The 72089-nt window shown below is 39.9% G+C and overlaps 1 long non-coding RNA gene and 2 pseudogenes across 1 annotated transcript; all 3 read left to right on the top strand.

Moving 5' to 3' along the window:
• Nucleotides 1-13403: 13403 nt before the first annotated feature.
• Nucleotides 13404-14063, top strand: LOC116924662. The gene is made up of 3 exons (XR_004395063.2): nucleotides 13404-13676; nucleotides 13740-13907; nucleotides 13973-14063. It is a non-coding gene; the product is annotated as an uncharacterized LOC116924662 (long non-coding RNA).
• Nucleotides 14064-28851: 14788 nt separating this feature from the next.
• LOC116924465 lies at nucleotides 28852-30682 on the top strand (annotated as a pseudogene).
• A 6254-nt stretch (nucleotides 30683-36936) lies between these two features.
• LOC116924460 lies at nucleotides 36937-46903 on the top strand (annotated as a pseudogene).
• The last annotated feature ends 25186 nt before the right edge of the window (nucleotides 46904-72089 follow it).

Genomic DNA, 72089 nt, shown 5'->3' with positions numbered 1-72089 from the left:
ACTAACATTTACAAAACTTAACAGTAACACTATAAAAATTTTTATCGGTATACTATTACTTCTGGATGACGAGGCGGAGGTATTTTCATCCACGTCGTCATCATTGTTGTCTCTGTCATTGCCGTCGAGAAGTCTATTAGGGCCAGATTCCGTTCTTTTCCGTTTAGTAGCTGGTTGTTTGAGCGATGATGTCGCGGCAAATTCATCTTTATGTAGTTGGTCTCCACGTTAAACATAAAACCAAAGATTAGTGGTGTTACCTTTATATGGAACTGTTGTTTTGCATAAACAACAAACAGCAACTTCCTTTTCGTCAACACTCAGTAACTCAAAGAATTTCCATATTGCACTGGTTTTTTTATTTCCCATAACTACTTAGAAACTAAAACTCCCTACTAATCGAAAAAACAACAAAAAGACAAGACTGGTACTGACAGATATAATGACTGCGTTATATAACATAGAAACAGGTAGACCTAGTTAACAAATAATAATTAATCAGAAAAAGTATTGTTTGAATTACTATGGATAGATGGCATGGTTTAGATACACCGATGTATCGCATTTTACATGTATCTGTATTGATATTTGGAATTTTAAGAAACATCGCTGTATTTGTATCAGTATCCCCAGGACTACTCATAAAGATTAGGTTGGAAATTTAATTGAATTTGTTTTAGAGTTCCTTTTGGAACTTAGAATAAAAAGGAGAAATAGGACCACTTTGACGGAGAAATAGGAACACAAAAAAAAATTTATAAGTGGGCCTATTTCGTAAGGTCCTAATTCGTCCGGTCCTATTTGCCGGGCCTATTTCGTTGGGGCCTATTTCGACCGGTCCTATTTCTACGCCAATCCTGAACATTGTGTGTTTTATTCCAATGATTCATATAATGACAGTGTTTTTCGGGTTGAAGGGTAAACATAAATATAAATCAACAAAAACAAGTTTCCGTTAAAGCATAAGCAAGGATGACTCTCCTGTCCTGTAATGGTACCCCTTGAATTTTCGTTTGATGCACAGTTTACCTCTTAAAAAAATTCACAATATTTTTATTCAAATCCAATAACAAGTACTGAACATTGTGTGTCTTATTCCACTGATTCATAAAATGACAGTGATTTTCGGGTTGAAGTGTAAACATAAATAAAAATGAACAAAAAACAGTTTCCGTTGGTAGTGAAAGCATGTATGACTCTCCTGTCGTGTAATAGTACCTCTTGAATTTTCATTGATGCACAGTTTAGATCTTAAATTAAGTCATGATATTTTTATTCAAAACCAATAACAATTACTGATCATTGTGTGTTTTTTCCACTGATTCATAAAATGACAGTGATTTTCGGGTTGAAGGGTAAACATAAATATAAATCAACAAAAAAAAGTTTCCGTTTGTAGTAAAAGCAAGGACTGTACAGAGGAACTGAACATTGTGTTTTTTATTCCACTGATTCATAATATGACAGTGATTTTAGAATTGAAGGGTAAACATAAATATCAATCAACAAAAACAAGTTTCCGTTTGTAGTAAAAGCAAGGATGATTGTCCTGTCGTGTAATGGTACCTCTTGAATTTTCGTTTGATGCACAGTTTAAATCTAAAATAAAGTCATGATATTTTTATTCAAAACCAATAACAATTACTGAACATTGTGTGTTTTATTCCACTGATTCATAAAATGACAGTGATTTTCGGGCTAAAGGGTAAACATAAATAACTATCAACAAAAACAAGTTTCCGTTTGTAGTACAAGCAAGGATAACTCCTGTCGTGAAATGGTACCCCTTGAATTTTCGTTTAGAAACAGTTTAGAGCTTAAATTAAGTCAAGATTTTTTAATTCAAATCCAAAAACAAGTACTGAACATTATGTGTTTTATTCCACTGATTCATAAAATGACAGTGATTTTCGGAAAGAAGGGTAAACATAAATATAAATCAACGAAAACAAGTTTCTGTTGGTAGTAATTTGCATGGATGACTCTCCTTCGCGTAATAGTACCTCTTGAATTTTCATTAATGCACAGTTTAGATCTTAAACCAAGTCATGATATTTTTATTCAAAACCAATAACAAGTACTGAACATTGTGTGTTTTATTCCACTGATTCATAAAATGACAGTGATTTTCGGGTTGAAGGATAAACATAAATATAAAACAACAAAAACTAGTTTCCGTTTGTAGTATAAGCATAGATGACTCTCCGGTCGCGTAATAGTACCTCTTGAATTTTCATTGATCCACAGTTTAGATCTTAAATAAAGTCATGATATTTTTATTCAAAACCAAGTTCAAAAACAAGTTTCCGTTTATAGTATAATTAAGTATGACTCTCATTGCGTGTAATAGAACCTCTTGAATTTTCGTTTGATTCACAGTTAAGAACTTTAATTAAGTCATGATATTTTTATTCAAAACCAATAACAAGTACTGAACATTATGTGTTTTAATTCACTGATTCGTAAAATGACATTGATTTTGGGATGAAGGGTAAATATAAACATAAATCAACCAAAACCAGTTTCCGTTTGTGGTATAATCAATGATGACTCTCCTGTCGTGTATTGGTACCTCTTGAATTTTCATTTTTTTCACAGTTTAGATCTTAAATTAAGTTATGATATTTTTATTCAAAACCAATAACAAGTACTGAACATTGTGTGTTTATTTCACTGATTCATAAAATGACGGTGATTTTCTGGATGAAGGGTAAACATAAATATAAATCCACGAAAACAAAGTTCCGTTTGTAGTTAAGCAAGTATGACTCTCCTAGCGTGTAATGGTACATCTTGAATTTTGATTTGATTCACAATTGAGATAAAAAGAGTCATAATATTTTTATTGAAAAACAATAACAAGTACTAGCCATTGTGAGTTTTATTCCACTGATTCATAAAATGACAGTGATTTTTGGTATGAAGAGTAAACGTTAATATAAATAAACATAAACAAGTCCCGTTTGTGGTAAAAGCAAGTATGACACTCCTAGCGTGTAATGGTACCTCTTGAATTTTCGTTTGATTCACAGTTTAGATCTTATATTCAGTTATGATATTTTTATTCAAAACCAATAACAAGTATTGAACATTTTGTGTTTAATTCCACTGATTCATAAAATGAAACTGAATTCCGAGTTGAAGAGTAAACATAATGTAACAGATTCACTGGGTTTAAGGGATGTATTCAGTCATAGACAGATTACAGGACACACACACAGCATTACACAGTAACAGCACTGACAGCACTAACAACTATTCTGAATCTCTACAATGGACTGTCCCTCTGGCTGGTGATGACGGGATTTTGAGTCCTCTGACATCCGGCCAGAGTGGCCAAGTCCATTAACATCGCACATTTGCATCTCTTAGCATTCGGCACTAAGCGACAAAGTACATTGGCGCTACATTCCCCCTCCTACCTACTGATATGGGTACCCAAAACTGGATAACAAACCCCACAAGGCATAAAAAATAGAGTCCCCCATGTTTTCTACTTTAACATTTGGTAAAACTAATCCAGGTTAAACGACAATATTAACACGACTGCATTCGGGCCGGGCTTGCCTTCATCCTCTTCTCCTGGCTTTTGCACCTCCACAAGACGAGCCAACAGTAGAGTGTCCACGTGAATACTCAGCCTCCGATACTCGATCCACAGGTACACCAACATTGGCAAAGGGAAAAGGCTTCCGATCAACGATTCAAAAGGATAACGCTTGGCATTCTCCTCTTCTTCCCATTGGCGTTGTAGGCGTTCGACCGCTTTCAGGTGTGAACTCGTCCCACTAGGTCTATACTCGTTGGTGTTCTTAGGGCAGCTGGTGCTTCCACCATGATGGGGCTCTTTGTAACAGGTTGCGATTGCTCGACAACCGGTGCCAATAGACCACTCAGCATCCCTGCAGCTTCCTCGTCGATGACGCTCGTAACATTCACTGGCATCATCTGTCGGAAGCTCGCTTGCAGAACCCATTCGTCCAGAGTTTCCGAACACAACCGTGGGATTTTTATGACCCCCGCTGTTGGCAGCACTTGCGATAGGCCAATTCCGCCGATCCTTTTCCCAGGGCACTGGAGCCCTTGGTTACGTTGTCTTTACCAGCGTAACCCCACTTCCTTCCTCCAATGTAGAACAGGTTAATGCCGGTCCACTTCTTACTATCTAGGTGACAGTTTCTCTGAATTCCTTCCTGCTCCTGCAGAAAGACAGCCGCCACACAGCTCTTCATCCATCCTTTCCGGTCAATCGGCTTCAAGAATGGGCACACACTGCCCATGTATGGAGCGCATTTCCGGACTTCGTCCACGTTGAACTCGACGAACAGCTGTCGATCTGGCGATACCCTCAGGTATGGAGCCAATCCCGCGTACGAGTGGGATACCGACTCCTCTTTGCTGGTGGCTACCGGCATTGGAAACACACTGTAAAAATTTGCAAGGCATAATTAAACTCAAATACCGGCAGATGAATGAACAAACGAACGTTGCCGTTCGCCAGCGCTGCCTCTACCCTAACCTCCTGGTACGCTCTCCAGCCATTTTCTCCTTGCAATGCTGGTATCAGTCCCCAGCCTTGGGTAAAGGTTTGTCGAACCGAAATCAGCGCTTTAGCCAGTACATTTGGAGGACAAAGGAGTGGTGACAGTTTCCCTATAGCTGCATCTGTTTAGCCGGTTTGCCAGCCGTCTTAGCAGCAAGTCACGTGCTCGGCCTTCCAAAAAGGGGCTGACTTCCATAGGGAAATTCCCCGTGATTGCTTTGTCAAACGTCTATATCGTTTACCCAAGCGATGACAAGTTTAATTACTTGTTCAGCTCGCTTAGTGGCCACGTCATAGATGACTACCCATTCCGATTACCCGAGGGACAAACTAACTTCGGGATGAAACACCGCTCCTTCGGTCGTGACGTACTTCCCTCTCATTTCATTTGCTTGAACCATTTGGCCTACGACACAGACCAATGTGAAGAACAGCATGTTCTTCATCCAACCGGGTGCCCGTTTCTTCCTGGTCGGACGACCCGCTGGTGATTCCGTTGCTACTGGGACCGCAGAATCCTTTCCGTTTTGTAGGCCTTCGTCCATTATGGCTGTCGGCTTCAATGGCCGGCGCCTCATTCTCCCCTTTTCTCTCCTGGCTGGCGGCTCCACAGCTGCTGCAGCAGTGCTGTTTTCGGGTGTCACCCCAGTGTAGGCTTCAGGCGTCTCACCCGTGTCGGTTTCGGCACACGCAATACCCTCTTCAGTTTCGGTGCGTGCTTCTTCCGAGCCAGTGTCGGTGTCGGCATGCTCTAACTTCTCAACTTCTTCGTCGCTATTGGACTCCTTGTCCGATTCCACAAAAAACTTCTTCATTTGCGACACATGCACCACAAGAGTTTTTTTCCCTTGGTTTCTGAAGTTTGTAGTTCAATGCAGTGACCTGTCTGCTCACTTTGTAGGGCCAAACGTATTGATGCAGTAACTTCCGCGAGCCCCTTCTTCCACTGCGGGCGAAAGATTAACACTAGGTCTCCGGGTTCGTGCACTGGTGCTGCGCTGAGTCTACATCATATTGCGTCTTTTGACGTTGCTGTACCATTGCCAGCCGGTCCTTTACGTCTTCGCTAAACTCCATCCTCACCTTCATTAGGTCTTCTGCACCGACAAGCTTCGGCTGGCTTGGCCCCATCGCCACTAGCAGATCCGCTGGAATCACTGCTTCCCTTCCATACACCATCATAAAAGGTGTGTTGTTGATACTCTTTTGCCACGCGGTGTTGTAGGCAAATGTTACAAATCCGAGGAATTCATTCCAGTCTTTGTGGCTCTCATCCATGTACATCGCTAACATTGTTGCTAGCGTTTTGTTTTGTCTTTCAACCAGACCGTTCGCTTGTCGATGGTAAGGCACTGCCATGTGATGTGACAGTCGCAACAGGGCCAACCCTTCACGGGTGACTTAAGCCGTAAAACACTTCCCCTGGTTCGAGGTCAATTCCCGTGGAAATCCATGGCGTACCACTACGTCCTCGACGAAGAATTTTATGATTTGTCGGGCCGTGGCATCCGGCAAGGCCCAGGCTTCTACTTATTTCGGTAGGTAGTCCACCGCAACAACGATGTTTGTGTTCCCGTTTCGTGATCGTGGGAACGGGCCCAAGACATCAATGCCGATACGCTCGAAGAATCTTCCAACCTGCGTTATCTCCATCAGCCCCTTCTTCTTCCCCTGATCCGGCTTCCGGGTCTGGGAACTCTTGCAGCTTGGGACATAACGGGTAGCCGTCCTGTCCATTTTAGGCCAATAAAATATCTGTCTTGCTCTCTCCAGAGTCTTTGTTTGCCCCAGAAGCCCAGCCGTGGGTTCATCATGAACCCACGACAATGCCTCCTTCCGACGTTCCGGTGGCACGCAAACTTGATCAAACTCCTGCCCGAACCTGATTAATCTCAGGTACAGCAAGTCCTCCTTCAGCATGAGGTTTCCGTACTGGGTGGAGCCATTCTTGATCATTACTTGCTTGACCGCTCGCCACTGCCTCACCCGGTCTTGACCATCCACCCAAGACCACGTATCCAAGCCTATGGCAGAGACTTGGATGGCCAACGCCTGCTCTTCCTCACCCTTTTTTTGTATAGGGTAATGCGACTGGGGATCTGCGTCCTCGGGCAAGCTTGTCGTACTCTTTCAACGACAAATTCCATCTCTCAAGCCGGCCGCTTAGCTCCTGCTTGGTCATCAGCCAACATAAGGCATAATGATCCGTTTTTACCACAATTTTCGTACCCCAAATGTATGGCCAAAACGTCTTTACAGCCCATACAATGGCTAGGCCCTCTTTTTCCGTTATCGTGTAATTTCTCTCCGAATTGTTCAACACTCTGCTGATAAAACCAATCAGCATGGGGTGCCCGTTTCTTTCTTGCATTAGTGCCGTCCCTATGCCGTAATCACAGGCATCAGGATGCACTTCGAAATTCTTTGAATAATCCGGATGAGCAAGCTGTGCTGCTTTCACCAGCGCAGCCTTCAGCTCGGAAAACCTTTTTTTCCGGCTCCCCCCAACGAAAAACTCCTTTACCTTCCATCACCGTAAGTGAGTACGCCACTTGGATGAAGTTTGGAACAAACTTGCCGTGAAATGAGCAAAAGCCTGCAAAGCTCTTCACCCACTTCCTCGTTGCCTTTTCATTGGCATTAAAGTTCGGACCCCGGGAACATTTCTATAGCCTTACACTGCTCCGGATCAGGTTCGATTCCATCCTTGCTTACCACGTGACCAAGCATCCTGACACGCTCGTTCCCGAAGGCACATTTATCCATCTTCAGCTTTAAATTAGCCTTTTGAAAGCACGACAAAACTTTTCCTAGTCTCTTCAAATGCTCTTTGGCATCTTTTCCAAAGATAACCACGTCATCCATATAGACCAGGCAATCAGTCCACTTCAATCCTGCCAACACCATATCCATTAGCCGTTGAAATGTGATCGGAGCTGAGCATAGCTCAAACGGCATTACGTGGAACTGGTACTGGCCATCCGGTGTAACGCAAGCTGTCTTCAGCTTATCAGCTTCCACGACTAGCACCTGCCAGTACCCGCTCTGAAGGTCTACAACACTCAACAGAGCCGCTCCCTCCAGTTTGGACAGTGCATCGTCTATGCGCAGGAGTGGGTAAACATATTTTGTTTTCACTTCATTCAGCCGCCTGTAGTCAATGCAGAATCGCCACTTCCCGACCCTTTTCTTCACCAAGACGATGGACGATGACCAATTAGATCGTTTCGATCTTGCGCCGCTAAGGTCGACGCCACACATTGATCGAATGCCGCTTGCTTTCGCGATTTTCCCGACCAGACCCTCACTTCCCTAGCTGCATTCCTCCCCTCACCAATTTCCAGAGAGAGATTACTGGTCTGGTGGATGGACACTAGGTGACCGATGGATGTTCCCTCTACGATCACATGATCCACATGATCGACGTTCATCACGTGAACCACTGCATCCGTCTTCAAGCAGTCGATCAGCGCGTGACCCGCCGACAGTCACCTATTCTGAAGCAGTTTCTTCGACGGTCTGAGTAACTTAATCGTGCAATTTTCTCCCGACTCAGGGATTGACACTTTCACTGGCACCGCACTTCTTTTTAGTACCATCACCCGCATCCTCACTGTCACTTTCCTCACTGTTTCATTCCCACTGCTCACTTCCATGTGGATGGCACCGAGTTCCACTATTGGTGGATCGCTAAAAACAATTTTTAGCTCTCAAAACAGCTTTAGAAGATTTCTCCCCATGACAAATTCTGGTCCAAACGTCTTTAGGACCAAGGCTTCACCCTCCACGGACGCGTTTTTATTCGTGACCGTAAAGGAAACCTATCCGCTCGGGTTCATACGTTGTCCATAAGCCATCACGACCATCGGTCCTTCCCAAGGGACTATTTTCAACTTCAATTTACTCGCCAACGATGGCGAAATAACTGAAATTATTGCTACCGTGTTCACCAAGGCATCGACCGGTCGTCCACCAATCCAAATTTCTTCGATCGGCTGACGATCACCATTGGTTATTCCCGTAGTCTGGTCTCGGCCAATCACCACGCAGGCCGCCTTAGGCTCCTCCCCCTAGGGTTTCTTGGGTTTCGTCACCCTTTCCTTCTTTTCTTTCTGGCAGCTTCTTGCAATATGTCCTTCTTCATTGCATTTAAAACAGCAAAACAGATTTTTCTTTTTCTGCTTCTTGTTCCATTCGCTTTTCCCCAACTTCTTTCTCCTTCCTCTTCGAAGGATCTCCTGCCTGGGCTAGCTTGTCCCTCAGTTCTTGAATCTAGCGCTGCAGGTCTTACACCTTGTCAAGGCCTACTGCCCCCACTGCAGGGTTCTTGCGCTCTCTACGCGCATCCTCGTACCCCATCTCATAGGCTGTTTTTACGGCATCCACGTGAAGTCTTCCCTCCTCGAGGAATTCCTCACACGATTTAATGCCTAATACGTAAAACCTCTCTTAGAGGGCCGGCTCAGACCCTGAAAACGTGATCTCTGCGCACCTCTTCAGCCATGTCTGGCTGAAAATACGACGCATATCCATAACATCATGGTAGTATTCCGTGATGTCTTCCTCCTTCCTTGGACCTGCATGCGCAGTTTCCTTTCCGTCTGCCACTTCAGATTTATCGCCACGAAATGCTTCAGGAACAGCGTCTTGAGCCTACGCACTTCTCTGTAGTGCGCTGGCTCGTCGTCCGTTTCGGCTACAGACCGCCTGGTCCTCCCAGTGCTCTTGGCGGGCGTTTCTCGACTTAAGGCCTACAATCCATTTGTAGGCAGCACCCTCGAGTGACACATCAATAGCCCTTGCAAGATCGTTATTGGACCAACGATTATGGCAACCAATCCTTTCGAACCGGTCTATTCACTCAATTGCGTTTTCCTTTGTCGTGCCCCGGAACTTTTGCGGCTCCTTGTAGTGGAACATCGGGCGTTCCGCCATGTCTTCCTTCGGATACAGTTTTAGAACGCTTTGTTGGACGATTGTCCAACAAAGAAATCCTGTGTCGACACTTCTGATGCAGTGTGACGCGGTGGCTGACTTAGTTGCGTTCGCTTGTTTCAATTGAACGCTTCAGTAGGAAATGCTTGTGTTTCTGCTGCATCAAAGAAATTAGTATCTTTTAGTTGCCGGAGATTCTTTCCGGAAGACGGGCCAGGGAGATTTAGCTGGTGTTGTAAAGTGCCACCACCACGACCACCATGTCCATTCAATTGTTGGCGGGAATTAATTTTAGTAGATGGGCCAGGTTGAATGTGAGGCTGTTGATGCTGACTAGATTGCTGACGGAAATAATTCAAGCCCAATTGGTTGTCTGGGGCATGACATTCCGCCAGTTCCGGTTCACTGTTCTGGTCGTAAGACATTGTAGTTTCGTTACTTGTACCGTGATATTGTATTGCTCTAGGACCCATAGGTAACAATTCTTCGTCACCCAGAGTACTATGGCCACGATCAGAAAAAGACCATATTGCAGTATCTTGGCTTGTTTGTTGAGTATGGCGAAACACTGGAGTGTTGCCACTGTCTTTTCTTGTGCCTAAAAAGAATTCAAAAATAACAAATTATTATGAAATTATTTAATAAGACAAATATCTACCAGCGTTACACAATTCCTGTGAGGTTTAAATGACATTTGATTTCTTCGCGGACTTCGGTGGTCTTCCCCTACCTTGATGACCATGGATACTTTTGTTTACATTTAGGGGCGAAGGAATTTTATGTAAATTTGGAGGTTCCGACTCGCTAAAGGAAGCATCTACAAAAGCGCAAAATACTTTAGCAACCCGCTTTCTCCTTCCAATTCGAACAGGAGGCATTTTAAGTAGGACGTTCACTCTATTGGGCATAAAAGGGAAAAAAAATGATAGTTTTAGCCGTATATATGTCTACAAGTTTTCGATGGGAAAAACAGCAAACATATCAGTTGCAGTAATTGGCATCAAATACATTTTAAACATACACTCGACAATTAGCCAACAATCTAAATTACGAGACATTTTACATTGATAAATGTTCAGCATAGTGGAATCAAATGGAGCTGGATAGAAATAGCATAAATCGACAAATTTTCTTCCAATGATAAACGGTTTTCCAGAAAGTATAACGAAGTTCTCTACTTTCACAATGGTTTGATCAGACATCATCACACAGTTGTTACCGCATTCAAGATTAAGATAAAAATGGTTGAACTCTAAAAGACGGAATTGAGGAGTTGTTGCACTAACGCCAGGTAACAAGATTCCACCTTTATGTACAAGTTTTAGCGTGGGGGCAGTTCTAACTGCTGGACTTGATGGACAAAAACTCATCTTTTTAATTTCGAACAGTCTTTTTACTATTTGTGGTTTTACTATCAGTGGTTTCTCACTTTTACGCAATAAGCGCTTAATGATACCAAGGAAATGTTCAAAAACGTAGGCAGAAAAGGAATATATGGGGTAAAAACGCATTACATCGTCTGCTAGGTGAATGAGATTGTGGATATTAAATGTGACAAAGGCGTCTCCATACAATAGACTCGCATTTTGGACAAAAACTTTCAACAGGTCTTTCGCATAACCGTTGTGAATGAAGCACAATCTTCGGGATGTCAGAATCTTAATGGCAACATGGAGCGATAACAAATTAGCATATCTTTCCGGTAATAATCTGTTTCTAAACACGACAGTAGCTGTGTAGCCAGTTGTCTGAGCCTATTCTGTTGCCTTCATTTGCGAGCTAAATTCTCTAGCTCTACGGGCAAAATCACGCGGAGTAAATTTTGAAGCTGTCATTTCTTTAATAATCCTGCGAACACTATAAGGACTGATCTTAAAGTCGCTGTCCTCCATCAAAGTCATTATTAACTTTCGACCTGCTCCTTCGTGAACCAAATGCATATGGTAGACGGGAAAATCGTACACCATATCGACTGACACTAGCTCTTCGACAATTGAATAATAGTTATGATGATCTGGATCTTCTCTTTGTCTGAAAGACTCGTCATCTCGAAGTGGAGCAGCTAAATATAGGAATACGACACGGCCTTTGGGACGGACTAGCCGTCTAATTTCGCTTGGCATAAAAGAAGTTATTCCAGTAGTCGTACATTTTGAACAACTGCTTTTCCCAGAAGGATACTTGACTCCTGAAACAAAAGCTCGGGCAGGAGAATCGCAAACAAAAATAATAGCTTTTATTGAAAACCTTCGATTGCAATGGACAAATCCGTTTTCTAGAAGAATTTTCATTTCGTCTATAAAATCTCGCAAAAATGTATTAGGACCCCCTATTGGCTTCTCAAGACCATAATATATACCAATGACGAATGGTGTTTTCTCAAGACCCGCAATTCCCCGAATCATCCCTAGAATTACCCATAGCTGTTTGAGGGTGCTTTTACTAAATATGGGCAAACCATCAAAGTTGATTAGAATTTCAATTGCAATGACAATGCGAATCACCGGAAGAAACCTATCTTGAATCAAACCCTTGAGACCGTCAAGTACACCAAAATGAAAATATTCCCCAGGATGCATGGGAATGAGTGTCACCTTCCTGGGTGTTTTCAATAAAGAACGAACATCAGACGGGAGCTCATATGGCAATCGTGTGTTTTTAAAATTTTCAAAAGCTTATTAAGATGAACATGCGGAATTCCACAATCAATGCCCCACGACCACAACTTATCTTTAAACGTTTGTGGAGGATTCTCTTCAATAACGAACAATGCATTATAATCTGCATCAATCTCAACAGAATTATCCGTCGAATCAGAGTCACTTTTGGCAACACTAGCATTAGCCTCGTCAACATCAACAGAAAACAAGGATGCGTCATCGTAAAACTCATAGAAAAAATCGCCATCAGTTGGCTCAGTTTCAGTTAAAGGAATGTGGTTCAAAAACCCTTGGTTTTCATCAGATTCGGAACTACTACTACTATGCTGTTGACCATGTAACTGAAAAGCATTTAATAATTGGATGTTACGTTCCACTTCACGTCGAATTTTCTTGACGTTTGTAGCTTGAGATTTCCCACTACAAGTAATTCTTTTCATTTTCGAAATAATCTCGAATGAAATAGATAGCTATTTCTGCAATTTAGAGAAAACAATTTTGAAGACGGGAAAACGCGATAGTGCAAAACAAAAAGAAAAACCCATGTAGCAGGTGAACCAACAATTCCCTTGCACGTAGCTAATAGTCTAGGTTCCTCGAAATCTTTACGCCGTGTCAAGCCCCAGCCTCCACGTTTAGCTAATCTAGCAATAAAGAAAATTTTTTTATTTACCTCTGTTAGGGAATCACAGATATGCAAAAATCTCACGTGATTGCAACGAAGTAACAGCAAGATAGTTGGCGACGACAGCAAAGGAACGACCAGATGGTTGGTGACGGTATGGGAAATCAAATGAAAAATAGTTGGTGATGGCAGGAAATAGACGCAGAACGAAGGCGGCGTACGTCGAAAACCAGAAGAATCTCTGAAAGACAAAACCACAATTCACCAAGACCATCGGTGAATTTACAATTCTACTAATCCAACCTGTGATTCAGAAACATACACTCACGAAGTGGAGGTGATGCACTCTTGGAAGCAAAAATACGACTGAGCACGTTTTACGGCTTTGGCAGTTTCGCCTGTTTGCTTCCTTCCCTAAACACATGTCTATTTTACTTGACAAAATTTTTTAATTTTTTAAATGTTACAATAACTGACCAATGTTTAAAAGAATCCGTATTTATGAAATTGAATAATTGACATAATTTAAAATAAGAACTGTTTCCAATTTTTAAAAAATTGTTTCTATTTATTTATTTGGCAACTTTTGCCATAAGTCATAACAATACGATACAAACATTGCAGACGGCAGCCATTGCTGGATGGGCGCTGATGAGTAAGCATTTCCTTTATGAAAAAGTCTTCGCTGATTGGAATTATCATGCCCTCAAATACGGTGAAATTGTTAAGAACACGCCGCTACGGTTAAGCCATTATGTTTCGTTTACGGTGAATGCTTGTAACCTTTGAGCATATTTTACATTTATCTGAACAGCAGGGCAAAAAAATAAAAAATATCTTGATGTTGAGAGGGGCACATATAATAAGTTGCAGAGGGGCACCTGATACTACCTTCTCTACTATGTCGCCCAGAGTAAGTAATAATTAAAATCATTTGATAAGATTAACAAGTTCACTGTATGTCTCATTATTTCAGCACAATCCCATTAACGTTCACTCATCTCCATCTTTCTACACAACCACACTGCTACAAGAAAGCCATTCCATTTTTTTTACAGCGAACACACATGGTGATGACAGAGGAAAGAAAACTTTAGACATCGTGGGAGGCACTAGCTGATTATCAAGGAGACGTGAAGTTAAGGTTTATTGCCTAACCACTTAAACATTTTCAAACACATAATATAAAGTATCCTTTTCTGTTTACAGGGCTACGTTTGTGCTAGATTACAATAAATTTTAATAATCCCAACGCTACCCAATGGAGTTTTGCTAAAAAGCTAGCCCACCGGAAATCTAATAAAAAAACGTGTTATACATGTGTTTTATTTTTTAGACAAAGACTACAGCCCCAACAGCCTCTGTACAGATTCCGTCTATTTAAATAACCTGCGGTAAAATCAAGGGTTTTTTTCGGTCTACAAGAAGGCCATTTTGTCCAGTCCAGAAGAGTTTCTGATAAGCCATGGTCACCTACGCTGTGAAGGGCCAATGTTATGAATTTTTATTATGGGCTACCAGTTCGTTGACAAGTGCTAACGTCGCTATTGACTTTTTATGAATCTAGTAGGTGAAAATAGCGTGTTAGAATGCACTTTACTTAAACGACAGGGTCTCATCATTCCAGGACAACCAATCATTTGAAAAAAGATTGTACAAAAAAAATTGATTAAATAAACTATGATGTGAAACCGTATAACACATTGGACTTTAAAAAAACGAATCTCCTAAAGAATGTCCCAAAAACATTCCTTCTATTTAAAATACAGACGTGATAGTCAACGATTTACGAGCTTCCTATTTCCCTCCTCAGTATCTCCTGACGGTATCGTTCGATCCGCACGGGAAGGTAGGAACCTTTTGGGAGGTTCACAGGAGGAAGATGTGCCGTGTGGGAGTGAATTTCGAGTTCAAGGGTAAAAATAAATATAAATCAACAAAAACAAGTTTCTGTTTGTAGTATAAGCAAGTATTACTCTCCTAGCGTGTAAAGGTACCTGTTGAATATTTGATCGATTCACAGTTTAGATCTTAAATTAAGTCATCATATTTTTATTGAAAACCAATAACAAGTACAGAACATTGTGTGTTTTGTTCTACAGAATTAATAAAATGACAATTATTTTCGGGATAAAGGGTAAACATGAATATAAATCAACAAAAACAAGTTTCCGTTTGTAGTATAAGCAAGTATTACCCTCCTAGCGTGTAAAGGTACCTCTTGAATTTGCGTTTGATTGCAGTTGATATCTTAAATTAAGTCACGATATTTTTATTCAAAATGAATAAAAAGTACTGAACATTGTGTGTTTTATTCCATTGTTTCATAAAATGACTGTGATTTTCGAGTTGAAAGGTAAACATAAATATAAATCAACAAAAACAAGTTTCTTTTTTAGTATAAGTAAGGATAACACTCCTGTCGTGTAATAGACCCGTGATATTGGTGCATAAATATTGTTGGTGACGCTACGTTCTCCATAAAAAACTCAATTTTTTTATAACTTAAAATAGTCGGACATAATATCATGGATTAAGAAAATGTGAAAATTGAACAACAGTTACGGTCAATTATTTATGTTCAAAGAAAAAATTGTGACAACACGCCAGTTGAGCGTGATCCTCAGCGTCTGCTCAGCAGGAAAAGCCTCCATATTCAAATCAAAGGCCGGATCGGATCTGATATCTTTGAGTATAGATGCAAGCACTACCCGCGATTTAGAAATCCATTGGGTCCATAGGAAGCACACGTTTCCCAATCCTTCCTGTAATATGTGGCGAAACTCGATTGCTTCTTCTTCCATGTCGAATGAGTCCATGCAATTGTCCATGTAACAGTTATTCTGAACCCTTTCCACCAAGCCAGGGAATTCCTATTCGTTATCGGTAGCCGCTCGTCGAAGGACGTAGGAGTACTTCAGGTGAAGAGGCAGCTCCGAAGACTTGTACCTGCATCGCGTACACGTCTGGTGCCCAGCTAGAGTCGGTGATCTCCATAAGAAGCGTTAGGCATCGTTGTCAACCTGACGAACGTAAACTTGATGGAAAATTCCCTATATATCTCCAGAAATGGTGCTCTTTTTTTCTCGAAGTCCTAGGAGTACCCTGATCAGACTCGTTAGCAGGTCATGGCCGGTCAATAGATGATGATTTAAGGACACACCATGGAAGGAAGGGGCGCCGTAAAAAAACAACACATTTTTTGGTTTTCTTGGATTGAATACAGCGTGGTGGGACAAATACCATGTGCGCCCAACAGGGCCTTCAAATTCGGGTAAAAGTCTATTTTACCCGACTAGATTTACTTAACTATACTTAGTAAATTTAACTTAACTAAACTTAATTCTAACTTTTTAAGTATAGTAATTTAATACCGAACTGTACTAGAATTTAACTTAACTAAACTAAACTGTTACATTTTAAGTATAGTCATTTAAAACCTACCAGTAATAGATAAAGTATTCTAAATATAACTTAAGTAAAGTATAGACTAAATTATAGTGAAATTAAAATTAAAAAATACCAATAGCATTAAAACATTACAATTAAAACAATATTTACCTTATAAGATAAAATTATCCAAATAGAGAAATTACAAATAATTTTTATTTGCTGTATAATTTCACAGCACAGAAATAACAACATCAAAGCTATGAGGAAAAAACTAAAATGGTCTTGAAAAACAGTCTGCTAATTGAAATACCACACTGTTGTATGGTCAAACTAATAATAACTATTTATTGAATTATTTATTATTTTATTTACAATGTCAATAAAAAAATAAAATAAGTATAACAAAAAATGTATAAATACAATCACTACATTTAAACATTAATTACAACGATTAATATAACAAGACATCGTACCCAATATAGTAAAAAGTTAAAATTATAGTAAACTGACAGTATAGTAAATACAAATCTCAATAACCACAAAAGTACAATCAAATGAGTCAACTCGAAAAACAAAAATTTATTTTAGAGTTTTAAAAAATCGGTAAATAAGGTAATAGACCTACAGAATACAGTAACTAAGTACTTTAAAGAAAAAGAACTGTACAAGGTATTCTACATGAAAAGTTTACGTAAACCAATTTTTGACAATATTTTTTTCACTTTCAGGAAGAAAGCATGAAATATAAAACATTATTTGAAGAATCCGAAAAAAAAATGGTATATAAGTTTACTACACAAAATAACTAAAGAAAATAAACCTAATCATTAAAATTGAATAATAGAAAGAAATCAAAGAACTAAGAAATGAAAACGAAGAACTTAAAATACAACTTGAACAAAGGGAATCAGGTATTCATTATTTACAAATAATATATTCTAATAATATATTACTTAAGTTTACATTTAATTTATTACACAAAAATAAAAGCAATGGAGTCATACCTATTACAAATAAATATAGATACAAACAACAACGTTGACACTCAATAAGTAAATCCAAAATTAAATGCAGACATTGAGATGAATGATACATCATCTGAGGCAACAGTTGAAAATTATGATCTAGAGGTAAAAACAAAGTAAAACAAGCAAAAACATACCATTTAGATAAATTTTACAGTATAACATTTATTACGTTACAGAAATTTCCTACAAAACAACCAATCTCACATTCCTGATATAGTAAAGACTAATTTACAAAATAAAATAGATGAAATAACTAAATCTAATACAACTAACATAGAGACATTACAAAATTCAAAATTTAACATGTACAAATTTGTAGGTGAACTGATGTCATCCATCTTCACTGAAGAATATTTGAAAAGTAAGTACGTATAACATTTTAATATATATGTATAAAAAATTAATAATAACAATTCAATAGCACATAAAAAATCATCAAAAGGAGGAAAGACAGGAACAGTACAACGAGAAGTAATGGAAACAAAAAATTTAGAAGAAATCGTTGGAAAGGAACACACAATACATGATATAAAAAAGAAATTAAAACATAAAACCTTTTCAACAAAATTTAATATAACCACACTTAACTAAAAAAATTACACTTAACTTAAACAATTAAGTATCATAATACTAAATATATGTTTTCTAAACGTGGAATAACTAATCTTTACTTTACTTAAAACCAACAAAAAAATTCACTTGCTTAACTAAGTAAATATTTTACTTTACTATTTCTATAAAGTAAAATAAATTAATCAAGATATTTAGTAAAAAAACCCCATAAATACCAAGTACTAAATAATCTTCATTTGAAATCATAACCTCGATCGCCGCAATCAAGTGTTATACCAAAGCGGAATGCAATGCTGATAATTTTAGTAATAAATACAGTAGCAATAGCAGATTTATTTAAAACAAATATAAATTATTCACCCTAATATATAATATGTGGCAAAAATGTAACATTAGTACTGCTGGCAGACATAGAATCAACAAAGCTCAGATCAGTTGTATATATTACAGGCTTACAATTAAGTAAAAGTAACGTAAATCTAAGTAACGTTAAAAAGTTAAGTAAATCTAGTCGGGTAAAATAAACTTTAACCCAAATTCGTTTTCGTCGGGTTTTCTTGCGTGCTTCTTAATGATGTAGTCTTCGATGGATTGTTCGTAGGCTGCTGCTTTTGTTGCACACTTTTCTTTAAGCTCTTGTCTAGATTGGTAAATCGGGATAGGGCGATCACATAATCCGGAAAGTCAGGGTGATCATTCGACCACAGCAGCGGAGCCTCATAGCGCCTGTTGACACAACGAATGTTTTCTTCTAAAAATCTAAGTGCTCTAGCATTGTCCTTGCTAATTGGTAATTTTACGTCCGGAAGGATACCAAAGGATTCAAGAGACCAAAGATTGTGAACTATTTCATTCAGTTCAACTCGTGATTGTTGAGTTTGAAAAAGGTTGAAGCAAGGCGACATGCTGTGGCCAGTTTTTTGGAGAAGTGAGTCTCGAACCCACCACCCAAATACGGTTTTGATTCCTCATGGGCCTGGAGAATCCGGGGTCGATTTTCTTATTTGCAGTTCTTTTAGCGCATCTTGGCAGTCAGCTTTCAAGAAGATAGTTATTTTTGAGAAGTCTATTGGAATTAGATCGAGGTCAGCCAGATGTGGGTAATTAGTTTTTTTTCTTTGACCATTCAATGGTTCCGGTATGTAGGTTAAACGTTTTAAACGCCGGGAGCTCATACGCAATAAAGGAAAAACTATCGTCGAGTGACGGGATCGTGATATCCGCTTTCTGGACTGTGATTCATTCGTCTCCATGCAGGATTCCCATCAACATCTCCTCCATAGGTGGATAAAATTTCAGGGCTCGCAGAGTAAAACACGCATCAAGCTGAGCTCAGAACCAGGGTCGAATAAACCGTAGGTTATGAAGGAACGGCCATTAGCTTTGACTTTCAATTTTACTACGACCAGCTGAACCCGTGCAGTTGAGACTTGCTTTATACAAATATTATTTCCCCTTTTGAGAATTAGCGGCGGAAATGAGACCTTTGTTGCCCTGGATGTTGACGTCGAGGTCTTATCCTGTGGACGTGTTGGCGGCGAGAACATCCTTGGCGCTCCGTGAACCATCGGGTGATGATATGACTTGCAGTTTTCGTGTACACATCCCTTTTTGTCAGCGTAACATTTGCTGGAGTGACTTCAGCGCAGGCAGCAGAAGCAGCACTTCTTCTCGATGATAAGCTCGGCTCTCGCCTTTGGGGTTAATCATGATAATTCTGGGTAATATGCCAAAGTGTGTGAAACTGCGCAGATAACAAAGGGGTTCGAGTGGGTCGCATTGAAGATTTTTGGAGGACAGACAGTTACGTTTCTTCCTTTTCCATAATCGTTTTTAGATGGTGCCTGCGGGCATTTGGGTTAGAATGAAGATCCGGGGCTCCTCATGTACCAGCCATTACTCTTGAATCGAGCCATTGGTCAATCAGAGTGACTGCTTTCGACTGCAGGCTGCACATCATTTCACCCCACTTTTGAGTCAGGACTGGTGGAAGTTTTGATGCTACTCGATACAGTATTCCGGGCGCCCGCAAGTCGTGGATATACCCACTATTTGGAAGGTCGGCGACGGCTGCTTGAATCGCTCCTGAAAACACACACAGGGATTCGTGATCCCCATCCTCTGTGCCGGTGAGTTGCATGAGGCTCTGTACATGGGCTCTAAGGATTAGTTGTGGGTTGCCATATCGCCTTTGATGTTTTTCTAGCGCTGTGGGATATTGTGCGGTATCGCGTAGATAATTAGCTACGCTATTTCGGACCTTCTCAGTCAAATAGTTTTTGAGGAAAAAAATGCGTTATACGTCATCAAGGACAACGACGTGCACCAGGCTCTTAAAAATCTGGATAAAAAAAGACCATTTTCTAGGGTCTCCATCGTATGGTGCAAGGTTTTTGCGAGGCAGTTTTGAGGCTAGCCATAAAGAGGAATGGTGTCGTGATGCGGACCATGTTCAATCAGTTATCCAACCATCCGGAGTTTGTGGCCCGCTGGGTATTGGCTGGTGGTTTTATCTTAAAAAATTTGTGAGATCAACAGGAGGAACGGCCAGATGGTTGGGCGATTCCGCAGTGTAGTGAAACGCTGTACCGAATTGCTTATGAGGCTAATCGGCGAATCTGACAGATGGGACGGTGTTAGTCCAGCTAGGTTAGGTTGGGCTGGCAGGGGCATGAGCCAATTGGCCGACAGGAACTGAGCTCGAGTGGCTAGCAGGGTCATGCGTCGAAATGCCAGTAAAAACCCGGCCAACTCAAAAAAAGTTGTGACCGCTCACTATAAAGACCTAATCAAGCTGTCTACCGCAAATTCGACTCGCTCAAGTCTACGTTCATTTGCAGACCAACTCGAATCTCATACTTGAGGCCTCGAAACTCTTGGTACAGCACCCACTTCTTACGGTGATCTCTTAGTCTGTCTACGTTCGCAGAAATCTCACACGCCGTCAAGGAAACGCAGAATGGACTCTCGACGAACTACGAACAGCTATCAAACGTGAAATAGAAATCATGGGTGATTCTTGTGACTTGTCGTCACCAACTCGTTGGGAAACAAAGCAAGTTCTGTTCGGAATATCTAAAAAATTTCAGCCGAATAAGAGAAAGCCGTGTCCATTTTGCTCTGGTGAACATACACCAACGCGGTGCACCGAAGTAAAGGGATCGGAGAAACGAGAAAAATTCGTCAAGATAAAGAAACTCTGGCTCAACTTTCTCAATTCCGGACAAACCAATCCCAAAGACTGTCCGTCTTGTTTTCGTTCTTTTCATTGCCATCGTCCACACCACACAAGTCTCCATTCCGACAAGGGTGCTGGTACCTCCTCTCATACGAAATGCCTAATTTCCAATTCATCCCTCAGAGTCATAGCAACAGTGACAACGGAATCACTACCATTCGTTTTTCTTAAGACAGCAGTCGCTACTGTCTGTTCTCATGTAGTATCCTTTCTCCCCAATATACTAATCGACACAGGCTCGCAGCTCACTTTCATGACAGTACGACTCGTCAAAATGCTCCATCTTCACTCAACCGGACAAGACTAACTCTTTCTTTCTGGTTTCAAGGGGCGAGTAGCCATCGCCACAGAGCCCAGCTACTCCGACGTCGTCTACTTTTGGCTCAATGGTCTGAATGGCGAACGTACTCAACTTAAAGCTATGGTTCTCTATTCCATTGTAGATCCTTTGGAAGATCCTCATCGGGCGATCCTTCTTCCTTTCCTCATCTCAAAAATGTACAACTGGCTCATCCTACATCAGTTAATGATCGATTCTCAATCGACATTTTGATTGGAGCTGATTCCTACTGGTCCATCGTTGGCAACGAGAACATCCACGGCAAAGTTCTTACTACCGCCAAGAGTTTCATCGGTTATTATGTTTCTGGACCAGTTCCCGACACCGTCACTTCAATCAAATTTCCGCTATTCAATACGATGAAATCACTCGATTGTGGTCACTTGAAACTCTGGACATTCTTCCATATGCTGAGAATGCTGATTCATAGGCAGCTTATTAATCCGATTCCATTTCCTTTGAACACAATCAGTACACAGCCAAATGACCATGGAAAACTATCCATCCAGAGCTGCCCTCTATTTTTTTATTCTGCCAACTACGAACTCGTCACACAGTTAACAGCCTGTTGAAGAAACCCCACACGCTTCAGCTCTACAGTGAAATCATCCGCGATCAACTTGCTGCTGGCTTCATTGAAAAGGTGCCTCGTGCTCTCCAAACCCCACGAGGAAGCCATTACATCGCGCATTTTGCTATTCAAAAGGATTCCAAAACTACTAATCTCTGCATCGTGTATGACTGCTCCGGCAAAACGCAATCTAGAGCGATTCTCAATGACCGGCCTCCTAATTGGGCCGCCCCTTCAGAATGACGTGCTTGATATGCTCCTTGGCTTTCGTGCCCACCGTATTAGTCTTTCTGTAGACGTCGGAAAAGCCTTTTACAAGCTACAACTTCACGAAACTGATCGTGACTTTTCGTGCGCTTCCTTTGGCTCAGATACGACAAGGATGCTGGATCCGACTTTTACATTTACCGTTTCAAGGTAATTCCGTTTAGAGCTAGTAGCAGTCCGTTTATTCTCAACTCGGTCATGAAGAAGCATCTTCAAGGGTTTTCAACCTCAGTCAGTGTTGACCTTGAATACCCCATCTACAGTACCCACCAAACGATTATGTACACCCCCGTGTTTTTAGTGCATTCTTATGGCGCTACGGGTCTCAAGAAAACTTAAATATGTTTTTACTGGTAAGAACTAATTTTTTTTTCTTTTTTTCTCTATCAGAAGAGAAAGTGCTCTAAAAGTTATGTAAACATGAAAAAATTGTAGGAGTTACACCCAGGGCGCTAAAGTATCGTTCACATGATTAGGGAAACCACTTTTCTCCCAATAAACGCCATGCTAATACCGTTGTTTCAAAAAATTTCAATAAAACCCTTCAAAACGTCCTTAAACTATTTTTTTTATGTCGAACGACGCGTTGTTCTTTACTCTATCTTTACTCTTTTAGAATATAGTGCATGTTTTTGAATTATTTGAATAAAAAAAAATGCTTTCCTATACCCCAAAGTTGTTTCACTAAAATGCTTTACAGACAAAATTACGATTTGTGCTTGTGCTCCCGGTTGCGCTGGGATTAATTCAAAGTGCTCAGATTTTTTTTCTTTAAACACAGTTAGATTTATCGTATAAAAAAATGAAAAATAATTGTTTATTTTTATCATAAGAAGAATGAGTTTAATCTGTTTTGATTGTTGCTGTAATGTATAAAAACAACTAAAGGAATGTCTGTGAATTCGCTGTTGTTCTAAATGACTGCCCACTCACTTACGTCCCCTCTGACATAAACGATCTTCAGGCGCTCACTCCTTCTCACCTTCTTCATGGTGGTCGCCTGACTTCCCTTCCCTACGATCCAACCACGGAAGAGGAATTATTGGACCCCACTTTCGGTGAGAAGCCTTTCCATCTTCTCAACATATTTTCCTTTCGCCAGAGAATCCTTAAATCCTTCTAGTCACGCTGGAAAAGGATTATATAATCAGCCTCCGCGAACGCCACAATCACGTGCAACAAATACCCCAAACTTCGTGTAAAAATCGGCGATGTTGTTCTTGTCCCAAACGAAGGTCCAAGAATCGACTGGAAGCTGGCCGTCGTCGAAGAACTTATTGTCAGCCCTGACGGTGAAGTCCGCGCTGCCTTTATCCGCATAACCGGAGGAAAAACAAACCGCCCGATCTCCAAATTGTACCCTTTGGAAGTAACAGAAACATTAGAAGTCTCTCCGCATCGTCAAACTGAATCCTTATCCAGCGCTCAAGAAATTTCTCCCCGTCCCAAACGTAGGGCTTGCCCCTCCCTTTCGTGGTTCACCCCCTTCTGTTCGGGGAAGAAAATGCAGTTTTTTCTGAACGTGAACAATGAACAATGGTCGCTTACATGATCGCTCTCTCGCTCTCTCTCTCTGAAAGGTCGACTGTACTTGTATTTCTTTCAACAAACTGATTGAGACTACAAGACAAAGTTTTAATTCTCGACACACGAAGTGGGACACTGTTGGCGACCCATGTGTGGTGGAAGTCAACACGAGGTAGTGAGTGTTTGCCTGGGTGAAAGGGTCGATGGAAGTCATATAACGGCAATAGCACACGGCGACCCAATCTGCGTAAATTGCAATTTACTTCTATAGCGGTTATAACGTGGTAATTACCATTTACGCGAGACCTGCCACGCGGGACTTGGGTAAAGAAGAAGTTATCGATTCGCAGATTGACGGGAGTTCTCCGGTCGATGCACCGTGTTCATTCTCACGCAGGAATGAGCCAAGTAAATCCCTCTTGTTGATGTTTCAACAAGTTGTACTTTCTTTATCTCACGACACTTTCAATTTTAACAGCATTAAGCATTGGAAGATATGGGACTCAAAAGGTTTCAAAGCAGGGTAGTTGATAAATATGTCGTACCAAGCGTACTGGTTTCTTTCCCACCTCGTCCCCCAAAAATTCGCCATTACTTTGCCGATGGCTATTTGACGGAAGAGGGGAGAGAGGGCAAGAACGGAAGTTATGATTAGTACGACACCAAACGTGATGAGAGCTGTGTTATTTGGAAAATCCATTGTCGTCATCATCTAGGCATAAGAATGATCCAGGGCGCTTCCTCAGATCATTCTTTCCACATAACATGACGTTGTTTCATCATTCTCGGTTTTAACCACAGGTGATTGCACTGTTTTTGTTGAAGTTAAACTGTAATGTTGGTGACCATAAACAAATCTGCTTTTCTTTCAAAAACATTTTTTTTGCGAGAATGTAAATAAAGATTAATACAAAATTTTTGGAAGGGCAAAAGCTTACAATTGAAAAGAATAAAAATCTACAACCGATGACAAATAGAGGTAGGTAACAACCAAAAATGCTTAAGTGCTATACTGCATAGGTGGTCAAACTGTATGCATGGTTAACCTGTGTTTGAGACCATGGTCAATTGGAATTAGCGTGTTATATTACTTTAGGTTGACAGAAACGTGCTATTGTAGTCAAAAAATTTGTTCGGCTTGAACTAATGTGTTTATCTAATGTTTTTAGCTCTTTACAGCCCCAAGGGAAAAGACCTGGTTATGAGGTAGGATCACCATCCGTTTAAGCCCCATACCTTTTGTAGCTGGTCTACAGTTCAGTTCTATCGTTTCAGCCATGTGATTTTTTAAATGTGCTTTTTATGCTTTATTCAGACAGCAAACAGTCAGACGGTTCTCCGGCAGAATTCGTACATCGCAACGTAACATCGAAAGTGTGTAACGAGTGGGATTCTCAACAGTCAGGCACGTCTGTTATGGATGTTGAAACGGAAGAAGACAAGACGGTAAATGCGCAGGAGTATCCCGAAGATTCCGAAGAACTAGTATTGCCAAACGATCCACTCGTTGATTTAGACCCAAAAGCGCAGAAATTCTCCTGACAAAGACGAACCAGTTTCTAAAAGGGTGAAAAAGTTCGATGGCGGCTTTAAGTTTGAAGTGTCTTTTTAAGAAGGGGGAGAGGCTAGTAAAACTGCTGAGGATGGGAGTGGTAGTAGCGAGACCGACGATCTTAAAGCTCGCTACACGCCCACCTATAATCGTCTAACGAAGATCAAGGTACCAACACGACAATTTGTATCAACGCCTAATGAAAGTTAAACGCTCCACGGCGTGAAAAATACAATTGATAGAGTTGAGTAACAGAGTAAATAGAGTTAACATAGAAAGTCCCATTCTCGGCTGCTAAGAGAAAGTTTGTTTGCAGAACTCTCACAAAACTTCTGTACAAATCGATTTACTGTCTACAGAGCGGGAAATATTTAAGGAAAATAACGACCAGCATCATAGTGTATAAAAACCTGTTTTAGCTTTAGAGCTCTTTTGATCATTTTGCAAGAGGAATTCCACCTAGTGACGCAGTCTATGAGTAATTCTAAGGGCTCAATTTTAACTTTACACCTTACTTCAAAAAGCTCTCTTCACTGACCAGAACTCCTTACGCAATTTACAATTCTGCGAAGCTGTCCAGTTAAAAAAGCTTACAACACAATATAGAAGAGGATATTTTTTTTTAATTTTTTTAAATAATACCTTTTTGATGATATTATAAGAAGCAGAAATGTCCTAATTTTCAAATTCATCTTCATCTTCTAGCTGCAAATCAAGCCCTTCCTCTGTTTGTGAAAGTTCTATGTAGGCCGCTTTCAAAAAGGCTTGCATAGCCATATTCAGAATATGCGAAAAACAAATTATGCGTGATCCCGTCAAGGTTAATGTGATGGATATTTTTTAAAATGCAGTAATCGCTAAGAAGACGCATAAAAGAAAAATCCCATGAAGCCGAATCAGTGGTAATTGCCATTATCTATAGTTTAATATAGAGTAAAATTTTACGTACTACATTAATTCGAATTGCTGACCATTTTTACCTTATGCAGTAAACCAAAATCTTTGTCAACCACGTTAATAAAAGTATCAAAAAGATTTTTGCCAGAATGAGGCCCTTTCAGATAAGTTAAACTTAAGCTTAAATCATTCATCTCTTCGTTTTGGATCCAATGCATTCATTACTTGGTGGATACTACATCCATGGTGAATGATATCATTGACGGAATTTCCTTAACAAATAAACACCTTACCAAATTTTAAAACAATAAATTTTTATTGTTCTATTTTATTGTTTTCTACCTGAATTTTAGTTTTTATCCAGTTTTTGGCCAATAAAGGGAGCATTTCGATGTCTGAATGTACAAATGTACGTGACAATGATAGCTGAAATTTTTGGTCTGTGGCACACAGAATCATTTGTTTGAAAAAAAAAGGGTTTTCGATTTCTAAAGAAAGGTATGTCTGACATTGCTATCCAGTGAGCTATGCATCGACGTAAATTTTCCTGAGTATAAGGCTTTTAAGATTGGTTAGAAAAGTTACTATTAATAATATTCTTATTTGTAAGCTCGTCAAATTGGAAATAGTTCCAGACTCAAGACACCCTTTTTTCCTATTTGAAAAAACGAGTGGCAACATTTGAGCTGGAAAAAGGAACCGCAAATGTTCTTGAATTCACGCCCAGCATAAGGTAAGAGTGACTAGGACGGTGCAACGTCACAGAACACGAACTCCATCTAACACCCAACGTCAGACCCATTTGCCAGAACCAACGCCCGGCTTCGTGGAAGGAACAAGACATTCACAGAGAACTGACACTTGACATGCTGAAGAAAGGCGTGATAGAAGAAGCCACCGGGCAATGGGGCGTGAGGACCCTATTGATACAAAAGAAGGATGGAAGCTGGAGATTTTGCTTTGATTTCTGCCCATCGAAAAGTGTTACAATATTTAGTGTATACCCCATGCCCAGCATAGACGGAGCGTTGGCCAGGCTACATGGAGCCAAGCTTAGAAAGTGGGTACTGGCAAATACCCATGAAGAAAGAAGACACGGAAAAGACAGCCTTCACTACCACAGATGGATCCTACCGCCTCCTCGTCATGCCGTTCGGTCTTAGCACAGCCCAAAGCCCGTTCCAGTGGACCATGGACACGGTACTAGGAGGGCTGCGATAAACCTCGTGCTTCGTATACTTAGACGACACCATCGTATATTCGCCGCTACAATAATGTAGCGATTAACTACGTCACCACCCGTACAAAACGTCAACCTTGGGGTTTTGGAGTACCCAAACTGTTAGCTTTACCAAAGCTTCCCCCGCGCTAGACTACCGATATCAAGCTTGCCGTATGTAACGGTATGCTTGAGTTAGGAAACCTAACAAAGCTCTTGCCTTTTTAAACTGCACCCGCGCTTGCTTTCAGTTGTCCAGCTTATCGTTTGACAGGGTAACTTGAGTTTGGTTAGCTAACAATACTCTTACTTTATTCAAGTTTCCCCGCGCTATAATTTAGCTTACAGCTAGGTGTCAAGCTTGACGCATAAAAGGGTTAGCTTGGATTTGGGGGGCTGTTAGTTATAATATTATAATATTATTAAATAATCAGCGTATTTCAGTTAGAATTATTCGTTATGAAAAGTTTGGTTATATTTCTTAAGCTAGTTTTTTAGGATATCAATCATCTGCTAAAGTATTACTTATCTTAACGAACCGTAATAAGAAAGAAAATAATGTATTTAAATAAAAGAAATTTTTGCAATTTTTAAAAATAACAGAAGATAGCTTTTGGATATTCCCATTAACTATAGCTTGTAAGTTATAACAATAAAAGTAAAAAGTAAGATATTTAGGCGGAATATTTTATTTTGAAGATGAGATAAGTTTTTTATAGGATAGACTACTGCTGATTAGTAGTTTAAAATTATTTTATATTTTATAAGCCAAATGGGTTATTGGGAGAAGCCGTGACTGCAACGCGGGAGCCAACGGGAGCAACGGAAGCACAAACAACACTGTGACACACACCACCGAGAAGGAGTAAAATACCACCCAACACAACAGGTGCTAGTCTACAGGCCTACAAGAAAAGTAGAACTCGCCGAAAAAATACTCCACCGTTGGCACGGCTCGAACAATATAATACGACAGATACCACCACTAAACTATGGAATCCAACTTAACAACAGCAAAACGACCAAGGTGGTATATGTAGAACGCCTCAAAAGCTTCATCGACCTCACCCAGCCCGCACCAAATACGGATGGTGAAGCACAGTCAACGGACAGAGTAAAAAGCGAAGGAACAACAGACGAGTTGTCCAAAGACGGATACACACCGGTAGACCCACAACAAAAGCCTAAAGGACCAGCTCACCCAAGGAAACAACTAAAGGAGAAGAAAGTTAGGTTCACAACATCCCCCGAAGAGCCGTAACAACCCACCGCAGAAGCAGACAAACCCGTTACCCGTGAGGTGACCATCGAGAACCGAAGATACCCACTGCGCATACGCAAAAAACGATTTGCATTGGCGTCGACACTCCTATAAAGTATAGTACTATCACTGACAGCACACACACCCCCGGCAGAGACAAGAACACAAGTGATTAAAAAAACACCAGCCACCTGGTGTTCGATGGCGCTACTACTTGGGACCATGAGACCAACACCCATAGATGGCGCACTCGAGGTGAAGCTGGAATCCCATTGCGTGATATTCCAATCTATGGGAGAACGTTTCTTCTCTGATTCGGAATGGGTAATCGTCACCGACATCTCGTTTAACCAAGGAGACAAAGTAGCAAATGAACTCAAGACGTGGCTAATTGAGAAAACCAAATTACCTATAATAGGCAGTTCAAGCCATAAGTATTTCCAGATTATGTTACCATCAGCAAAGATGAACGACCAACCGTCCAAAACACAGTCTCAGGACATACTCAGCCACAATCCATCCAACGACGAGAAAGCTGAACAACAGCTGACAACAATGGTCCGAGACCGATTGGTATACGAGTTGACAAGACTAGAAACAATAGAGAGGAATTGCCAAGGCCTAAAAGCATCTATCCGACCAAGTAAAAACAAACGAGGACTGGTCGATGGTGGAGGCAATATCTTGAATGGCTGTTCGGTGTGTCTGCGACAAAAGAACTAGACAAAGTCAACAACCAAGTCGCCAAACTATTCATCGAGACGACGGCCATTGTCCACGCCCTGGAGACCCATACAACACTGATCAACGAGACGATTTGGGTAAAGAGGCAACAGACGCCCTCCAGCGGCCATTTCTTACACTCGACAAAGAACTGAACAACGCGAAAAGGGCAATTCACAACCTCACTCGCGAGATGGAGTGGGACTGGAAATCCCGAGATTAGAAAGATAACGCATTCAGAGCGGTAGATATCACCATAGAGTGGCTACAACAACTAGTAGAGAGGCTGAGTGGAGGTCTAGCAAGCGCCGCTATGGAGAAAATCTCCCTCGCCCTATTTTTCCCAGTACAAATGCAAACAGTCATCTAAGAAATAAAGACCAAACTACCAACAAGGTACCAAAAGGACCCTAAGATATACAACACAGGCTAGAGACATGTGGAAATCTTACCAAGAAGCCGTGGTGACAGTGGCAGCTATCAAAAACGGCATCAGACTCTTCATCCACATTCCTATCTTCGAATTCACCAGAGCACTTACCCAGTACAGAGTCATCGAGATGGCACGAGCAACGACGAATGGATCAACAAGCCTACAGTACGTCGGTCTCCCACAATATCTCGCAACATCACTAGACCAACAGACATTTATTTAGCTTACAGCTGAAATGGTTGAACCATGTCGCTCCACGAAAAAGCCAATCTGCCCCATTATTCAAGCAGTAAGCCGAAAAAATAAGGGACGTGCAGCATCGCGATATTCCTAGCCGACAAACGCCGAATACAAGATGACTGCACCATGTTAGTGTACCCGTGAACGGGACAAAATGCTGTTTACCTCGGACACCACCGTTGGGGCCTGTCAGCAACCAACATCACCCGCCTTGTCGTGACATGCCCACGACAGACCACCGGACCGCATTCATATACGCTCAACACTCCCGCGATATCCATCTTCGAGATACCCATGTCCTGTACAGCACAATCAGACGACTGGATCTTCCAGGCCAGTTTCAGAAGGGATACCCACCAACAATGGATCCACCAACAACGGTTTGCGAGAATTGACAACCGGTATGATACACCAAATGGACGGGATGGACGACTAGAACACGCAAGACTCAACATAGTTAACATGCAGACTTTCCCCTGCTACCCGTGGGAGTGGATAGGCATCCTGATATTATGCATGTTGGGAACCGGAGTTGCCATCGCAGCTGACCGTACTAAAACAGCCAGCCGACAACAAAAAATAGAAGCCCAGATGCAAGCTCTGGAACATCGCTTACAACTCCACGAACAGGCCACCAGCCCAGATGAAACTGAATGAAGGGTTAAATCCTCCTAGAAGTAGTACCACGTAAGCACTAATCAGACCTTAGTTTAGCTGATCGGGACGATCAGGAAGTAAAAAAGGGGACGTATCGGCTAGATCAATAGCCTTTAGTCAGGTAGAATAGCATGTAACGGAAGCAATAGCGCCCTGTAGACTAGAGCCCTAAAAAAGGGCGAAACATTAAAATATCGTGTAGTTGAGAGGATACAAGGTCATGGTCTTAGTCAGGGTAGAAAAAATGCCATGGAATGACGAACTTTTGCAACCCAAATTCCATTTGTGTTGGCCAATTTCAAACACCTGAAATCTTAATATAATCCATAGTACCATTTTCAACTAATTGCTTTAGACACTACACATTCTGGCAAAAGCCAAACATCAATTATTGATAGTTTTAGTGAAATAATAGGAAAAATAGGAAGATTACCAATATTATTTTTCTCGTTAACACTATAAACAACAGCAGATGACATCTACAAAACGTTAAATTCAAATAAATTCAAAAACACTCAAGGTAAAAAATTTTTATTCTAAATTTAACCTGAATAATCTAGTTTATTACCTTGTGTCTAACTATTTTTTATCACTAACCACTTTAGAAATTATTCAACTAGAAAAAATAAACCTATAAGAGACCCTGTTAAAAAAGGGTGTGGTTTTCCTAAGATGGCGGATAGAGACATTGTCGGACTACAGGAATCCTGCTATCCGCATTCTACAAGAGGTCTATAAGGCACAGTGCGCAAAATTCAGAGCTAAATTTATACTCTATTAAAAAACAAGGAAAAGAGCAGGAGCCTAATGTCGGTGACGATGCTGTGATTGGCTGGTGGTGTGCGTCGGCTGAGGGGAATTGGTGGGATGGAATTAGGAAAACTAGAGGTGTAAAGGGTGTATAAAAAGTTGGATATTTACATTTTTTCGGTCCACGAGCATTGATTAGGTTGGGTGGACCAGAGCAAGTGAGCCGACGGGCAGAGGCAACGAAGACGACCAACAAGAATCGACATTTTTTGCGGGTAGTAAGTGGGCCGACGGGCAGAATCTATGTGGTGGAAGACCGGCAGAAGCAACAAAAAGGTCAATGGGACACTACTATGGGCGTTTTGGTAGACAGAGAGTGGGTTGACGGGCAGAGGCCACGAAAGGGTCGAACAAATTGAACTTTGCCAAAGTTTCAATTTTTTTTATGAAAGGCTGATTTTTGCCGATTTTTTAAATAAAACGTACGTCGGAACTTCTGTTCCCCCTTTCTTCCCCATTTGCTTTTCCCTTCCATTCTTCCCCCGGGCTAGGATTTCGTCCCCTCGCCACGAAAGATTGATCGGCATTGTTTATTTTAAAAATCAGCAAAATTAGCCTTTCATAAAAAAAATTGAAACTTTGTCAAAATGTAGACGACTATGTCGTCTACCGTTTGTAAAAGTTTCAAGTAAAAATTCATATATTGGAATTTTTAATAATTTTTCAGTAACATACACTTTAGCATGGAAACATATGGCGAGCGCGCCGATGTTTCCAAACTTTATACCTATGACTTTGGGGCTAAACTTCTATTCACAAAAATTTCAAAAAATTCATGGTGAAAGGAAATTCTTTCCTCAACAAGAGGATTTTTTTGGATTTGCTTTGCAATAACTCAAACGTGAGTTATCGCGTAAAAATGGCAGACACTTCGGCCCGTAAGCCGCCGTGTTAAAAGCGCGGAAAAACTCGTCGTGTTTTCAAACTTTGTGTGGGTACTGTATATAATAATAAAAACTAAAAACTTTGTATTAGCAATCTTAATAATTCATAAAATGGATCCCTAAAATTGATTTTGAAATTACTTTTCTCGTAGATTATGTCTTCTACCTCTCCTCATCATACTGTTTTTCTGTCGCCTCCATGCTCTTAACATCACTATTTGCAACTGTACTGCTTCTCAGCCAAAAGGATTTCAAAAATTCACTAGCGATGACTGTGATTATCAAATAAGCCCTCTTCCCGCTATTCCAGTATATTATGATGTCTATTCTACTCTTCCCCAAATCACCCGTTGTTGGCCATTCGTGTAGCATGTGGCTGGAAAAGAAACACATCTATACTGACTTCTGGGGTTGGCAAACACCAAGTCAATCAGGAGTGCCAATAGAAGTCAATCCACATGAATGTGAAAAAATGCGAGATTCCGGATTGTGCCATGGCAAAAGCATGGACTACTTAGGAAACAATAAGTGGTCTTTCAAACGTATTCCAAACGTGCAGAGTAGCTGGACTCAAGTCACAGCTGATCAACTGTCGATTAGAAGAAGCTACTTTAGAAACTGAGTGCGCTAACTGTACGATAAGCTCACCCATTGGCGATATACCGGGAGGGATCAACGGATCCGTTTCTCACAACCTAGTGACCATTGTCTTGAAAGAATCGTTAAGAGAAGTTCCACAGTGCAAACTAAGGCTTGTGGAAACAGGTATCGCTAAACGTTACCTGATTAACAATAGTGGAATAGAAAGAATTCGTGACGTCAAACAACAACTTGACTTTGTTTACAATACAACTAACCATAAATATTGTAATTCATCAGGACAAAGCTACAAACATGTAATCGGAATGGAAAAGGCTATCTTACGTTTACATTCTTTAACTGACACCAATGTTCATCCGAGTAAAGCACTAGAAGAAGACATCGAAAATATTGCTGACATTATCCGGGCTGAAATAAGCGGAGCGGCACATTCTCCATACGCACGAGACCGAACTGTCGATGGAATAAATGGAGTGGCTCGAGAAATTCGAGCTCTACAAAGTGAAAATTGGGTGCTGGCACACAAAACTGTTATCGCCACCGTATAACACAGTGGATGGCTTGCTCCCAGTTACCTTAATTTACCCACATGTAGCAAATTGATAGCCACTGGTGAATCGATCAGCGTATATTAATGCTCCCTAATAAATTCAACAATCACTACTGAAATCACAAGCTGTGGTCCTCCACCCAAACTCGGCGACTACACTTTATTGTTGTTACTTGATTTACTGATTTTGAACCCCGATCTCAATCGGATTTCTATCGGGGTGCCTAATCGGGGATGCAACCCCGATTGCAATCAATCGATCGACGTAAAAACATAATCGATTAAGTCGAAATCAATTATTATGATGAAAATTGGGGAGTTCGCACCGGGTTGCAATGTTAAAAACCCGACCCAAACTCTTAGTTTGAATTCAGGCGCCATTTTTGCAAATGGCGTTGGGGCAAGCGGGTTAACCTCGACATTTTTCCTGCCCCACCCTGGCTGATGAAGTGGCAACCTGATTCAGCCCCGATTTCCCTTTAACGGGGCGGGGCGGTTAACCTGATTTTGGCTAATCGGGGCCGATCGCTACTTGCTGGTCGTTTATTGCATGCTGGATAATTTGTTTGTACAGTTTTGTTCGGTCGTTACTCTTCTCTCTTCTTTCTCTTGGGCAGAATTGGTTCAGTAGGGCATTTGCTTTTTCAGTGGGGTCAGTTATGAGTTCGCCATTTACGTTTTCTAGTGGTTTTTTGGAGGGCGTGTTTTGACGAGATTTCATGATGTTTTTTGTTAGTCTCCATAAACGCGATTGACTTGTTTGACATGCTATAGTAGTAACCTCCAGAACTGCCCGGATGGAGATAATATTGTTCTACTATATGATCCACATCGTGACATCAGCTGATAGCTTTTACCTCTCTATTCAGTCTTGCATTGGAAAAGGGGGCCAATCCCATTCCAACGCTTGACGTTTCGAGTTGTAATTGCTTACAGAATCTTGGTTACTAGCAATCCCAACATTGGGAGGGTACCATACCCAGTAATTTCAAGTGCCGCTACACAAAGAAATGCGCTTAACTATTATATACCTTGAATCGAATCACCAATCACCGTTGATAACGCAATCGTGCATTTCCGTCCTAAAACTAACTCCCATTTAAATTCTGAGAAACTATTACGCAATGTCTTCAATGAACATTATCGGGAAAACAGTGATGAATATCATTTGACTTGATTGTAAAACAATTAATATAATTTAATGTTTAAAATTTCGAATTATTATCTAGCACTCACGAATTAGGGTGTGGCATCACGCATCAACACCGTTGATGACATGCAAGAATCCTCCATATCACCTTGCGGCTGATGTTGACACTAATGAGTTTATGCATCGGCTCAGTGTTATTCCAAGGGTGTGGCGAAAATATCAGTTGTCGAGATGAATCAGTTACTCCAGTACATTCAAAGATATTATGTTTGCGTTTGATGAATTGATCCCAGTAATCACAACATTCCTTTGTAGAAAGTTCTACACGACTATAACGCCCTCCTACTACACCACCGCATTCTACGTTCAAACCTACACTTAAATACCAACTGACTTCAAGGTAGTATTCCGAAACTTAGGTTTACTATACTACAACAAAGGCTCAATCCTAGCTACTACACCAAGACTCCGAAGCATTATTCCGCCCCGAGCAGCTACACTGATCAAGCCCTGTAATTTTACTTAAATATACAGTTGCTAGAGTTTAGCACTTGAGCATTTTGGCTATTACGTCATTACCTGTCAGGTGTACGTGTCGCAACCGCAGGCTAATAAATCGAAAGAGGGTCACTGTGCAATCATATTAAAAGAGACGACAATGGTGTAGTAAGTCAGTGTAGCAAGCAACTTGGACACTCCAGCAAAAGCATAACATTTTCCGTTGGTTGCATACAGTTCTTGTTAAAGCCAACTACGCCACAATGGTACCTGGTACAAGAGATACCAAAAGAAAACCAGCTTAATTTTCTGAATCAACGTGTACGAACGTAACAACACAAGAATTTTTGATTTATTTTTTTTTTCAAACCACTTCAAGACGTCATTTCCTTCATACATCTTTAAAAAAATCCCGTAAATCCTCATCCGACATAGCCGGTACTGGATCAAAAGCCTCTTCATCGAGAGAAGAGTAGAGTGGACGAATGCTAGATAAGTTTGGTTTTTCGATTCTCCGAGAGATTCTTTCCGCGACGTCATTACCGTGGAAACTAAAAAATATATTTTCACGAACAATTTTTGTAACCATTTTGGATTGACAATTTTTCAAACAATTCAATGATTTGTAACTTTCGAACGGTAACATAACTCCTTCTATTAGCAGTGTGTAGCCTAGTATCAGAGTATTCTGCCTATACCCTAGTGGCAGTACATGGTTGTACTATAGTATACCTTGTGAGGTTTTCTGCCCAATAAACCGTTTTATTTTGAATTTCCCGTTCAATTTTGTTTTAGTGTGACATCAAATCATTTTTGTCACACTTTTTCCTTTAAAATTCATTTATAACATTTGAAAATTCATTTTCAGAATTAATTTGAAAAAGATTTTTCACGAAAAGTGCATCACGGCGTTTTGCCAACTGTGTTTCGGGATCCAATTCACGGTATATAAGAGTTGTATGCGACGCCATATAGTAGTGGCCCCAGTAATGGGGTTGCAAGACAGCAATTTCCGCTCGAAACGTCTAGTTGGGGTGGCCAGTACAGGTATCGGCCAGTACCTGTATATCCAACCAAGACTGATTAGAGAGATAAGAGCAGCCGAACTAATATAGGATTAATATAAGACTAATATAGGATAGTACATGAACTCGTTCGGGAAGGTCTTGTTCTTTTTGTTTTGTTTTTATGATTTTTTTTCACAATATTTCACATTTTTTCAATTGCTTGTGGACAAGACCCAACAAATGGCAAAGGCAGCTGGTTTTGTTCTAGCCAGAAATTAATCCATACATATTTATATAGGCCTATTTTAGCTCATTTAATTATTTGTGCCTAGTTAATTACAATAAATTGGTTTTTTCACAGGCTCTTTGTTAATTCATTGAAAGATTTTTCATTGTCAAACACAGAACCAAAATTGCGTTGCTTATTTACGGATAGTGACTGACTCCTACCAGTAGACTAACTTGAAAAAGGACATCATTATCTGGGGTCGAATTTTGAACACCGTACTTTTGCTTAGCCAAAAATCGACTTAAGCCATCTTTTGCCAAGCCAACATAAGTCAAGTTCGGCTCGATAAGTGAAACTTATCGTTCTTCACTTAAGACGTGATTTTGAAAAAAAAAATGTTGATACTTGTGTCGGCTTAGAATTTTTTCGCTAAACTTGTCAAAAGTAAGGCGGGGCTAATTTTGGCCAATGACGTTGAAGCTTGCAAACGATTTCTGAAAACAAAGCAGACGAATTTACACGAAACAAGCATGACAAAAGTATTAAAAAATTATTTTGATGTGTTTGCAGTGTTGTTTTTGCACAGGTGATATTTGGATGAAATGGGGCCGAAAACTGACGGATTGAAGGAGAAAGTAAAACGTGATGTATGGTCCGATCACGAGACGGATTGTCTGTTGGATTTATACATTGAAGAAAAGGTAAGTAATATATACGATATTAATATCTTAGTCATCAGCAGCAATTTTTACTAGATGTGCTCAATAAATCATGTAATTCGTTCCACAGGAGATGATGGAAGGAGACTTCAATACCCTAATTACGAAGGAATTGAAGAATGAAACATGGAAGAAGATAACTATGTCGATGATCGTGGAATTTCCAGATTCCAAGGTAAGGACTGTGGAAATTATTAAGAAGAAGTGGAACAATTTCAGCCAATCTGCTAAGGCTGCTATTGCCAACCACAAGGCAGGGTTGACTGAAACAGGTAAATGGCTGATTACGTTAACCTCAAAAACATTCACTATTAGTTCCATTTGTATAACAGGAGGAGGCCCATCTACAGGACCGCTGAAGCCACTCTATGAAAAATTTTGGCAACACATTCTAGGAAAAACAAATCCATCAATTGCTGGAGAAAAGATTCGCGTAAACTAACACAACATTATTCCCTTGTATTTGAAATTTATTTACACATTTCATGGTTCATTATGTCCCTAGGTAAGCATTGATACAGAGGACCAAGGCGATCTGGCGAACAGTGAAATAGTTTCTCAAATTTTGCACAGACAAGTAAGGACTACCACGGAGTACGACAATAGCAATTCAAGCAGCCTGGAAAATTACAAGTTGTCAACCATGTAAGGCTTACTCTTTTTTTTTTCTTTATTCTGAAATAATAATGTACACATTTTCTCAATAGTGAAAACAGGCGCGTTAGTTTTCCAAACGATGACGACGATATCTACCGCCACACATCAAGTCCGTTGCACATCAATGAGTCGCTCGTGGTTCCTTCTACTTCTGATGCTGCTGCTGTTTCATCGACTTCAACTGCTGCGGCTGCTGCCTACAAAGGAAAGCGGCTCAAAACTCCCACGTCAACTTTGACTATGCGACAGACCGTCAAGAAGGCGAAATACGGCGTTTGCGTTTCGTCTGAGGCCGCTGCCGAGAGTCGTGTGGTTGAGCAACGCCTCAACACATTGAAATCCATCATGGAAGTTCGTTTACTGTTGGGCAAAAGGAAGAAATTCCATGTGATTTATTTAAAATACTTTACAATACTAAGGCCAACTTGTAAAAATAATAATTTGTGTTTATGTAATTTAAGTTTGGCTCTCACCACACAGTTTGCCTTCCATTATTGTATTCCAGTCAATACATTTTCATATGTTAAAAGTCATCGTCAAAAGTTTTCAGATCCAAAAGTCTCCCTGGCTACTCTGTCCCTTTTTTCCTTTCCTAAGCGGCGTTCGACTGCAGCTGAACGACCAGCACCATCAATCGGGAGAGGATCTTCATTATCTTCTTCGTCATCATCTTCTCCCCAGTCGTTATCGAGAGGTTGATTGCGATCGATGGCGATGTTGTGAAGCACACTACATGCCACCATGACCCTATTGAAATTAAAATAAAGAAAACTAAAAACAAAGAAATGTAGAAATAGATATAGCCTACCAAGATGCTTTGGTGGGAGTCATCCTAATCTTATAGTGAAGCGCAGGAAAACCTTTTTTTTAATATTCCAAAAGATCTCTCCACCATACATCTAGTTGTCTTGTGTAATTTGTTGAATCTCTCCTAAAATTCATGAATTTAATAGAAACCATAAAAAGCGGAACAGTCACTTGACCGTAAATGTCGACAATAATTACCTCAATTGGGTTTCTTGGCTCACTGTATGGGGTAAAAAGGTACGTGGTATTCGCATACCCACTGTCTCCAAGCAAAACTCCGTGACCACATTCACCCGCTGAAAATTTTTTCCCAATTGTGCTGGTTTTCAAAATGGAGCTATGGTGGCAGGACCCAGGTTTTGTAGCACAAACGCTGTAGAATTTGTAATCTTGACCACAAATTACTTATTTAAAAAAAAATTACACAAATAAAGGTAATAAGCCTATTTCAATGTGGTTTTTGTTGTTTGCCGTACCTGAACATTCAAGAATGTTTGTTTTTTCGGTTTAAAAAGGCTTTTTCATACTGAAACGGCCTTTGAATCTCTACATGCGTGCCATCAATAAGCCCCACAACTCTCCGCATTCGAGCAATTTGAGCAAAATCACGTTTCACCTGCATGATTATAATATTTAGCTATCAATCAACCTACTTTTAAGCTTTGTGACAGTAATACTTGGTTCAAATCTTGGGGGAATTTGATGAATTGCTTGGAAAGAAGTGACAGTGAAAGTGAAACAGCAGCAATTGAACATGAGACTGATGACTGGCTGTAGCGTAAAATGTTTCCCATTGCGGCTTGGAAAGTTCCAGTTGCATAATACTGTAGAGAAATGAGGACCATGTCCAGTGGTTCCAGGTTACGCTTAGCTTTGGTTTTACTTTTTGGGAGCAACGGGGTGACCAACCCTGCACAAAAAGATGAAGTACACTATAGTAATAGTGCAAATAAGTTGTGGACAATATAAAAAGCATACCAGTGATGTACTGAATCGACTCCCGATCAGAATGAAACGTCCGGAATATTCTGTCATCTTCAAAGTAAGTAAGGACATCCTTCCTCGTCTGGTAAAACGGGACAAGTCGGCTTTTACGCCGATGTCTCTATTGTTTTTTGTGTCTCGCATTATCTTCATCACTGGATGACGACAAATAATCCCTTTCGTCACTGAAAGCAGCCAAATCTGCAAAGAAATCTGCTATTTCATGCATTTTTGTAACATTTTTAACACTTTTTTTTGCTGAACTGTCAATTTCAAAACATATAGTCTAGCAGACACATTTTTATTTTTTTTATAGGACAACCACAAATATTTTGCTAAATTTAGTGATGAAATGCGTCAAAAGTACAAATTTACAGAGATAAGGTACCTCCGGAGGTACCTTGAACTTATCTCCATTTTCTTGCTTAACCTTTCTCTTTTTTGGCTGAAGTATTTTACTTAACTTTTTCATTTTTGTTCAAAATTGCGACTCATCGATAAGTCAGACTTATCTCTAAGTTAAGTATTGGCTAAGCAAAAGTACGGTGTTCAAAATTCGACCCCTGATGTTACAATTCTATAGCAGTTGATAAGCTAACCAAAAATCAATAGGCATCAATAAAAAAAGTTAAATTTGGAAGTAACAAAACATCAGTTACATTTACATTAATTCGGAAATTGCAATAAAGTAGTTTTCCTTTACCTTATCCAGAAGATCCAGTTTTTCTAACATTTGCCGAATGAAATGAAAGCAGAATGCAGAATGAAGAATGTTCTCCAAAATGAGACTTCCCATTTCTTGTTTTTCTATAAATCAGAAAACAGGGTGAACAAAGGTAAGAGTAAACTCTTTTGGAAGTGACATTTTAAAAGTCTTTTTAGCATTTCCTATACCAAAATGGCATTATTTTATAAATACAAAAAATTCACGCCACGTAGCCTACATATGATAAGAGCCAGCTATTTTTGCGGAAGATTGCAGACGTGAGAACTATTATGCTTGACTGATAACTTTGGGCTCGTCCAGGACCGGTAGATAGGTGGCGCTAGCGTATTTTTACCACTTTTTTTCCATTGATTTCTGCCAAACTGTTAACGTTAAATTTTTGCCCTTCGACTCTTTAAGCTTTCTGCGTTCCCATTTTTTGACCGCCGACCCGTTCACTGTCTCTACCCGCCAAGGTATCCGCCTAGTTGCCCGTCGTCTCCCTCGTAGTCTGCACGTCAACCTAATTTGCCTGCCAAAGCGACCGCTGTAGGGGCCCGTCGACCCAATCGGTGGCCCTGCCCGTTTAAATCCTCACAGTCTCAGCCCGTCAAATCGCTACCTGTATCTGCCTGTCTAATCCCTCACAGTCTCTGCCCATCGGCCCCATCTCTGTCCACTAAAACGCCCGCTGTAGTGGATCATCTGCCTGGTCCTTGTCCCTGCCCGCTCTCTCCATCACAGATTTTGCTCGTCGACCAACTCGCCTCCAACAATTACCCGCTGTAGTTGCCCGTCAGCTCCCTAACAGTCTCTGGCCGTCAAACTCCTCCCTACCCGTCAATCAACAATGGATCCGCAAAAACGCCCACTATAGTGACCCGTCAATCCTTTTGTTGCCTCTGTTCATTTCTCCCCTCTGAGTATCTGCCCGTCAACCCACTTACTGCCCGCCAAATTGCCCGCTGTAGTTGCCCGTCAACCCACTCTTTACCTCTTCCCGTTAACCCATATCCTGCCCGCCAAAATGCCCAATTAAGTTGCTCGGTGGTTTTTTCGTTGCCTCTGTCCGGCGACCCGGTTTTTGCCTCTGCCCACCTACCGACTCTTTGCCTCTGCCCGTCGATTCACTTGCTGCCTTTGCCCGTCACATCACTCACAGCCTCTGTACGTCAACACCTTCTCTACTCGTCGACGCACTCTCTGTCCGCCCGCTGTAGTTGCCGGTTGACCCTATCGTTGCCTTTGCCCGTCCGCCCCCTCATATTCTGTGTCCGTCAACCCAATCCCTGTATCTGCCCGTCGACTCACTCACAGTATCTGCCCGTCGACTCACTCACAGTCTCTGCCCGTCGACCCAATCACTGCCCACTAAAATTTCCGCTGTATTTGCCCGTCGAATCACTCACAGTCTCTGCCTGTCGTCCCACTCGCTGCCCACAAAAATGCCCAATGAAGTTCCCCGCCAACTTATATATTGCTCCTGGCTGTCTAATCCCTAACACTCTTTGCCCGTCGACCTCCTCTCTGCACATCAACCCCCTCTTTGCCCGTTGATCAACAATCGATCAGCAAAAATAACCACTGTTGGGGGCCCGTTGACCATATCGTTGCCTCTGTTTATCATCCTCCATATAGTCTCTGCCCGTCAACCCACTTACACCCCACCGAAATGTCCGTTTTAGTTGGCCGTCAACCTATTTATTGCCCCTGTCCGTCGGCTCACATGCTGTCTCGTCCACCCGTCCTACTAAATGCCCATGGACTAAAAAATTGTCAATTTCCACGATTTCGTCCACTTTTTACGCATCTAGTCTTCCAAAGTCCTATCCCACCAATTCCTCCCAACGCCAACCAATCACAGGATGCGTGCATTGCAAAAGACTCAAAACTCCTCCCACATTTTTCCTTAGATTTTTATAGAATATAGACTAGTATACGGCGGCTCGTCCCAGGACGGATAATCAGTAACCCTAGTCTTGAGTGTTGGTGTGGAAGGTCGGACCTGTCCTTGAACTTAATCCCTTAATTCACTTAAAGCCCCTTAATAATAAAAGCCCCTTGATCCACTGAAATCCTTTTAATCTATTTTAGCCTCTCAATCCATGTAAGGCCGCTTAATCCACGTAAGCTCCCTTAATGTACTTACAACTTATTAATCCACTTAAAGCCCCTTAACCCAAAAATTGTCAAGTCCTACCTCTCATACACGTAACAAACAATGGAGGAAAAACAAATCATGGATCGCACTTGCGAATTTCCCCCAAGGCCATTCCCGTGCTCCTTACTTGCAGTTTTAGTGCCTGTGCCTTATCAATGTCAGTCCCCTGCCCATCGTTTCCAACCTGCCCGTTGTTTCCGCCCTGCCCGTGGGTCTACACCTGCCTGCCGTTTTCCCCCGTCCATCCTTTTACCCGCCCTGTCCGTGCCAATTCGGAAAAAAGGTTAAGCCTAACCAGCGGCAGTTCGAACCTTTTTCAGGCAGTCGACCTTTTTCCAGGTAGTTGACCTTTTTTCAGGTAGTCGACCTTTTTCCAGGTAGAAAAAAGTCACGTAAACCCTCTCGAACCAATGGAAGCGCGCGCACTGGAACAAAAGGGAACAATCTCTTAATGGTGTTGGAACGCAGTCAATTGAAACGTCAAGAACAAATGCAATGGTGGTTCTTTGAGGAATAAAAAAACGAAATGGTGTCTAAAGGGTGTTGAAACGGAGTCAATAGAGATGTTAAGAAAACATGAATTAGTGCATGTTTGAGGGCTTAAAAAGGGAACGGTCTCTTAAGCAGTTGTAAGAAATCAATAAATTGGTGGTTGTTTGAGGGATGCAAAAGGGAACGGTCTCTCAAGTGTGTTGGAACGCAGTCAATGGAGCTGGTGGGAATACAATGAATTGTTGCTTAGTTTAAGGAATGCAAAAGATAACGGTCTCTTAATATTGTTGGAACGCAGTCAAAGGAGCTGTCCAGAACACAATGTAATAGTGGTTGTTTGAGGGCTGCAAAAAGGAACGGTCTCTTAAAAGCGTTGGAACGCAGTCAATGGAGCTGTTGAGAACAAAATGCAGTGGTGGTTGTTTGAGGGGTGCAAAAGGGAACGGTCTCTTAAAAGTGTTGGAACGCAGTCAGTGGAGCTGTTGAGAACAAAATACAGTGATGGTTGTTTTAGGGTGCAAAAGAGAACGGTCTCTTACAGGTGTTGGAAAGCAGTCAAAGGAGCTGTTTCATACCCAAAGAAAAGGTGGTTGTTTCAGGGATGCAAGAAGGAACGGTCTCTGAAATTTTTTGGAATGTAGTCAGTGGAGATTGTAAAAAAAAAGAATATGTGGTTGTTTGAGGGATGCAAAAGGGAGCGGTCTCTGAAATTTGTTGGAATGCATTCAATGGAGCTGACAAGAAGACAATGAAGAATTGATGAGAAGACAATGAATTCGTGGCTTGAGTTGAAGGAAGCAAAAAAACAGTCTATTACAGTTTGTTATTGTATATGTAATTGCTTGAAATGTGAATAGTGAAATAGTTGTAATAATTGAGGTCGTTGAAAAATGTACACCACTTGTTGTCTGAAAGACAGCAAGAACACGCGCGAAACTCATGAGTCATGACTGAAATGGACCGATCATGTCGTTTCTGTCATGATACAGAAATTCAATTAAATCATTCAATATTCAATGATACAGCTCGTAATAGATAGAATTTCTGAAAGGATGTGATGTCCTTGCTGCCCTCATCCATTTACGCTGTTTTACGCTGCCTAAGCGTACGATGCTATAATGGTTTTATACGCAGGCTCTGGCTTTCCATGTTAAGAAACGTGGTTCAAGTAAAAATAGCGTAATGGAAGCGGCCTTGAACGGGTCACTTCTATTCAAGACTATACTAAAAATTCAAAACTTCTCAAGGAAGCTATTTATAAATCGCCTTGCGGTGAGTGTTGATAAATTCATTGTTGCAGGTGTTCGTGGAGGATTTATTTCCTTTGATGCAAATGGAGATACCGGAGACGGCTACATCGCTGTGGGCTCTTCAGATTTGTTTTCACCAAAACCGAATTCATCCATAGACGTCCATAAGAATGTGATGGTTTCCTTTGGCTTTTTTCGTGGAACTGTAATACGAACCAAAAAGTGGTTGTAAAAGCGGTGTCGCATAACAATTTTTCCTCTAGATGTTCCATCCGACTACCGAGTTGAATCATACACTTCCGCCCGTTTTGCCTGTTCTGAAAGAAGTTTCGAAGATCAAGTGATTTACGACGTTGAATTACTCAATGACAACGTTATTATGACCATGGTTGTTGCCCATCTGTTTACTTTGGCTGCAATGAAATATCTATTCACGCATCAAGCCAGAAAACTAGCGGCAAAAATGGACATCCTCACAATCAAAGTAGCCATATCAACTGACGTGGAACTTAGTTCCCACCTTTAAAATGTGAACCAGGTAAAAAAATCGGAGTTGAAATGCAGCCTAGATATAGTCAAACTGTACCTTTCGTTTAGGTCATCATTTATCAGTTTTAATAGATTATGATTCGAGAAAACGTAACTGCAAACAAAACTGTTGCACAATAATAATTCGATTCACTATGTAAAACAAAATTTATAGTTATTTTTATTTCTAGATGATGCGGGTTATGAATTATCCTGTGCACCCAAATAAGCTGGTTGACGACTGGCGAATGAAAGTCTGGAACAAATCTATCAAATGGACATCTTCATGGCCAGCACTCGATTGTGAAACTATTGGAGAAATTCGCCAAGTAAGTTAACTTTTTCATTGTTGTTCTAGCGTATCTTGTGACATTATGAATATGGTGTAGATGCGAAGGCACGATAACATCAATCCAATTATATGTGCCATCATTGAACCTGTTCGCATATGTATCATAACGGAATTTCAAACACGGAAAAGTCTTATGGTAATTGCTTTGTTATTGCTAATTTGTTGTGACGTCTACGCAATCGTGTTTTCAGGACGCCCTTTCAACTACAAAGAACGATTTGAACTGTAAACTGATTGCTTGTCTTGCGCTGGAGTTGGCCAAAGACATGCTCTACATTCATAGCTCCGATTTACGCTGTCACAGAAATCTGAAATCTACGAATTGCTTGCCCGATTCAAATTTATTGAACTCTCAAAATATCGGATTTTGGTTTACACAAGTTACGGAATGCTGTGAAAGACTCTAGCAAGAAAGAACGAGACCATTACTTTGGTAAGTCCAATGTATCCTGTAGCATGCGTAAATAAAGCGCATGCTAAGTTATCTGGTAATAACAATGTTAGGTATTTTTTTCAAAGGATTAAATTTGAATTTTTCATTTCAGATTAACTATGGACAGCCCCTGAAATTTTACGTAACCCATCCTTAACGGGAACAGCCGAAGGTGATGTCTATTCTTTCGCCATCATTCTGCATGAAATGGTCTGTCAAGAAGATCCTTTTGCTATCTGTTATGACCTCGGTGATCCTGCAAGTACTACCTTTACTTTAAGTTTTGAATTACCGATTCTGATTTGAACAATTTGAATTCAAGGAATCATCAATCAAATAAAGCATACCGTTCGAGGATGTCAAATTCCAGCACGGCTCCCAATTGAGGTAATGAAGGTGATCCATATGTTTGGTCGCAAACGTTTAAAATCTAAGTTTTTCTTAAAATAGAGTTTAGATTTTCGTCTGGCCTACATGTTTCTCTGCATGGTTAACTGCTGGATAGACGATCCCAATGAGCGCCGTTATTTCTCCTCTGTCCTGAATTATTTGACGAAACAAGGAGGGACCAGGTAATTTTTAATCAACTACGTCTAATATGCAATTAATGTACATCTAAACTAAAGAAAATTATTTCAGCATGGATGTTACGTTTAAAAAAAAACATTAGTGTCAGAAGACGTGTGCATAGAAGAGGAGAAGCGCACTTTAGAAGAAGAAATTCAAACAATTGACCAAGTGCTGCATCGTATTATTCCCAAGTAACATTTCTCTGTTGAATGTTTCTTTTTTAACCTTACAAATAGTAATTCCTTGCTTGCTTGCTTGCTTCCATAGATCAGTAGCCAACTGTTTGGCGAATGGACTGCCAGTAGAAGCGGAGCTATGGGAGAATGTGACTGTCTTTGAAGCAGACTTGGAAGGATTCACAGAAATAGCATCTGAAACGACACCGCTAGGAGTGAGTCCACTTTTGAAGATGGAGAACTGCGGGCATGGTTTTTAATCCCTCATTTCGTATGCAGATCTTGATCCTTTTAGATGATGTTTATACATCGTCTGATTCTATCGCCAGAGGCTACGATGTTTGCAAATTAGGAACGATCAGCGATGCCTACATTGTGGTAAACAAAAAATTCAAAGTAATTTGTTTATAGGTTGTAGAGCAATCCTTCTGATGGCCTAATGTCTTTGCAGAGATTTTCTATAATGAAAGCTTTAACAATCGGATTTGTACAGGTTTCAGGTATACAGCCTACGCGTGGAAAGAATTCCGCTGGAGAAATTGCCTCTATGGCTTTAGAAGTGGTGGAAAAAATGAAAGGTTCCGGAATCGGACATTCAAGCAAGCCACTAGTAGTGCGCATCGGCGTTCATACCGGTGAGATTGACTTAAAAATATGATTTCACACGGAATTGCACACCCGACTGTTAGTCTCTGGAAAATGATTAGCTGAGAAACATTTTTCACGTTTCAAGTGAACGACTGTGTTCAAATTAACTCCAAATGAAATGCACTTGAAAGTTTTGGTTGAGTTTTGCAGAGGAGTAAAACACTTTGATTAAATAGTTTTGTATTCAACTAGGTAGTTGCTTCAAGTATTATGGAACTTGGTTAACTCTTCTGAATCAGAAGGTAGATGGAAACGACATTCTCATAGCATGAGAGTAAAAAGACTGAAAGTCTTCTTCTCAACCCTTTGGGAAGAGAAAAAAACATAACTACACATAGACCATTGTGTTAAGTGGAAACAGAACGTTGATACAGAAGCACAACGTTCGAACAACAATTCTGAGTTTACTTTCAACATCTTCCCTTAAACGAGGAATATGAGAAATTAAATTTCACTTCAAAGGGAAGGATAAACAATTTGGTACTGAGTTAGAAGTTTGAAATTACTTCTTTCAAAAACATGAATGTGAGTAGAAGTATAATTTTTTTTTCTGCTTGATTTAGGGAGGTTTATCTTCAATACCGATTCCCCGACGCAATTTTTCAAACCGCGGGCCAGGAAGGGGTTTCGTGAATAAAACCGCTAGTTGACCTTCTGTGGAGAGGTACTGCATGTGGAGACATCCATCGCTTTGTTTTTCACGGATAAAGTGGTGCTGAATGTCAATATTCTTTGTTCGTTTGTGAAATTCAGGATTGAACACAAGACGAACAGCGCTTTGATTGTCGCAAAATAAGGTTGTAGGTTTAGTTTGTTCAAAACCAATTTCGCGAAGCAGGTTGCGTAGCCAGACAATCTCCTTTGCTGTATGGCATGCACCCATGTACTCTGCCCCTGTAGTGGAGAGGGCTACGCTCTTCTGCTGGATGCTGCCCCAGGTCACTGGACCACTGTTCAGTGTCAGTACATAGCCAGAATTGGACCTTCGAGAATCAAAATCACCAGCATAGTCGGCATCCGTGAATGCTAAAAGGTTTCCATTAGAGTGAGCATTTTGAAAGCATATACCGTAGGTGATCGTCCCTTTCAGATAGGCAAAGATACGCTTCACAGCCTTACAGTGGGGTTTCCCTGGGTTGACAGTAAATTGGGTCACTTGACCTAATGCATAGCATATGTCGGGTCGAGTGGATATCATGCAGTATAACAGACTCCCAACGGCTTCTTGATAAGGAAACAGTGTGCTTCTATCTGCAGCTGAGGAAGTGATTGCAGTAAGTCTGCTAGAAGGATCGGCTGGTGTTGTTTTTGAGTGACAATTCTGCATGCTGAATTTAGACAAGATCTTGTTGATATAATTTGGCTGTGAAAGATGTAAATATTTTTTTTCGCGATTTCTCTTGATCAAAAGACCGACAAACAAATCTGCCGATCTTGATACAATTTCAAACTGGAGCTGTAAATATTGGATGATCTCTAAAATGACTTGTTTGCTGCTACTTGCTACCAGGCCATCATCCACCCAAATGGCCATGATAGTTACCTCGGTATTCGTTCGAAGATAGTAAACGCATGAGTCTGCGTTGCTAGGGATAAGTCAAAATTTTGTCAGAAAACCGGAAAATTTCTCGTTCCAGTTTCACGACGCCTGCTTTAGACCGTACAGGCTCTTATGAAGACGATATACTTGGGATTCTTGTCTACTGATGATATGACCTTCTGGTTGTGCAAGGTAGACTTCCTCTTTCAACTCTCCATGTAGAAAGGCAATGGGCACATCTAGCTGAAATAATTCCAGGTCTTCTACAGCCGTCACAGCTAAAATGGCACGCAGGGAGTCATATTTAACTATTGGAGAAAAGGTCTGATCGTAGTCAATGCCTGGGCGTTGAGAAAACCCCTTGACCACCAAACAAGCCTTATATCTTTCAATGGAGCCATCGACTGTGTGCTTGAGCTTAAATGTCCATCGACATTTTATTGCTGAGCGACCTTTGGGTAAGGGTGTCAAAGTCCAGGTATGTATGCGATTAAGCGCTGTCATTTCCTTTTCCATAGCTTGCTTCCAGAGCAAAGCGTTAATTGGTGAGATTGCGTCCTCGTAGTTCAGTGGCTCTATGGGTGTGATTTCGGCACTCAATGCATGAAGTGAGCTTCTTGGTATTGCTTGCCTTCGAAGTCTGATTGGATTCCGATGGTCTGAACTTCCAGAAGTCCGAGAATGATTGTCATCTCCAGACGGAACAGAAACACCACTGTTTTCTTTTTGTTGTAGTGAAGTGTACGGGGCAATTTCGTCGCTTGTTTTCTTTTGAGCAGCTGGAAAATTATTAGGAATCATGAGATCATCTTCTTTGCAAAATATGACATCACGGTTGAATATTATTTTTTCTTTCTCTGGACACCAGAAACGGTAGGCTTTCTGAGTCTCACTGTAACCAACAAAGATGCAGGGCTTGCTCTTGGCATCGAGTTTCTTACGTTCCACTGTTGGCACGTGAACGTATGCCTTAGATCGGAATATTCTGAGGTGGGAGACAACTGGTTTCCTATTGTACCATTTCTCAAAAGGTGTACGGTCGGTGTTGATGGTACTCAATACTCGATTGAGACAGTAAACGGCACAGGCGACCGCTTCTGTCCAAAGGAAGAGGAACGGCTTTTGCATGCAATAGGCTTCTAGCTGACTTCATGATAGTTCAGTTCTCTCGTTCAGCCACTCCATTCTGTTCCGGGGGATGCAGATCACTGGTCTCGTGTTTTATTCCTTCTTTGCTCAGAAGACTTAAAAATTCGCCACTAGTAAATTCGCCTCCGTTATCCGATCTGAAAATCTTTATACGGCGATTAGTTTCACTTTTAAGTCATGCTGAGTAAAGTTGATTAAAATACAGCACTTGAAACTTGTGAGTTAAGAAGTACAAAACTCGAAAACCGGTAAAGTCGTCCTTGAAGGTAAGAAAATAAGAAGCCCCACTTGGTGACGCGATGCTCATCGGACCACAAAGGTCCGAGTGGATAAGCTGGCCTATTTTGGTTTTTTTTATATGTCCTGAACTAGTGAAAGGTAGTCGGTGACTCTTGCCATACGCACATCCTTCACATTGAACTGTACCCTCTTCTGCTTCTGACATCTGCAAGCCGGTAACACAGTTACTTGACTTCATTGACTTGATAATTTCAGTTCTGATATGTCCCAGGCGTTGATGCCAGGTTCCGAGAGGAACAGAGGATGTTGATACCAGGGCATTAGTTGTGGTTGGTGCAACCTCAATATCTAAATAGTACAGATCATCCTTGTTTGAGCGCTTTCCAACGGCTACTTGAGAATTATTCTGACAAATTTAGATCCGGTTTTTATCGAAAATCACAACAGATCCAAGATCAGCAGCCGCGCAATTGAAAAAGGGTGATTTCCAAGTTAGCAATAGGGTAGTTACCATTTCTGCTTTCGGATGTCCGCATCAAGGTCGAACATCCGTTAGATATCCATGTACTCAATTTGTAGTTCCAGGGATGTCCGTCGGCTAGTCACCTTGGAAGTCCAATGGATGTGCAAAAATTACATTCTGCAAACCTTCTTCCAACAGCCAAGAAGATTTTCAATTGTTTCATTTAAGGATCAGCCTCAAGCCAGTCGGGGCGCCTTTTTACCAATCGGGTTACTCATTTCGGGCCATCGAGGTGTGGTTCAAGGTGGAAAAATTCTTCTCTCCGAAATCAATTGGGGTTTAATGGAGGTACTTAATCGGGGAAGCTAACCCGATTGCAATTAATCGATTTATGATAAAACATAATCGATTGACTGTTTTACCCGATCGATCCGACAACAACTCCAATAATAGCTCGTTCTACCCGCCTGCTCCAATTTTTACCCTGAAACCGTAAGAGCGGCCATCTTTTAAATTGGCGTTGGGGCAATCGGGTTAACCTCACTTTCTTCACCGCACTGCCACGGTTGAAGAAGTGGCACCTCAATTCAGTTCCAAATGCCCTTTTTTGTGCGGGGCGGTTAACCCGATTAGAGCTAATTGAGGCCGATCGCTAAGTTTCATGATTGATTGTCGAAATTTCTTTTCTTCTAAAAGGGGACTTAACCGTATTCAAATTTTGTCCTAGAACGTATTTTTATTTTAAGTCCAGCATTTATTACGGAAAATATTTAAAAGTTAAGAAGTAGTTATCTGTTTGCCGGGATGGTTTATTTTAAAATACATTACAAAATAATGAATAAAATATATGTAAGTAGTGAGTTTGTTTGCACAGGCTTGCCGTTTAGGTTACTGGAACCAAGCCACTGGAAATTCAATTAACTTATTGGTGGCAACCTAGTTTTGTTTTTACTACCTAGTTTTGACAAACAGAAATTGCCGCGGCTTTTCTCTGTGTGTAACCTCCCGGATATTGCCACTTTTATTTTAAAAGTATAGTCCATTTTGGTCAAGTGTAACAAAAGCGGCTGTAATGGAAATAGTTATTAGTATTATTATTATTATTATTTATTTATTAGTATTTGTCAAAACTAGGTACCTAGTAATGCCACCAATAAATTAACCTATAAATAAATGAAGCAAAGAAAATATATATTATTCGGCATTTAAAAATATTCGAAGCAAGCATACTTATGATAGGATTTTAATTTTAAATAATGAAAAACTACTTTTCACTTAATAAATCAGACTGTAGTTTAAAATTTAAAAAATATTTAGCAATACTCGTTCAATTGCAATTTATACACTTCTGGTTTAATCTTAAGTTCGACATTATCTTGACTTTTTTAAAATCCTGTTGGTGATTTGTTATGGAAAAAACTACAGTGTTTTACCACTATTCGATTGGATTGTTGGAAAGTGATATATGTATGAATATCATAAATTTATATTGGCAAAGCGGAATAGAATTCGACTGTGGGGCGGGAGACCCGAGTTCGAATCCAGACAATGCATAATATTTTTTTCAAGATTAGAGATCCAACACGTGTTATATATATAGCCAAATGAAAGCCGTTTAGATATCCTTAGAATGTCCGACGGCGCTGTTTGGGGAGGTAAAAACCACTAAAAGCTACATCCGTCAAACATCCAAATCGGATGTCGGGCTGTCCGGTGGAAATCAATAAGATGTACTCAACATCCGACCTCGACATCTATCGTACATCCGACGGACTGCCTTGAGTTATGTGGGATTAGAGTTGGCTTTTTTAACAGAATTGTTGGGGGATTCGTTACTTTCTTTGAGATGCTCCAACTTCTTAGGTAATATTCAAAACTTTATTCCTTTTCCTTGTTGCTATCTAGTTGCTTTTGTAAGTTTAAAAGTTCAGATCTTAAGGCAGATGTCTGTTTTTTTTGTTATACCATCTAAATTTCAATGTATTTTGCTTGTGAAGTCGTTTGGTACGGTTTGTTTGTTTCTGATTTTTTTAAATTTCAAGTCCACTATGGTTTTTCAGTCATTTAAAAATTGTTCTAGGGGATGATTTAAGTTTTTGTCTTGGTTTGTTTCGTAGAATTCCATATTGCACATTTCTGCCGTCGGATGTCCGAATCATGGCCGAACATCCGTTAGATATATATGTAGTCAATGGGTAGTTCCAGGGATGTCCGTCGGCTAGTCACCTTGGAAGTGCAATGGATGTGCGAAAATTCTATTCTATGAACCTCCTTCCAACAGCAGAAGATTTTCAATTGTTTCATTTAAGGATCGGCCTCGAGCCAATCGGGGCGCTTTTATGCAAATCGGGTTTCTCATTTCGGGCCATCGAGGCGTGGCTCAGGGTGGAAAATTCTCCCGAATTCAATTGGGGTTTGCAAGCAATTGGATTGCAATCAATCGATTCATCAATGAAAAAACATTATCGATTTACTGTTTCACCCGATCAATCCGATAACAACCCCTATAATAGCTCGTTCTACCCACTTGCCCCGAATTTTACTCTAGAACCGAAAGAACGTCATTTTTAAAAAAATTGCGTCGGGGCAACGGGTTAACCTAAAATTTTTCCCCGCACCACCCCGCTTGAAAAAGTGGCACCTCAATTCAACCCCGAATGCACTTTATCGGTGCGGGGCGGTTAACTCGATTAGAACTAATTGGGGCCGATCACTAAGTTTAATTATTAATTGTCAAAATTTCTTTGTTTCCAAAAGGGGAGAACTTAACCGTGTTCAAATTTTTCTATCAAAATAAATCTATTTGCCGGATGGTTTATTTTTAAATTTATTACAAAAAATGAATAAAATTTATGTTAGTCGCGAGTTGTTTTGTTTGGTTGTTTTGTTTGCACAGGCTTTCCGTTTAGTTTACGGGAACCAAGCCATTGGAAATTTACTTACAGAAAATAGATATTATTCGGCATTTCATAATATTCAAAGCAAGTATACTTATGATAGGATTTTAATTTCAAATAATAAAAAAATACTTTAAACTTAATAAATCATGCTGAAGTTTAAAATTCAAAAAATATTTAGCATAAATTGTTTAATTTCAATTTATACACTTCTGGTTTAACCTATGTTTGACATCATCTTGACTTCTTAAAAATCCTGTATGTGATTTGTTATCGAAAAAAGCTCAAGTATTTTACAACAATTCGATTGGATTGTTCGAAAATTATATCTAGTATATGCATAGATTGGCACAGTGGAATAATATTCGACTGTGGTGCGGGAGACCCGAATTCGAATCCTGATATAGCCTAATGTATTTTCAAGATTAGAGGTCCAATACATGTCATATTTATAGACAAATGAAAGCCCGCTCGGACATCCTTAGATTGTCCGACGGTGCTGTTGAGGGCGGTCAAAACAAAAAAAAATACATCCATAGGACATCCAAATCGGATATCGGGCTGTCCGGAGGATATAAAAAAGATGTACTCAACATCCGACCCCGACATCTGTCGGACATCCGACGGACTGCATTGTGTTATGTGGGATTCTTGTAGTACGGATTATAAGGGTATTACTAGTTTGTCGACAATGTTGGGGTTTTAGTTGTTCTTTTTTAAAGTAATCTCTTGTACAGAAGGATCAAACGGCATTCGCTTACCTCAGTGGTGTTCTTAAAGATGTGGTTTTAAAGACTCGTTGTGGGAGAGTAGAGCACATATAAATGAAATAAAGAACGAGTAGGAAACTTTATTTATATACCAAATGCTAGTCTCGTTGGGACCTTCAATTGTAATTTTTTTAACACCGTGTATTTCAGTTACGTTGGAGTTTAACTAGCTCCAACAGTACTCCAACTAACTTTCAGAACACCGAGGCAACTTTTATTATATTATTACAATCATGCAGTATTTATACTAACAATTTGTGAGAGTTTGAAGGTAAAAAAGAGCTTTTACAATCCCTTTCACTTGGTGAACGGCGATGCGCCTGAGGGGATGTCACAGGTCTGATATTCTAGGTTTACTTTTTTAACTTAATTGTTCTGGAGCCAGCATGTTACAGCTGCCTTCCACAGCGTGTTCTTACGCTGGGTTGCTTAATGCGCAAACAAAGACAAGAAACAGGTGTAGAGAAATGGTGAAACAAAATTGGGTCATATTGTGAACACATAAATAGGTCTTTAGTGGTCGCTTCTCTAAATAAAACCAAAACGTTTAACTCTTCGCCGCAAAAAATATGCTTGTATTCAATGTGAATATGCTATGATATCATGAGTTTTATCAATGTCAAGGCAATATCTATACTTCTACATTTAAACGTAAAGAAATATACTTGAAGTCGAACGTTCCGTGCCACCCACAGACCTCAAAGGGACAGACGAGAACAAGAAGGATGTCAATGTCGAAGATCAAGTGAACAGCCGTAGAACTGAAGTGTGAACTCAACGGTGTACTCAAGAGAAGAAGAAGCCGATAAGAAGAAAGTAAAAAACCTTTGTACGGGAAGTAGAAATATGTACCCTGTCAAGAAGGTCGGAGACGGTTAGAGTGAGATTGAAACTACCGGACGCTTTTAATTTTCAGGTTTTCTATTCCAAAGGGCCAGAAATGTGTGTGTGGTCTCTGGATGAAGAGTCTCCCGTACGCTGGAAGCTTAACGTGGGTAAGGCGTAAAGCTTACTTGTGACCGCGGGAGCTGAGGTTTCGGACCACGCAGCGAGGACGAATTTCGGGCTCGAAAAGCGGGGGGGGGGGATGTAGGAGATCAATGAAGTTGAGTTAGAGGCAGGTTGAAGACCTTAACGGATGTCGAACCTAAAAGCAACAAGTAATGGACGAAAAACAAGGGACACAACAGTCGGGAGAAAGTGAGTGGATTGCTTGGATCGTATGTCCCGTTTTTACATGAAAAAAACAACACCGTTTTCCAATTGAATAAATCAGTTTAACAATAATTTCCAATGGAATATAGGTATATCCATATATTTTGAAGAGACGTCTACTAATTCCAATATCACTGTCTTGTGCTCCAGCCTTCTTTGTTCGGCTTACCGATCTTGAGACTCTGTTTTACGGTCTTCTGATTACGGGTTACCGGTTAATCTCATATCGTACGAGTATCTGAATTCCTGTTTCCTTTCGGTGACTGTTTAAAAGTGAACAGCCGCTAAATCGGTGTTAGTCTGGTCTGATCGTTATGTGGTTATTGGGTGCAAACTCACACCACTAGATGGATCTGTCAATACCCGCCGACCTAGAATCTAGTGAAGGTCCCTCTCTTGTGGTTGCTGTTTAGCCAACCCCACTCTATGTCTCTCTGCCTGCCCATTGGTAACGCGCCATAGTCACTTGTCAAACGTAAACTCTCGTTTTTGTTTTCGTTCCAAATAAACTCTTTGGAAACTGCATACACATATTCTGCTTATTCGATTCTTGTGAGTATTCCTTATGTAATAATGTGTAACTTATGTATGTTCCACACGTTGGGATTTCGTATCCTGTATGAGTTAATACAAATGCCTTATGTGACTCGAATAACCTTGCATATATATTCAACACCTTAGAGGGTTGTGAGCTTCACCTGTTGGAGTTTCCGACACTCCCCCCGTTAGACCTTCGTCTAACAGATTTGGTGTTAGCTCACTGTCGTCATATGGTCTGACATTAATGTGATAATCGTCTTTTTACCCCGCGTGTAATTCAAAACGGTATTGGCATTTCGGGTCTCTCGTTATCATGATCGACCCTACTCCTCTGAACTTGTCTGCTAACACCAAGTTAACTATCCTAGTTCTGCCGTCGTTTCCGTAGATTAGTTTGACTATTCTCCCCGTTTTCTACTTGTTTTTTTTTGGCTAAATAATTTTTAATTAACACGACCTGTCCGGCCTCAACTGTCTTAGTGTGTCACGGTGTGGGACAGTGGAACTGCTGCAGATTTGACGCATACTCCACGAAGAAATCAGGTAGAAATCTTTTCTCCACTGGGCTACCAGATTACAGTGTATGATCTCTCTTTTTGTGAGGGTTACTCTGTCTGAGTATTTTCTTTCGTCTTCGTCTACCAGGAGCCGCTGTTGTTGCCAGTTTCCCGACACTAACTGCTTTGGTGTGAGTGGTTTAACGTAGTCTTCCACTACATACGTCAGACGTCTGGTGTTGCTTGTGTCTTCAGTCTCGGTTAATATGATCTGGAACAGTAAAAAACGTACTCCATACAATCACTTCCGTATGTTTTGTAGAATAATCTTTTGATGGTCTGTACCAACCTCTCCCAGAGTCCGCCACACTTTAACGAGCCAAAAGCCGCTTTTACTACATTACACTTCTACTATCCTTGCACTGTAATTTAATGAGGCGAAGAATATGCATTATGAGTGATAGATTATGTAATCTGTCTACTCCGGGTTTCCGGCGTTTTTTTTCACGAACCAGATTTTGGATCTCGCTTCCTCTGAAAGTGCTGAACCAAGCGGAGGTCTAAATGTACTAACAAAAGAAATAGAGTTTTCGAATACTAGCACAAAGCGGAGGTCTAGAGAAATAGCATTGTATTGCATGAGATTTCCACATGGTGCAGCACTTTCGGAAAGAGTGAGCCTGAAAAAGCTTAAAAAACTGGGTTCGCGAAAAACGACGTTAGGCGTGGCTTATTTATAAGTGTTTATCATGGAGCAGTCAAACCATGTAATCTGTAACTCTGGTATGTGTCACTCGACTAAGCCCCACTTACCATCTATTTTCATTATGATGATTCTATTTAAGGAAAAGATTTTCTTACCAATAATAACCTAATGATAAGTACTAGAGATAAAAACGATCGCTTGGGAGTAGATCAAGCTTTACTAAATTACTTCGTTCCACTATACAACATTACATTTTCTAATGCCGGAATAAACATTCTGTTAATATCAATTCCCAATAACGACAATTGCGAAGAGTTAACATGGAAACAGAGTTGGCGTGATCAATTTAAAGATCGAGATTGATTGATCAATCTTTCACTTCTTTGCGATCGAGATGGCACTATGGCACTATCTAGGAATCTCAATCGAAGCTATTTGCATAATATTTTTTGCCCATTTTTTATGATGACATTAGGCCTGTTCTTGAACGTGGTGTTTTTCTATTACCATGTTACGATTGGTTATTGTTTATTAAACATTGATTAATTTCATATTTTTTTTCATAGATAGTACAATACTGGTTTGCAATCATCAACCGCTTGTGAGTGGCTATGCAATACGGCTGACGTGATATTTAGCCAAAGCAATGCAACCTTTCCGACCCAAAATTCAGAATGCTAGTTTTTTTAAAACTAAACGACGTTTGCTGCCGGAGTTGGTCAGCAAGTCCTTCGAAAACTAGGAAAAAGACTGTGATGATGAAGTAACAAGTTTGAAAACATGGGATTGAACCGTAATATTACCAATAAATGCCCTGAATTATCAATCTGTTTGGAACATGATGCAACACACTGAAAATACATTAATTTTGGAAATCGCTCGAGATTGAGATCGATTCATTCAATTCGATAAAAAAAAGTCGTGATATATTTGGATCATTTCGATCAAAAATTTGGTTGGGATCGAGATCGAGATCATCGATCACAATTTGGTGATAGATCGCCAACTCTGCATAGAAAAACTGCAAGAAATTGCAAATGTTCACAAAGTTGTACATTCGTAGTTCAGCTGAAGTGGATCAAGGACAACAGGGTAAGCCAGAAATTAAAATTTCAATTCTTCCCGAAGAGATACGACAAAATCAAACTAAAACACGAGTTGTTATTTGTGTACAAAGAATCCGACCTTGGTTTAGTTACCCATGTAAAATATTTTATAAATATCGAAAACAGTGCACTGATAAATCAAAGACTTCGGTGAACTCCAGAAGGATTGAAACAAACCGTAAAATCAAAGATATAAAAAATGTTAAAAAATAAAGTTATTAGATATATTCACAGCCTATTTACAGTGGCTGTTGGATTGGTAATGTAAAGCATCCTCCCTCTTGGGTAAATGACTTTACGGTTTAACACAAATTTATATCGAAATAGAACTCGAAGGCGTTTACCCACAATGACGAATGTGTATTACTAAACTAAGCCATAAAACACAAGAAGAATACGCATATAAGAATATGAGAACACAAAGGGAAAGGAAAGGAGTAAGGTATTCACGTAATTTGATCTTACCAAAGTAGCGCAAGCGGTACAGGAAAATAAAAGGTGGAAAGAGAAAATAAGAAATGCAACTCTGTCACTTGCAGTGCTGCCCCCACGGGGAGGATTTTGAGTTGCAAGGACCTTCTCCGTGTATGTGGGAAGGGTTTTGATTTTGTTTCCTCAGTCGTGGTATTTAAGTAACCAAGTAAGGTAAACCCGTTGTTAAGTTCGCAGAAATTCCCATTTGTAAATCTTTTCACAGTAACCTCTTGTGTCACCCCATTTTTTCTTGAGTCAGAAATAGAAGTTTCAGTTATTCCCAATCGTCATCTCTTTCATCATTCATCTTATCATCATTCTCCATACCTTATCTCTGTTCCAACGATTCTGATGCACGTAAGAGTTAGGAACAAACTCGTTGATTTAATTACGGAGAACAGGAAGGTAATTGAACACTTGTAGTAAGGGGAAAACAATAAGTCACTGTTAGAAGAGTCACAAACTGAACGTTTAGCGAGCTGCTAATTGTGTGATCTTTCTAAGTTTTGTGGGTTAACCATGAAACCTCGCATGTCGTCGAAGTGGCGTGACGTGTAAAGTCAAGTCGTCTGTTGACATGTCGGCATATCGCGCGTGCATTCAATCAAAAGGTGTTTGTTCAATGGCTTGATTGGCGGTGCACGTGTGACCAATAAAACGGATGTTTATCTAATGGTGTGATGTGCGTGGCAGGTGTGACCAATCAACGAATGTTTAGTTAGTGGCGTGGTTGTATCGCTCGTAAATCAGGCAGCATGTGTTCATTTAGGTCAATTCTACGACGCATAATGCTTATTTTTGCTACGCGGCTTACAACACTGTGATAATAGGTGAATAATATTATTAAGGGAATAATAATTGACGGACAGGAATAGGTGAATAATAAGGGAGTAATTATAATAGTGGAAGACTAAATGAGAAGAAGAAAACACGGTAAATGCTGGCAATAAGGATATACAGTCATTCGTGCAAGTTTCTTTAGCAGGCAAATGGGTCTATATCCTTTCATTTTGTTTGGACGGAAGGGATACTATGGTGCCTACCATACCCTCGTTTTCTTTCCATTCTTCCCTTCCTCAACATTTCAGTTAATTTTCCTACTTTTAATGTTGCACCTTTTTCGCGGGTTGCAAAGAAAGAGAAATAGGAATAGCATAGCAACAAACTATCCCCTCCATCAAAAAGAAATAGAAGGATAAAGACCCATTTGCCTGCTAAAGAAACTTCTACGCATGACTGTAGATTTTTAGAGGCTTCGATACAGTGAAGAAAAAGATCTTGTCAGCAACAGCAATTATAGCACTACACACACAACACTCTCTTAATGGTAAAAACTACCAATTATCCCATTTATAACCAGAAGAGACGTCAACGATGCGTCACGACAAAAAAATAGTGATCCGCCTAGTCAAAAAACTAATTTAACTACAAAAAGCACAATGAAGTTAACAATCACAACTAGTACCACATCACAACAAAACCAACAACTGCACAACTGAAACTAAAAACTACCACGGCTAAAATTGTAACAACTACATCTAAACCTGCAACAATCACCCCTGCAAAACCAATCATTACCACAAACACAAAACCGACAACAACCACAAAACCCACCACAACTACATCACCAACAACACAAAAACCCTCAACAACAACATCACCAACAACCATAACAACAAATCCAACAACCAAAACAACTAGGCACACAGGTACAACATAAAAAATGAGTACTACAACCAAAACATCGACTGTAGCAACCATAGATTCAATCAGTATCACCACTACAACCACAACTACACCAGCAACTCGACAAATATCATTCAAAATTTTTTCTAAATCCTCGTCAACAACAAAATGATCATCACGATTGAGAAGGAAACATTGTGCAAGACGACACAGAAAAATGGCCGCCTGAAAAAACTAGTCCACATGAGACATGAGAGTAGTATGCAGCCAATTGTGTAGTTTCGAACAAGTTATTATTCTACAGCAGTGTGAAAAAAAAAAGATATTACTAACCGCTAAAGCAACAAAGTTTGGATTCCAGCCAATTTTTATTTATGGAACAAGTAATTGGAATGGATGGATTATCAATCAACCCGTATTCTGACTGATTTTGGGAAACACCGCTTGTATACATCAATGGATACCCTCACACTTGGGAACAGGCGGTGACTGGCTTAAACAAGAAGCAACCATAAACACACTGAACTTGGACCTAATAGCCCAATTCGAAGAACTCCACTTAAACAACTTTGACTACGCACTCAAAAGTCATCTGTCCCATGATACAATAGACATGGAAACACTGAATATCTTAAATGATCTGGTAGGAAGACAACAAGAGACACAGAGACAAAATCTTTCTCAAACATCGTCGTGACTGAAGAACAAGATAACCAAATTGGGAGTATGTTTTCTTGGTTTGACACACTTAAAATTATTAGATTATCGGTTATAGGATTTATAGTCTTCCTCATCTGCTTACGGATTTTAATAGTTTGCAACCCTTTCCGACGAATAGCGCAACAGATAGAGAAGAAAACGAAAATACGAGAATCAAAAGAAAATAATAAAGGACATGAAATGGATTCAATGCTACCAAAAGGCGTGGAAGAACCACCATTCACAAGAGAAATTTCACCATTAGCCCTAATTATATTTACTTCACATTTTAGAGCCAAGTCGACAAACAGAACACGTAAACCAAGTGCACCCAGAAGGGAAAATGTTTACCCCGTAAAAGCCCAAATGAGAAAATGGGAACAAGAACTGTACTGGAAGTCATACAACACGCACGTACGTCGTTGGTTATGGAATGGTAAGGGAAGACCTATGTACTGCATTACTAACCCAAACCCAAACATATAACAATAAGAGAAATGATGATCATATGTTGCAACACCTATAGTTGCTTCTATTACAAAATGATGCATGCTTGTAATCTACATATCACCACAGAACCAAAAAAAGAAGAAAGAAGCTACAGGGTGAAATGAAAAAAAAAACTTAGTGAAGAAGGAAAGGAATGCAGTAGTGATTCCTAATGAAAGTGAAATAAATTCTGTTCTGTATTAACAAGAGGAAAACAAAGACAAGGAGTAATAAAACAAAAAAAAAGGAAAGAAAAAAACAAGAAAATTTTACAACTTCATAGATCAAGTGAAGCTGACTTAACAACGAGCATCGAAAAATGCAATACAACAACGACAATATCATAACCGACAAAATTTATTGGTGAACTACATTAAATTTGAAAAAGGACCAGACAGCAAAATCGACAGCGACAGCGACAGTAGTACATCAACTGTTCCATTAAAGTAAGAGTGGGTCATGGAAGCAGATGTAGTACCGTACGTACCGAGAACGAACTAAATTATTTAGCATCGGAAGAAGAAAACGGTAGTAGTTAAATCGAAGAGGAATGTGTGTTTCAGTATTGTCCGGCATCCAAAGGGGACCAGCGAGAAGAGGGAAACAACAATCTCGACAATTTATCGGAAGAAAGCCTGGAACCTGCAAGATCGTGCAATAACTGCAAAATGAAGAGAGTTCCCATTTGATCTTATGGAATTGAAGAAAAGATAAGAATGGGAAATCCAGATAAAAACTGGAAACTGGATCTATTGTAAGGATCCGCCGACCAAATCAAAATTTAAACGGTAAAATTTAACGCGTTGCTTTTTATTGCCCTGTTTGGACCCCAAATTTGTTGCCCCGAATGACCGACTTTCTACTTTTATTACTCTAATGGTAAAGTCAGCCTTCTTCCGCCGACCTTATATTTTTGAACACGCCTGACCTCGTTTGACTTTAAATTCGACTCTCTGCGTTGCCGTATAAAAGACGGACAAACTTCACCAGCAGGAGAGAGTCACCAGTCGACCAGCGAGGAGTCAGTGAGTCAGTCTTCATCCCTCCGTCTGTTATCTTTTCCCTTTTGGTTTTTGCCGTTGTGTTTTGAGATGTAATTGGTGTCAAATTTAAATAAACATCATCACCCCAATTGTTTCACTATGAAATTATTTATACACCTCGAGAAACCCTCCAATAATTTCTTTCTCTGAAGAAGGAGGACGAAATGATAGAGGAGAGAAACTGAAGCAGTCATTAAACGCCTTTTCTGCAAATGGGCAAACCTTATTGCACGGGGCAGTAACAGAAGAACGGTTTGACGTTACAAATCTATTGTTAGGATTTTGAGCTAATCCGGATATCATGGAAGATGAAAAAACGATAGCACACCCGGCTGCTGCAACAAACAGCACACACCTATTGTGTGTTCAGTTACAACAATTGCAAATCACGCACCTGGAACTCACTAGGAGAAACACCACTCATGGTTGCGATTGCCCTGAGCTAACGAGAGAGAATAAGTTTTCTTTGGGAAGCTTCGCTCATAAATCAACCAGGACGAGGAGCAGAAACTGTGTTGCACTATACAGCTCAGTTTACCAACAGGGTGATCGCTATCGGTGCCTGTGATCCGAGACGGGGAGTCGACGTCAACCAGAGGTCCTGGCCGAGATTTGAATCCTACCTAATGGTTGCCGTTCGTTAGAGAAACCCAAACATAGTCAGTGTGTTCCTGAAAAAGGGTCCCGCAGACGAGAATCCGGACAAAGAAGGGGATTACGCACAAAAATACATCAAAGACTAACGAATAAGAAGAATGTTCTGAATTTGGAAAATGCCGGTGAAAAGAAGGAAACAAAAAATACCTGAAGTTAGCAATGACGAGAACAAGAAGAAAAGGAGACGCACAAACTTTGAATTAACTACCAAGACTAGGATACAACTACCGTTTTACGTGACCGCAACCACTGCATAAAAATATTATAGGGTAAAAACGCAAATTCGGACACAGGGCAGGTTCTTTTTAATTCCGGACACAAAAATAAATTTTTTTCCATACTGTTATTGCAGTCGCAAAGAATATTTAATACAAAATCTAATGGGAAAAATTTAAATTAAAAGGGGAAATGCGTTATTCAACTAAAAAACAACTTATAAATCCTTGTAATACCCGAGAAAATGCTAAATAAAATCTAGTCGTTTTGCTTACGGGCGACCTGTCTAGATTGTGTACTAGCTACTAGCTAACTCTCCGACGGCACAAAGAATATCAAAGAAAAAAATGTATGAATCCTTAAAATAATTATACGTAGAATATGAAAAGCTCTTTAAAATGCGTCCAAGTCTGGCTAATGAAGTGCAAAATTAATCATAATTTCAGCAATATAAAGAGACACCCATTTTTGCTAATTTCGGACAGACAATGCTAATGTCGGACACATTTTTTTTTAATATGAAAAAAAATTTTTTGCTGATATTTTTACATCAATCGACGCAGAATCTTAGGACTAATCGATTAATATACAATGTTTTTATGTTTTTTGTGTCCTTTTGACGCAATTCACAGAAGAATACATTAATAACTCTGGATCTAGCCTGAGCACATCCATAAAACTCTTTTATAAAATAAATTTTCATTGATTCATAAACAATTAAATAATCTTAAAGCCAATAGGGTTTTTGTTTTTTAGAAGACAATTCCCTAATTTTACTATGCCCTGTTAACTACGAAACGGCTAACCCTTTCGAAAATGTTCTCTCTTATTCGGACGCGTATATTATCGTAGAAATTTTAACAAAATACCAATAGATTTAACTATTTAACTTTTGTTTTACCCCTTTGCCCAGGTGTAAGAGGGATTTTATTTAAATCCCTTACATTTCAGTAATTGAGTTTCCTTTTATTTTTTTGCATAAGCTCCCATGATGCTAATCCCGGACAGCAGACTGCAGTAGACTACACAAAATGAAATGCTTTTATTATTGTTGATAGATATCTGTGATAGCTCAGCGGTACGGTGTTGGGATTATAACAATAAGTTCTATGGTTTAATACTGATTGAGACCAATATATTACTTTTTCTAATTTTCTTTCTTTGCTTATTTTTTTTTAAATTTTTAAGTCGCTCAATATGTCTTAAACTTAAATTATCCTAGCCAATATTAATACGGTTACCTTCCCTGAAGTGTCTTTTATAAAACTATTCCATTCGGTAGTACATTTGTTGCATAAAATTCATCTAATTCGTTATTGCATTCTCATTTTTTTTAACATAAGCTCCCGTGTTGCTAATTCCGGACAGTAGACAACAGCAGATGACACAAAATGACATGCTTTTATTGTTATAACGTAATGTGTGTGACAGCTCAGCGGTAAGGTGTTGGGCTCATAACACCAAGATCAATGGATCAATACTCATTGAAACACAAAATTTATTTAGTTTTTTCCTTTTTATGCGTATATTTTGTAAATTTTTAAGTCGCTTAGTGTGTCTTAAACTTAAACTATCCTAACTAATATTTATATGGTTACATTCCCTGAAATTGCTTTTACAAGACAATTAAATTTGTTGTCTATTTTTGAGGAAAAATCTTCATCTAATTCACGATTGCATTCTCATTTTTTTACATAAGTCCCCATGTTATTCATTCCGGACAGTATACTGCTGCAAATGATGTAAAATTACACTGCTATTCATACTAGTCGCATTATGTCAATAACAGCGTAGTGGTAAGGTGTTGCACTGGCAACATTAAAATTAATGGTTCAATACCCTATATAGTTTTTCTAATTTTTGGAAAATTTTACACACATTTGACATATTGAGCGACTTAAAAATTTAACAAAAAATACGCATAAAAAGGAAAAAAAACTAAATAATTTTTGCATCTCAATACGTATTGAACAAATGTAGTTAGTGTTATGAGCCCAACACCGTACCGCTGGCCTACGAAAGATATCTGTCCAAAACAATAAAAGCACGTCATTTTGTGACAACTGCTGTAGGCTATTGTACGGAATTAGCAACACGGGAGCTTACGTAAAAAAATGAAAATGCAATAACGAATTAGATGAATTTTATGCAATAAATGTGCTACCGAATGGAATAGTTTTATAAAAGACACTTCTGCAGTATAGTTTCCGAAATTAGCAACACTGGAGCTTATGTAAAAAAATTAAAATTGCAATCGCGAATTGGATGAACATTTTCCATCCAAAATGAAATAAAAATTTAGGTGTTTTGTAAAAGACGCTTTAGGGAATCTAACCATACAAAAATTTGCAAGGTTAATGTAAGGTTAAGAGAAATTAAGTGACTTTAAAAATGTTCCAATAATACGCAAAAAACGAAAATTTGAAAAAAAGAAATTTCTATGTTCTCCACGAGCATTGAACCACGGATATTTCAGTTTGCAGCCCAACACCTTACCACTAACCTATCATAGTTATTTTGAACCTCAAATAAAAAGCTTGTCATTTTATGCCTTCTGCGGCAATGTACTGTCCGGAATTAGCAACACGGGAGCTTATGTAAAAAAAAATGAGAATGCAATCGCGAATTGGATGATCATTTTCCATTCAAAATGGAATAAAAATTGAGCTGTCTTGTAAAGGACACTTCAGGGAATCTAACCATACACATATTAGTGAGGTTAGTGTAAGTTTAAGAAATATTAAGCGATTTAAAAAATGTTACGTTAATACGCGTTAATGTTACCAATAATACGCAAAAAACGAAAATTTGAAAAAAAAATATTTATAATGTACTACATGAGTATTGAACCAAACAACTTTCAGTTTGCAGCCCAACACCTTATCACTAACCTATCACAATTATTTTTAAGCTCAAATAAAAAGCTTGTCATTTTGTGCCTTCTGCTGCAGTGTACGGTCCGGAATTAGCAACACGGAAGCTTATGAAAAAAAAATGAGAATGCAATCGCGAGTTGGATGAACATTTTTCATCAAACATGGACAACAAATTGAACTTTTTTGTAAAGAAAATTTCAGGGTATCTAACCATATGAATATTAATAAGGTTAACGTAAGTTTAAGACATATTAAGTGATTCAAAGTTTTCCCTAAGTACACAAAATATAGGGAAATAAAAAAAATCATTTGTCCACCATGAGTGTTAAACCAACGAACACATTGTTGACAGCAATGTACTCTACCGTTGAGCTATTATAGTATTATTTTTCTTTTAATAAATAGCATGTCATTTTGTGTCGTCTGCTGTAGTCTGCTGTCCGGAATTAGCAACACGGTGGCTTAGGTGAAAAAGGAGAAACGCAATCACTCATTTTATAAATATACCAAGACTTTAAACATTACGATTTCCACAGTTTAACAGAGGCCATCCTAACGAATGTAGTGATATCAATAATGATCGATGAAATGTCAATTTAGGAGGCATTTTTATGATTTGAAATATCGGACATTAAGCCAAACTTGCCGTAGTTTCAACGCTATTTTCTTGAAATTTTCACCACTTCAACATTTTTAAATTTATATCTATTATTTGTTAAACTATTGTCTACTTATTGAGATAAATTAATTATTGTATTAATTACATAGAATTATGTGTTTTAGAAGAGTGCCGATCTAGTGTAATAGAGTTGGCTAACGTCCGAAGTTGCCAGTTCGATGAAATTATGAAAAAAAAATTGGACACGAACTAGTAACAGTTCTTGCATGGCGGCTTACGGAGTTTCGCCCGTTGTAGTTTTAGTTTTAATTTTTTCCATTGAAATTATCTTCCGTTCCATTCATAATTGGATTACGAAATTCCTTCGTTATCAGGTAATCTTGTAATTTTTATTTGACCTCGATATAGACTGTACTTTATTTATTATTTATTTTTTTGTAGACGTGTTTACTTTCTGTAGCAGACAAATGGATGTTGTAGAGGAAACTGGCGGGCTGATAAGGGAGTCCATAATAACAATCTGTGAATTAAGTGACTATGCACAGGAACTTTATGAAAAAGACAAACGACAGTATGTAGAAAACTAGTTAAATGTGAAATAGATTGCCCATTATAATTAATTAATTAATTATTATAACGAAGGGCACAGTTTTTCGATAACAACGGCTTCCACTACCCACATTTGTTGTGGAATAAAACATGGGCAATCTATTTCACGTATTTCGTGATCATATCAATATCTTGTTTTTTTCTCATTGCACCCCCTTTAATGTCTTAAGCAATTCGATTAAGAATAAGAAATTGAATCGAATGAATCAATTAGTTTTTAAAAATATTACTGTCTGAAATTAGCAAAAATGTCCGGTGAATTAGAAATTTTGTCCGGAATTAGCAGATCGGCCATACACACATTTCCCATAAGGAAGCCTCTTAGCCAAAACGGTGTCCGAATTTGCATTTTTTCCCTATATTATAGTATAGTAACAAAGTAATAATCCATGCCTGTATAATAGTTTTACTATATTCTCACGGTTTCAAAATACCTAAAAACCAAAATCTTGTACTTGCCCGAGACGGAATTGGTGGAACAATTCTGTTTCCCATAGAATAAAATAATATATTTATTATATAATACATACACATAATAATGTAACGAGCCAAAAGCCGCTTTTACTATATTATACTTCTACTATCCTTGTACGGGAATTTGAGTGATGCGTAGTATATGTCACACGACTAAGCCACACCTTATTCCCTTGTTACGGCTGACGTACAGTATCCTGCACAAAAATCCGAACACCGACTTCATTTTTTAAAACCACCTATTGGCGGGGTAAAGGGTTTTTGTTTGTTTTCCTTTAAGAGGGAGGGTAGACGGGGAGATGGACACATAGGGCAGGGTTGGGTAAGTCTAGAATTTTTTTTTAATGCCTTAAGGTATTACGCTTTAAGGAAAGTAACAGGTCGGGACATTTTTGCAACCCCCAGGGTGATGTGTTTTTTTAAAACGACAGTTGGAAATGTTTCTACCCAAAATAAATTAGAGAGCTGCCTGTGCACAATTATGTTGATACCGATGGCATATGTGTAGAGCATCTGATTGTGACGCCGTAGATCAGTGTTCGATTTCTGATAAGTAATTGCGAAATATTTGGTATCTTTATAATATTCTTCATTCGAATATGCTGGGAATATAATTTTATTTAGAATGAAGTGAATTATTATTTTTTAAGTTATTCAATAAAGAAAAAATCGCATATTGCTCGATGAAAATTTGTTTTATATATCAACGAGAATTTCTCGTAAGGTAACCACAATAATTCATCACCTCATCTGGAATTGAATGCCGATCTCCAGCATCACATTCAGAAAGGCTACACCTACGACATTGACAACGACGTAAACATTCACAGGCAGCTGGAACATAAGCTAAATTGTTTGGTAAGCAACATTACCAAGCTCAAGCCCTAAATTTCCAACTGTCGTTTAAAAAACACACTCCCATGCGGGTTGCAAAAATGTCCTGACCTGTAACTTGCCTTAACGCGTAATATCTTAAGGCATTTTTTTAATGTCTAGAATTACCCAACCCTGCCCTGTCGTGTCCATCACCCCGTCTACCCTCCCCCTTTAAAAAAAAACAAAAAAAACCGCTACCCCGCCAATAGGTGGCTTTAAAAAACTTAATCGGTGTTTTTGTGTAGGATACTGTACGTCTTACTCAACGTACGTCATGGTTAACGTATGTCACGGTTGGCGTGCGTCACGATCGACGGGAGCGGATGATGCATTCGGAGGACGCACCACCACCAGCTGTTACTACTGGCGAATGCCACTTAAGTCGGATACTCCATCCGGTGAAACCTACCTTCTAAGAGTTTATAAACTCGTGTCTGTCGCCTGTACTATCAGACCTTTTTTGTACTCTCAGTAAGAACGTTGCACTGTCACTCCGGAGACAAAATACAAAGTTAAAACAGATCTTACACCACCATGGGACAGTACTCGGGTAAAATCTGCATTTGATGTTCAAATGCACTAGTATGTTGAACACCCTGTTTTCTCGGTATGCCGCTTTAAGTTATTTCGCTGCTAGGGTAAATTTTCTCGTGTTGTCTGAGTAAATAGCCCAAGGGTACTCTCTTCCAGCGAAGAACCGTCGTAGAATGAAAATGAACGTAGATATCCCCATGTCCGTTATAACCTTCAGATGCGCTGCCCTGGTTACTGCGCATATGAAGAGGCATACGTACACCTTCGATCTAGGATTGCTGTTGGTTGGTGATTCTACAAGAAAAGACCCTGCAAAATCAATTCCCGTTATCATGAATAGATTTACCATCTGCAACCTGTCCAACGGTGGTTAGCCTTGAATGACGTCTAAGTCTCTTGAGTATATAATTTCTAGCACTTCATGCTTTTGCTTGTCTCTTTCATTATTGCCTGTTTTATCCTTGGGATCCAGAAGTCTGACCTTAGGGCCCTAAGCATTGTCTTTACTCCGCTTTGGTTGAGACGTATGGGATTGTTCTATGAGCCTACGTGTGACAAAGTATTCTTTTGGCCACAATATAGTGGTCGTTTTTTGTTTGTTTTCATCCAATTTTGATGTCGACTTTGGCATCTTAGAAGCCGGTTCTCTGCGTCCCAGAAAAGGCCTAATTTCCTCTGGACGTTCCGGATGTATGTTTGCCCTTTGCTGAAGCCTACGACTACTGTTCCATATAAGTCTGCTTGAGTTTGTATAAAAAGTTCTAGCGTTGCTTCAGGTGTTTCCTCCACTGTTAGCACAAAGAATTCCGTAATCTTTCCTTGGTGTTTTATCCTTGCCTTTAGACTGTCTTGGCTTTCTTTGCCCTCGAATCACAGTATCACTCTCTGAACAGTAGCCAAGACTCCAACCATGGTGCGCATTGAACTAATCCTCGCGTACCACGAATTTTCAACCATCACCGCTCATTGAGCTACATCGTGTTCCAGACGCTTAATTTCTCTTTTATTTGGCAACGTCATAGAGACAAAGTATTGTTCTTTTCCCGCTGTCACTCTTCTCTCTTCTTCCCTGACTTCTCTAATTTTACTCACTTCTCGTGGTTCCTTTGACTCGATCGAGCCGATTGGCACTCGCCTCTTTAGTGTTCAAGAGCATTCTTGATTTAAACGAGATATTTTCTATTGTGGCAAAACCGGAATACAAACCTTTTTCGTGTGTTCCAACAAACTAGTTTCGGTAGGCTTACTAAAAAAAAAATTATTTGATGCATCGACGAGTGTGAGCCACCAGAACATATGGTGCATCGACCTTGCGTAGTGAACCCCTAAAAAACTCAATCTTGAATTTTAGGGAATTGTCCCTGTCAGATCCCGTAAAACAAAACCTTGGTGTATCGGCATTTCTTTGCGTTCCCGAGAAAAACTCGTTCGTTTTCCTTTGATGTTTCAGTGAACAAGTGGTCGACAAGTCCGTAACGCGTTCGGCGTCGCTGTTTTAGCTTAGTTATCTCTTTGTATCTCGACCATCTTTGAAGATAAAAGGGTAGCTATGCATAAATTCACTTTACAGTCCAAACTAAACTACCGGGAAAAAATATTTTCGTGTTCGTGTAAAAAATCCCTTTTTTTTCTTTTTTTTTCTCTTGTTTTTTTTTGGTATCTTCATTTTTAATTCTTGAGTATATGTTTCTTGATTCTCTCCCGTAAAATCATTTCATTCTGAATTCACGTTGCGTGAGTGCTGCTAGTTTGTCGCTTCGTAGCATATACTAGTCATTGTGTCCTCACCACGCGGTTCCCTGAGGGTAGGATTTCAAGTATGAGTTCCATCTCTTTGTTCATTTAAACGTGGTTTGCGCTAAAATTCATCTGCCTTTGCTATTGTTTATCAGTTTCTTCAGTTTTCAGTTGCCCGTTTTTTGGTCCATTGCATCTGTCGTTGCGTTCCCATCCTCCCGCTTTGTTATCTAGCGCGCTGAATTCCAGTCCCCTTTTTCGTTTTGCGCGTGGCGCGTGCGCGTGCGCGTGGCCACCAGTGGCCCGTCTACTCTGTCAAAACTGCCTCGCCGTAGGAACAGCCCATTGAGCCGTGCCTTTCACGCCGCTCAACACGAAGAAAGAAGAGTGCGTCAACGCCAAGAATTAGTAGCTGAGCGAAGAAGAAAAGAAGCAGTACTCCAGGAAGATCAGAAAGCAAGACAGGAGTATATCAGTCGAGCCATCCGAGAAGCTGAAAAAGTCCAAAAACAAATCTTAGCAGACCGAGCGTCGAAAGAAGCAGCCAAAACCCAACAACTAGCTGCCGTTCAAGAAGAAGAGAAAGACGACGACGACGTACAGCCAATTCAAGAAAAAAGCCAAGATGAAATCGAGCACGTGGTCCTAGCGACCGGTCAAAAGTCTCTCTAGGCTTGTTGGTCCGTTTGTTATTGGGCCCAGCGTAGTTATAGTCCTAAAAGCACGGTCCTAAACCTGCAAAGGTTCATTGGGCCAGCTTCTAGTTGAGCTTGCTGTGTCATCAAATTTTTTTGTTCATTCTTGTACAGACTTGATGGTCCTTAATCTGGGTCTCTCGCTGTAACAATTTATGCCTTCATCAAATACAATCATTTTGTCTCATAATGTTAACCACCAAAATAAGCGAGACAAAAATGTGGTTAACTCAGTGGCCAAAAGGGCCACGCTGCGAATGTATTAAACACAAACGAGGTTAAAATACCGAAAATTGAAGCGACAGGTTGCGACTGCAGCCACGACGAAAACGAATCAGAGCGACCTCGTTGCCGCATCTCCCTCCGTCTTCGACTACAGCGTAAATGCA

The sequence above is a fragment of the Daphnia magna genome, linkage group LG6 (genome assembly GCF_020631705.1).
Source record: "Daphnia magna isolate NIES linkage group LG6, ASM2063170v1.1, whole genome shotgun sequence".
Classification (NCBI taxonomy): domain Eukaryota; kingdom Metazoa; phylum Arthropoda; class Branchiopoda; order Diplostraca; family Daphniidae; genus Daphnia; species Daphnia magna.
This window is presented reverse-complemented; position numbering and strand designations above follow the sequence as displayed.